The sequence below is a fragment of the Pyrus communis genome, chromosome 15 (assembly GCF_963583255.1).
Source record: "Pyrus communis chromosome 15, drPyrComm1.1, whole genome shotgun sequence".
In the NCBI taxonomy this organism is placed as follows: Eukaryota; Viridiplantae; Streptophyta; class Magnoliopsida; order Rosales; family Rosaceae; genus Pyrus; species Pyrus communis.
In genome coordinates, this window is record NC_084817.1 from 15,474,139 (window position 1) to 15,544,868 (window position 70,730).

General features: G+C 37.8%; 5 protein-coding genes and 1 non-coding gene across 8 annotated transcripts; 4 read left to right on the forward strand and 2 right to left on the reverse strand.

The window, feature by feature from the left end:
- Positions 1–4,576: 4,576 nt before the first annotated feature.
- Positions 4,577–13,992, forward strand: LOC137716756 (protein CELLULOSE SYNTHASE INTERACTIVE 3-like). 2 transcript variants are annotated; one of them, XM_068456137.1, is made up of 9 exons: positions 4,577–4,742; positions 4,837–4,882; positions 5,038–5,251; positions 5,658–5,756; positions 6,005–9,071; positions 9,183–11,727; positions 11,887–12,341; positions 13,136–13,252; positions 13,526–13,992. In XM_068456137.1, exons 4-9 carry the CDS (start codon positions 5,695–5,697, stop codon positions 13,685–13,687), a joined length of 6,408 nt encoding a protein of 2,135 aa, XP_068312238.1. In that variant the 5' UTR covers positions 4,577–4,742; positions 4,837–4,882; positions 5,038–5,251; positions 5,658–5,694; the 3' UTR covers positions 13,688–13,992. The 2 variants fall into 2 exon arrangements, with proteins under 2 accessions (XP_068312238.1, XP_068312237.1); XM_068456136.1 differs by lacking the exon at positions 4,837–4,882.
- A 58-nt stretch (positions 13,993–14,050) lies between these two features.
- On the reverse strand, positions 14,051–17,497 carry LOC137716757 (replication factor C subunit 3-like). Its single transcript, XM_068456138.1, has 9 exons — positions 17,223–17,497; positions 16,590–16,806; positions 16,280–16,368; positions 16,028–16,187; positions 15,399–15,480; positions 14,994–15,123; positions 14,839–14,902; positions 14,691–14,759; positions 14,051–14,382 (listed from the first exon to the last, which is right to left on the reverse strand). Exons 1-9 carry the CDS (start codon positions 17,410–17,412, stop codon positions 14,283–14,285), a joined length of 1,101 nt encoding a protein of 366 aa, XP_068312239.1. The 5' UTR covers positions 17,413–17,497; the 3' UTR covers positions 14,051–14,282.
- A 4,384-nt stretch (positions 17,498–21,881) lies between these two features.
- LOC137717990 (kinesin-like protein KIN-7C, mitochondrial) lies at positions 21,882–34,346 on the forward strand. The gene is made up of 26 exons (XM_068457519.1): positions 21,882–22,302; positions 22,436–22,533; positions 22,785–22,874; positions 23,097–23,149; positions 23,528–23,593; positions 23,685–23,738; positions 25,671–25,730; positions 26,561–26,639; positions 26,876–26,943; positions 27,294–27,356; positions 27,504–27,608; positions 28,052–28,156; positions 28,311–28,418; positions 28,520–28,666; positions 29,195–29,377; positions 29,545–29,715; positions 30,051–30,281; positions 30,482–30,622; positions 30,740–30,865; positions 31,547–31,597; positions 31,704–31,751; positions 31,847–32,125; positions 32,256–32,993; positions 33,244–33,333; positions 33,556–33,619; positions 33,841–34,346. The coding sequence occupies exons 1-25, from the start codon at positions 22,025–22,027 to the stop codon at positions 33,574–33,576; spliced, it is 3,453 nt and encodes a 1,150-aa protein (XP_068313620.1). The 5' UTR covers positions 21,882–22,024; the 3' UTR covers positions 33,577–33,619; positions 33,841–34,346.
- A 2,257-nt stretch (positions 34,347–36,603) lies between these two features.
- LOC137717933 (uncharacterized) lies at positions 36,604–38,616 on the forward strand. Its single transcript, XM_068457442.1, has 3 exons — positions 36,604–36,782; positions 37,207–37,685; positions 38,040–38,616. The coding sequence occupies exons 1-3, from the start codon at positions 36,630–36,632 to the stop codon at positions 38,482–38,484; spliced, it is 1,077 nt and encodes a 358-aa protein (XP_068313543.1). The 5' UTR covers positions 36,604–36,629; the 3' UTR covers positions 38,485–38,616.
- Positions 38,617–38,732: 116 nt separating this feature from the next.
- LOC137717932 (aldehyde dehydrogenase family 3 member H1-like) lies at positions 38,733–48,379 on the reverse strand. 2 transcript variants are annotated; one of them, XM_068457440.1, is made up of 10 exons: positions 48,040–48,379; positions 41,388–41,456; positions 41,145–41,241; positions 40,829–41,035; positions 40,611–40,726; positions 40,385–40,489; positions 40,132–40,304; positions 39,910–40,000; positions 39,407–39,556; positions 38,733–39,228 (listed from the first exon to the last, which is right to left on the reverse strand). In XM_068457440.1, exons 1-10 carry the CDS (start codon positions 48,265–48,267, stop codon positions 38,989–38,991), a joined length of 1,476 nt encoding a protein of 491 aa, XP_068313541.1. In that variant the 5' UTR covers positions 48,268–48,379; the 3' UTR covers positions 38,733–38,988. The 2 variants fall into 2 exon arrangements, with proteins under 2 accessions (XP_068313541.1, XP_068313542.1); XM_068457441.1 differs by lacking the exon at positions 48,040–48,379 and adding an exon at positions 43,465–43,793.
- A 21,936-nt stretch (positions 48,380–70,315) lies between these two features.
- Positions 70,316–70,420, forward strand: LOC137718903 (small nucleolar RNA R71). The gene has a single exon (XR_011065982.1). It is a non-coding gene; the product is annotated as a small nucleolar RNA R71 (small nucleolar RNA).
- Positions 70,421–70,730: the final 310 nt, after the last annotated feature.

The window sequence follows — 70,730 nt, forward strand, 5'->3', positions numbered from 1 at the left end:
TTTCCAAAACCTTTTTTCAAATAATTAATTAACATAAATTATTCATTCAATTCTTGTGGAAAACGACCTTATTTGAGCTATTTATACTACAACTACCTTGTTCACTTGCAAATATATTTAAGTGTTTTTATCCCTACCTTTGCAAGTGGTAAAAATCATATCAAGTACTACAATGTGTAGTATTCTTCTTTACTTATATGTGGAGATCGTAAGTTCGAATCATGAAAATGACGAGTTCAATTACCAATTTATTTCTTCCACTTTTTACTATAAATATATAGTAAACAATCTCAATCCCAATCCCAACTCATTACTATGGGTTTAAAATTAGTATGCTTACGAGATCAATTAATCATTGAAGGGAGGGTCTAAATTTTAATGATTTTAAAATAGTATGCATAATGAAATTTTATTACAAACAATAGCATTAGTGGATTAAATTGTTAATTGTTAGGAGGGAGGGGAGTTTGTTCCTGCACCTAAGTGTATAGACAAAGCTGGTTATTTTGGTGCCTGGGACAAACACTCAAAATGTGTCTTTTTTCAATACACGAACATATATTAAAAAGAAATATTTAAAGAAGACTAGAACCTAGTCGAAGTTGAAGGGCTAGGCCCTTATGCCCATATTATATTACTTGAAGAAAAAGCATACAACTGGGAGGGGGAACATAGTACCTAAACCCAAACGATCAAAAGCAAAATCTTATACAACCACTCCAAGGAAAAGCTCCTTCTTGAAATTTCAACCTTCAAGAAATCTTCATCTTGCATTTTTTGAGGCAAAATATCAGTTAGATCATCATAATCCAAGTCTTCAACCTCATCCTTTTTCAACATAAGATTGCTAATCCATTTAACCTATCTTGAGTCATACTGGTCTGCAAGTAAGATTTTAATAATTTCAATTTTGCAAAACTTCTTTTTGCAGATGCACCACGGTCACAAGTATAGTCAACGATATAGAATAAGCAATCAACACATATGGACACATATCAATTTCTTTTACAAACTTTGCTATTTACATGGATGTCCAAGGCCTATCATATTCAACTAGTTCTTCGGGTAACATCATTTATAAAACATGTACTTCAGAACATAAGAAGACTCCATCTACATCAATAGCATTGTGATGTTTCAAATGTGCTTCAAGATTCATACAACAGTCTTTTAGCTCCTAATCATGCAATGAAATTAACTTTGATGCATCAAACAAGAAACCAATTGGTTTCTCTAATTGTCCCCCTTTTCTACAAGTATGTGTCTCATTTCTACATTGAGACCATCCCAAACTCTTGGATGATAAATGTTTAAATGGAATATATGTTCTAGGGATTCAATATTTTCCTCCACATCAATATGGTCATCATCAACATTTTCCTCTACATCCCCACTATTTTCGTAGTCATGAGATTCATCACCAACATCTTCCTCTACATCACCATCATTTTCATGATGATGAGACTTATCACCAACATCTTGTAACTCTTCACTAACATCACTTTCTATCAAATTTTCAACCGACTCATTATTTTTAGAAGAAAAAAAAAAATTATTACAAGATCCTTTTAAACTTTAGGCAATTTCTTTATCCCTTACCTCTTTTTTTTTTTTTCCATTTTCATATTACTTGGAAGTTGTTTTCAAAAAGACTTGACTTCAATAATTGTTTTTGAAAAATTACCTACACGCCAGATAGCAAAAAATTTCAATTCAAATAATCATTCTAACATATATTATATATATTATCAAAAATACTAACATATGGTTCCAATATAGATTATAAAAAAATTACCAACAAACAACATTTCATTCAACATCTATTATGAAAAATCACCTACTTGCCAGTCGCCACTTGGGTTTTGTTACTTTTGCAATCTTGTAGACATCTCACTAATTTGGAAATTGGACCTGAGACTTGGAGAGAAAATGAAGTTCACAGCTAGAAATTAAGGTGAAAAAGAATATTTGTAAAATCTAATTTCCATTTCTAAAGCAAAATTATGGTGAAAAAAGGGGGAAATTGAAATTGAAACAAGTGGCGGCAATGAAACATTGAGACCCAAGAGAGAGCATGAACGGCGAAGCCATGAAGGGCCGAAGATAGAGGCAGCTGATCGACAGGACCGTTGGGTTTGGGTATGGGTGGATGGTGCAACCGTGCAAGGACCATTGGGTATAGGTCTTGCCATCTTGGCAGCAGGTCTGCAAACTCTGTCTCTGGTCGCAAAAATATGAAAAGAAGAACGAAGGCGAAGACATAGGGCACATGGGCACTGTAGTAATTTTTTTATATCTTTTTATATACCTATATATGAACCATAAAATGTTTTGCTGTCCCAACAAATTTGGGCCCTGGATTGGACCAAGGTAGCCTTTTGCCTAGACATCATTACTTTCTACCATTGCGGTAAAACACCATCTCATGCATTATGAAAATTTTGAGTAGGTCTAAAGCAACCATCACAAGAGGAAATTACAAATTTTGATAGAGTTTTCCCATGAAAAATGCTCTAAAATTCTTATCATTTGATCCTTGTCCCATAAAGGGAACAATTTACCATACCAGTACCCCAAAACAAAAAATCTCAAGACAATGACAATATGGCATTGAAAACAAAAATATCCACATCAAAAAATGAGAACAAATAAAAATAAAAATAGAAAAAATAAATGCAAACAAACTATTTAATAACAAAAATCCAAGCTAGCACAAATCCCTAAGAGGAAACAATTAGCTAAACTTACCGTTTGTGCTTATGATTCAATGATACGTCTTATAAAATGGTATGAGTTTTATGCAAGATTTAATCACTATAAAATTTATTAATTTTATGTATACAAGATCTAAAATGTTAATTTCCAGACCACTCAATGATGCATCATAAAAGATAAAAGAAACCCTTGACCCAATTAGTTCATTTCTCTTCCAACTAACGCCTATTAGCAAAGAAAATATTTTTGCTTAGTTAATTGGTTGTCTTAAAATGAATTTATACTAAGATTAGATCACATTGATCTAACAACAACTAATATAATGTTACGTTTCGCTATCATTACAGGATGGTAAGCAAAATACACAACTAATTAAAAAGGAAAATACTAGGAAGACTAAATATGTACACAAAATTTACGAACTAAATGATGTGTCACCAATATGAATGAACACGTTTATCAAAGCTTAAGTAATAATCCAATCACCAACTTCTATGTCATTTAGTTTACAAAATGTTATCTATAAATTTAATCTTCCTAGCATTACTCAATTAACAAAGAAGGTTTTCTAATATGCACTAATGTAAGTCTACATCGAATAATTGATTGTTAGATCATTGGCGGTTGGATTATTTGCTACAAATCTGGCTTTTTCACTCATTATGTGCACGGCATAATCAAAGTTGCGCATAGCGAAATCAATACAACTGAGATGATTTGTAAAAAATGGCAATGCTAGGGAGACTAATTATTTAGATTAAATTCGTAAACCATATGATATGATTGTTGACCATTGAATATTACTTAAGTGTTAATTAACATACTTATTTCCTATAGCTAACATATCACACAATTTACAAATCTGAGTTACCTAGCATTATTGACAAATAAATCATTTTGATTACAACATATATAAAAGTTCGTTAATCACCACTAAGGCTTTGTTTTGTTTTTTTTTTTTTTTTTGGAAGAAACGATATTTTACATTAAGGGGGTGAAAGGGTAGGCTAAGCATCACAATCGTTAGCAATAATGTGATTCAAATTTGTTTTTGGTAAGAATCAACCTCTCATTTATAAATAAAAATGAATATCTTTAAAACATAGTACTCAAACTGTCACATCCCGGCCCGGGGCGGATCACTTTCCGAGCCCGCTCCACCACCGTAACACGATATTGTCCGCTCTGGGCTTACCATTCCCTCACGGTTTTATTTTTAGGAACTCACGAGCAACTTCCCAGTGGGTCATCCATCATAGGATTGCTCTAGCCCCGCTTAACTTCGGAGTTCCTACGAAACTTGAAGCCAGTTAACTCCCAAAAGGCCTCATGCTAGGTAGGGATGAGAATATACATATAAGGATCACTCCCCTGGGCGATGTGGGATGTCACAATCCACCCCCCGGGCCCGACGTCCTCGTCGGCACACACGCGGCTAGGGTTAGGCTCTGATACCAATTGTCACATCCTGACCCGAGGCGGATCACTTCACGGGCCCGCTCCACCACCGTAGCACGATATTGTCCGCTTTGGGTTACCATTCCCTCACGGTTTTGTTTTTGGGAACTCACGAGCAACTTCCTAGTGGGTCACCCATCATAGGATTGCTCTAGCCCCCTTCTCGCTTAACTTTGGAGTCCCTACGGAACCCGAAACCAGTGAGCTCCCAAAAGGCCTCGTGCTAGGTAGGGATGAGAATATATATATAAAGATCACTCCCCTGGACGATGTGGATGTCACACAAACACCGCTCTTAGTAAAAAAATAAGTATAGAATTTTTAAAACAAGTAAAAATAAAAAATTGAAAACCCAAAAATTGGGAAAAGACAGATAAAGAAAAACAAAACAAACAAAAATCCACCCACATGGAAAAGAAGGAAACGAAAAGATCAGACTCTCTCTCTCTACCTCTGTCACTCTGTCAGCCCTCCATTTCCACACTCACCTTCTCTCTGTCTGCTGCTTCTTCCTTCTTCCGCCTAGCCCTTCCGCCCAGGTCGTTCGACGACACTGAATCCATTTCCAGGTATTTTTGTTTCGGAAATTAAATTTTTTACTCAATTTTGTTTCGAACATTTGTGTACAAATTTGATTGCAAACGGACGTTTTTCTTGCCCTAGATTCTGTGATGCTGCTGTGATCTGATCTCGGAACTTGTCCTTAATTGTATGTAATTTCTTGTGGTTGTTTAAATTTGCAATTTGTTACATTGTTTGTACTGAACTTAGTTGATTCAATTGGTAAATTTTGCTAATTGTGATTTGTGGGCACCAAAGATCGGATCTTTTCACCCCAATTTTGGATTGGTTTTCGGTGTACAGAGTGTTGGGGTTTGATTTGGACTGGGAAGGAAGCTTGCATTGTGTGGGATTTCACTGTAGCATTGTACCTTTTTGAACAGTGTTAATGGTGAGGGAAAGCTGGGGATTAGATGCTGAGGGGCTGATGTTGTGATGCTACTTTGGCAGAGAAACTGGGTTTCAGGGTAGTCGGAAGGAGGGGAGTTCTTCGACATTTGCATTATTGGTGACTCAGGTATTTTTCTCTGATCTCTAAGTTGTATTTGTTTCATATTTATTTGCTTTTTGAAGATTTTTTGTTGGATACTGTACCTTAATCTAAAAATTCGGTCGTGATCTTTAAGGGCCATGATGATTTTCCTTTTGTGCTTTTTCGTTGGGGATAAAAATCAAAGAGAGGGAATAGAGATGGAAGGAAGGAGAGGAGAGGGAGGAAGATAGCGAAAATACGTATAAATAAACTAAAAACCTTACGGTAGTTTTTAGTTTGTGATAAAGCCATTAGATGTATTTTCCTTATAAAAAAAACACAAAAATACATTACCATAGTTTCTATAAAATATTGTTTAAGTATTTGCAGCTTCAAGTCACCCAATAAGGTTGATTCATTCGATGAACAATTACGATATTTTTATTTTCAGGTGGCTAAGGGGAAATCCGAAAGTGGTTTACGGTCAAATGTCAAAAGCTCCCTCCTCTAAACCGCGAGAACCCGTATCTTCTTCTACTTCACAGTCTAGGTTAGTTATGTTCAATTTGCATGGTCTCTTTAACTGTGGTGACAGATTAGTCTTGTTAGTTCAGAAAATGAATGATTGACTGATAAATTTACTGGAGTGCTCCCAAAGTTTTTTATTTTTGTCCCGATTTTTTAAAATAAGCTGGAGAAACAGGATTCAATTCCACTTTGGGCTCTTTAAACTTTTTAATTGGACAATTGTTGATTATTCATTTGCAAGATTTTAAAATGAGTTCATGTTTCACCCAGGGATTTAAATGAACCAGCAATGGATGATGAAGAAGGTACAATGGCAAGAGTTGCTCAATTTATTGAGCAACTACATACCAGCATGTCTTCACCGCAAGAAAAAGAACTTATTACAGCACGTTTGCTAGGTATTGCCAAAGCAAGAAAGGATGCAAGAACAATTATTGGTTCGCATTCCCAGGCAATGCCATTGTTCATAAGCATTCTCAGGAGCGGCACCCCTGTGGCAAAAGTTAATGTGGCTGCAACTCTGAGTGTCCTGTGTAAAGATGAAGACTTGCGTCTTAAAGTACTTCTAGGCGGGTGCATCCCCCCTTTACTCTCACTTTTGAAGTCCGAATCAATTGAGGCTAGGAAGGCTGCAGCAGAAGCTATATACGAAGTTTCCTCCGGTGGACTTTCAGATGATCATGTCGGCATCAAAATATTTATTACAGAAGGTGTAGTACCAAACTTGTGGAATCAACTCAATCCAAAGAGCAAGCAGGACAAAGTGGTTGAGGGATTTGTGACAGGGGCTTTGAGAAATCTTTGTGGTGACAAGGATGGTTACTGGAAAGCAACACTTGAGGCTGGTGGAGTAGATATCATTGTGGGTCTTCTGTCTTCTGACAATGCTGCTGCCCAGTCCAATGCAGCCTCCCTTTTGGCCCGTCTCATGTTGGCTTTCAGCGATAGCATCCCTAAAGTAATAGATTCTGGAGCTGTCAAAGCTTTGCTTCGGCTTGTGGGTCAGGAAAATGATGTTTCTGTCCGTGCTAGTGCTGCTGATGCTCTGGAAGCCCTTTCTTCGAAGTCAACTGGGGCTAAAAAAGCTATTGTGAATGCAGATGGTCTTCCAGTTCTAATAGGGGCTATAGTTGCTCCATCTAAAGAGTGCATGCAAGGTGAGTGTGGGCAGGCTCTTCAAGACCATGCCACACAGGCTTTAGCAAATATATGTGGCGGGATGTCTGCTTTAATTTTATATCTTGGAGAACTTTCACAGTCACCTCGCCTAGCTGCCCCGGTTGCTGATATAATTGGAGCTCTTGCATACACGCTGATGGTCTTTGAGCACAATTCTGGTGCGGATCAGGAATCTGTTAATGTAACAAAGATAGAGGATATTCTTGTAATGCTACTAAAGCCTCGGGACAATAAGCTTGTTCAAGAGCGTGTCCTTGAGGCCATGGCTAGTCTATATGGCAACAACTCTCTCTCCAGTTGGCTCAATCATGCACAAGCAAAGAAGGTACTCATTGGACTTATAACAATGGCTGCTGTTGACGTGCAAGAGTATCTTATACCCTCTTTAACAAGCTTATGCTGTGATGGTACTGGAATATGGGAGTCCATTGGCAAGAGAGAAGGAATTCAGTTACTTATTTCATTGTTGGGGTTATCCAGTGAGCAGCATCAAGAGTATGCTGTTCAGTTGCTGGCCATCTTAACTGACCAAGTTGATGACAGCAAGTGGGCTATTACAGCTGCCGGTGGGATTCCTCCTCTGGTACAGTTATTAGAGACGGGTTCTCAGAAGGCAAAAGAGGATGCCGCTCATTTGTTGTGGAATTTGTGCTGTCACAGTGAAGATATTCGTGCATGTGTTGAAAGTGCGGGAGCCATCCCAGCATTTTTATGGCTTTTAAAAAGTGGTGGGTCAAGAGGACAAGAGGCATCAGCTAAGGCACTCACAAAGCTTGTCCAGAGAGCTGATTCTGCCACCATTAATCAGTTGTTAGCTTTGCTCCTCGGTGACTCTCCAAGCTCAAAGGCCCATACTATCAGGGTATTGGGTCATGTTCTCATAATGGCATCACACAATGATCTTGTGCATAAAGGTTCAGCAGCTAATAAAGGGCTGAGGTCTCTTGTCCTGGTCCTCAATTCATCAAATGAAGAAACTCAAGAGTATGCTGCGTCTGTCCTAGCTGATCTATTCAGCACAAGACAAGATATTTGTGATACTCTTGCAACTGATGAGATCGTGCATCCTTGCATGAAGCTATTGACCAGCAACACACAAGGTGTTGCAACACAGTCAGCTCGAGCATTGGGTGCTCTGTCCCGTCCTATGAAGACCAAAACAACAAGCAAGATGTCTTATATTGCAGAAGGTGATGTCAAGCCCCTCATCAGACTGGCTAAAACTTCTTCCATTGATGCTGCTGAAACTGCAGTTGCTGCACTTGCCAATCTTCTCTCTGATCCCCAGATTGCTGCAGAAGCCCTGGCAGAAGATGTTGTTTTAGCTTTGATAAGAGTACTGGGTGATGGAACTTCAGAAGGTAAGAAGAATGCATCTCGTGCCCTTCATCAATTCCTGAAGCATTTTCCTGTAGGTGATGTGCTCACAGGAAATGCTCAGTGTCGTTTTGCTATGCTTGCTATTGTTGATTCCTTAAATGCATTGGATATGGATGGGACTGATGCTGCGGATGCTTTAGAAGTAGTAGCTCTTTTGGCTAGAACAAAACAGGGCGTGAACTTCACTTACCGTCCATGGTCTGCCCTTGCTGAAGTTCCATCAAGCTTAGAATCTCTTGTTCGCTGCCTGGCTGAAGGGCCTCCCCCACTTCAGGATAAGGCAATAGAAATTTTATCTAGGCTTTGTGGTGAGCAACCAGTTGTGCTCGGTGATCTATTGATTGAAAGATCAAGATCCCTTGGTTCACTAGCTAACAGGGCAATGAACTCATCTAGTCTAGAAATCAGAGTTGGAGGAGCTGCATTACTTATTTGTGCAGCAAAAAAGTACAAACAGAAGGCAATGGAAGTACTGGATGTATCAGGATATTTAAAACCGTTAGTGTATGCTTTAGTGGACATGATGAAGCAAAATTCTAGCTGCTCCTCTCCAGAAATTGAAGTCAGAACTCCTAGTGGCTTTATTGAAAGAACTGCATTCCACAAAGGCGACGAATTTGATGTCCCTGATCCAGCCATTGTCTTTGGGGGTACTGTTGCCTTGTGGTTGCTATGCATAATTGGTTCCTTTCATGCAAAGAGCAAACTCACAATTATGGAAGCCAATGGTCTTGAGGTTCTATCTGACAAGCTTGCAGGTTACACTTCCAATCCACAGGTATAGATTAATCAGCTTCGTAGTTGTAGTTTCATGATTAGTTACTTTTTGGTGCAGATATTTGAAATATAAATTTTGGTAGCTTACTAGATTGGTCATCTTTATGAACAGGCAGAATATGAGGATACGGAAGGTATATGGATTAGTGCCTTGCTCCTGGCTATTCTGTTTGAAGATGCAAATGTTGTTCTGTCACCTGTAACAATGCGCATTATTCCTTCACTTGCTCTTCTTTTGAGATCAGATGAGATGATTGATAGGTTCTTTGCTGCCCAGTCAATGGCCAGTCTTGTTTCTAATGGTAGTAAAGGAATAATTCTTGCCCTTGCAAATTCAGGTGCTGTTGCTGGATTGATAACTCTAATTGGTTATATTGAGTCCGACGTGCCTAACCTCGTTACTTTGTCAGAAGATTTTTCTCTGGTACGAAATCCTGATCAAGTTGTTTTGGAGTACCTTTTTGATTTTGAAGATGTAAGAGTTGGATCAACAGCGCGTAAGTCTATACCTCTCTTGGTGGATCTCTTGAGACCAATGCCAGAACGGCCTGGTGCCCCTCCAATTGCTGTTAAACTCTTGACCCGTATTGCCAATGGAAGTGATACAAATAAATTAATTATGGGAGAAGCTGGAGCTCTGGATGCTTTGACAAAGTACCTTTCTTTGAGCCCACAAGAGTCCACAGAAGCCACAATAACTGAATTATTCAGAATATTATTCAGCAATCCTGATCTCATTCGCTATGAAGCATCAGCTAGTTCTTTGAATCAACTCATAGCTGTTCTGCGTCTAGGGTCAAGAACTGCAAGATATAGTGCTGCAAGAGCTCTTCATGAACTATTTGACGCTGAGAACGTCAGAGATTCTGATTTAGCCAGGCAGTCTATTCAACCATTGGTTGACATGCTTAACGCTGCATCAGAGAGTGAGCAAGAGGCTGCCCTTGTTGCGTTAGTTAAGTTGACTTCAGGAAATTCTTCTAAAGCAGCTTTTTTGACTGATGTGGAGGGAAATCCACTGGAGAGTTTGTACAAAATACTGTCTTCTGCTTCATCCTTGGAATTGAGGAGAATTGCTGCACAACTCTGTTGTACTTTGTTTGATAATACCGAAGTCAGAGCAAGTGCAATTGCCTCAGAATGCGTAGAGCCCCTTATATCACTGATGCATTCTGATACAACTGCAGCTGTAGAAGCTGGAGTTTGTGCTTTTGAAAAATTGTTGGATGATGAACACCGGGTGGAGCTTGCAATGGCCTATAATGTTGTGGATCTCCTTGTTGGATTAGTTTCTGGAACAAGCATGCTGCTCATTGAGGCCAGTGTCTGTTCTCTCATAAAGTTGGGGAAAGACCGGACCCCATGCAAATTGGACATGGTCAATGCTGGAATTATTGATAAATGTCTTGAGCTACTACCTGTTGCACCCAGTTCATTATGCTCTTCCATAGCTGAATTGTTCCGCATTTTAACAAATAGTAATGCAATTGCTAGAAGTTTGGGTGCTGCACAAATTGTAGAACCTCTTTTTATAGTTTTACAACGTCCAGATTTCAATTTATGGGGACAGCACAGTGCATTACAAGCACTGGTAAATATTTTGGAGAAGCCACAAAGCCTTGCAACTTTAAAGCTTACACCTAGCCAAGTGATCGAGCCTCTAATTTCATTTCTGGAATCCCCATCTCAAGCCATCCAGCAGCTTGGCACAGAATTGCTATCTCATCTTCTTGCGCAAGAACATTTTCAGCAAGATATTACAACAAAAAATGCAGTTGTTCCTCTTGTTCAGCTTGCAGGAATTGGAATATTAAACTTACAGCAGACAGCGGTAAAGGCACTGGAAAAAATCTCAACAAGCTGGCCAAAGGCAGTTGCTGATGCTGGTGGTATATTTGAGCTTGGAAAGGTTATTATTCAAGATGACCCTCAGCCACCTCATGCCCTGTGGGAATCAGCTGCTTTAGTTCTCTCAAATGTTCTGCGCTTCAACGCTGAATACTATTTTAAGGTTCCTGTGGTGGTTCTTGTTAAAATGTTGCATTCAACACTGGATAGCACCATCACGGTGGCCCTCAATGCGTTACTTGTTCATGAAAGGAATGATAATTTAAGTGCAGAACAGATGATTGATGGTGGTGCTATAGAAGCCTTGTTGGACCTTTTACGGTCTCATCAATGTGAAGAAGCTTCTGGAAGATTACTTGAAGCTCTATTTAACAATGTCAGGATACGACAAATGAAGGTCTCTAAGTATGCAATAGCACCACTATCGCAGTATCTGTTAGATCCACACACCAAATCGCAGTCTGGAAAACTTCTTGCTGCTCTTGCTCTGGGAGACCTTTCCCAACATGAAGGGCTTGCGAGAGCTAGAGATTCTGTTTCTGCATGTCGTGCATTGATAAGCTTGCTTGAAGAACAACCAACAGAAGAGATGAAAATGGTGTCAATTTGTGCATTGCAGAACTTTGTCATGAACAGCCGAACGAATAGGCGAGCTGTTGCTGAAGCTGGGGGCATACTGATTATTCAAGAACTACTACTGTCTCCGAATGCAGAAACTGCTGGGCAGGCAGCATTGCTTATCAAATTCTTGTTTTCTAATCACACACTCCAAGAGTATGTATCAAATGAACTTATAAGATCTTTGACAGGTAATTCTTGTCTGCATTGCTATGTGGTTTCAAATGCTGATTTACCCCTATAAACTAAAAGACTAACATATGATATTCATCAACTTCCCTTTATTTATTTATTTCCTTCGTTCTTTCTTTCTTCTGTTGATTTATTGGATCCAATGCTGTGTCTTGCAGCTGCATTAGAGAGAGAGTTGTGGTCCTCAGCAACTATTAATGAAGAGGTCTTGAGAGCCTTACATATGATATTCGTCAACTTCCCAAAGCTCCATATTTCTGAAGCAGCCACTCTCTGCATTCCCAATCTGATTGGAGCTCTTAAATCTGGTAGTGACACGGCTCAGGATGTTGTTTTGGACACCCTTTCCCTGTTGAGACATTCTTGGTCAACCATGCCAATAGATATTGCAAAGTCTCAGGCTGTGATTGCTGCCGAAGCCATTCCCATCCTACAAATGCTCATGAAAACCTGTCCACCAAGTTTCCATGAGAGAGCAGACAGCCTGTTGCATTGCTTACCAGGTTGTTTGACTGTTACAATTAAGCGGGGGAACAACCTTAAACAGGCCATGGGAGGTACAAATGCTTTTTGTCGATTGACAATAGGCAATGGCCCTCCTCGACAAACCAAGGTAATGGTTCCATAGAATAGTTATGTACAACATGAAAAAAAGAAACTGTATTGCATAACCTACATGAATGATACCGAACAGTTGTTGGTCTAGCGGTCAGGTCCTTGGTTTGCTCCCAAGTAGTATGGGGTTCGACTGTCTCCCACGGTACCCACCTAGCACATGCTAGAGTTTCTCGCTCCCCAAATGTTGTGGGGTCAAGCAGGGGCCTAGTGATTAGTCTGGTCAAAGACTCGGATACGCAAGTTTCAAAAATATATAAAAATAAATAAAAATAAAAAAATAAAAAAAACCTTCATGGATGATTAAATCTTTATTCTTAATAGAGAAATTGATTGTTTACTCCTGGCAGAAGTTTTCTTTTCATTCTTTTCCTCTGTTTATGATGCACGATTGAAGCCTCTTTAGAGCACCTGACAAATCCTAGGGCCACATGGTGCCCCTAATCCCATAAATACTGGATATTGGGATTAGCACTGATATTCTAAGAAAATAAATGACTTTGCTGCGTCTAAATGTGCAATAGAATTTTGATAACATAGCGGTGCCTGCAAGTTCTCTATCTTATATTGGTTTTGTGAAGATTTACCAATAATTATTTTTCTTTAACCAAATTTTTTATTTTATTTGTCTATATATAAATAGGAAGAGTGAGCATAGTGCATTTGACTACAAATCTATTGTTTCAAATGCTTTAATAAAGAAGTTTCATGTTGTGCATATAAGTCATGATGTTTTATATCCTCTCTATGTTTATAGCTTTATGTTATACTGAAATGTTGTTTCGCCAATAGGTAGTGAGCCACAGTACCTCTCCAGAATGGAAAGAAGGCTTTACGTGGGCATTTGATGTGCCTCCAAAGGGACAAAAACTCCATATCATTTGCAAAAGCAAAAATACCTTCGGAAAGGTAATTAGTTTTCTACTTAGATTTGCAAATCGCAAGCAGATAAGTTGATCATTCGTTATTATCATGAATCTTTTATGCTCTTGACCTATGAAAAAAAGTTCGATGCTCTTGTTTCTTGTAAGGCTTTTGATTTAATAGGGTGGGTTTAAATCTCATCAAACAATAGTGAAGGGGCGACAACTCTGCACTGATTAGGCACACCCCCACCCCCATTTTTGCGTTTCATTTCGTGATTGTTGTAGGTGAGCCTTTTGTTTTTCTTTTATTTCTCAGACAACGCTGGGAAGAGTGACGATCCAAATTGACAAAGTTGTGAGTGAAGGAGTATACAGTGGATTATTCAGTCTAAATCATGACAGCAACAAAGATGGGTCTTCCCGTACACTAGAAATCGAGATTATCTGGTCCAACGGAATGGCCAACGAAGAAACTTGAACGAGTATAAGAGTGAGGTGCAGTGCAGTCTCCTCGTAAAGCTGAGAACACCGGATTGATTATCCAAATGGGTAAAAGGAGGTCGGCTTGCTTGTAATTATTTTTGTGTTTAAAGGTCCAGTTTTGTCCTTTGAAATATTAAGCCGCTTCAGGTAATTGTAAATCACATTTATTAGGTTACGGATTTGATAGAGTTGAAATGCATTCCCACGTTTTAAGGGAATCTAAAAGTTCAATAGAAGTTTGTACAGGTCAGTCTGTAGGTGCTAGCGATTTGAAGATTCGAAAAGGATTAACGTTTGAAATTCCTACAAAGTCGGGAAAGCTTTTCATTGTACAAGTCCTGCCTTCCACGCATCGAGAATTAGTTAGCCGTTGATTAATCTCTCTAATTCGAGTCATTAGCCTCGTGGACGGGACTTTGACGCTCATTCATGTCCAGATTCTATTGAGGTTTCAAAACTAAACGTAAGGCTTATATAACATCTTGACATCCTCTCAACTCGAGCATTACCGGTGTAATGAACCAACATCTGTCTCATAAGTACATTGCCAACATGAAGCAAAACCCGCAAATTAAACGAGCACAACACAACTACTTCGCAGCAGCAGCAAGTGCAGATCGAGCTTTTGTGAAAGTGGCTATCAGTGATCCGAGTTGCAACTTATCATTGCACCCAAACGTCAACCTGTACCTGCAAATGTTAAATAACTCCTACAGATTAGTGTTAATTTCGGCTCAGCCAGTTCCAACTTTTAACGCATACTCAATTTGCATTTTGAACAAATTTACAATCTTCGGTATCATATATTGGCAAGCAATTTCTGCAAATGCACCATCTCCCTCTCCATTTTTTGAAGCAAATTGATGAACTATCGTTTATTATACTCTGACCAACTATCACCATTACCACGTTGCAATAAACTTGGCTGCCTAATTTGTATAGTCCAGAATGTAGAAAACAATAAGAAAACGAAAAGAGGTTAAGATGGAGACACGTACTCTATGTCAGCTAAATCATTAATCAATTTAACTCGAACATCTGCGGGCATCATAATCTTAAAAACGAACCTGTTCAACGAAAGCAGTGTAGGTGAGACGAAGCAAACAAAATGCCATGAGAAAATGTAGAAAAATGTGCAACACTTACATGGTCACTTCTCTTACAATATCTATCAAAGCCAACCCTTTTCTTGCTTTCATGTCAGATATTCCTGCAATCAAGTGAAAAATAGAAAACACTAAAGAACTTTTCCCTCTGACAATATAATTACAAATACGTAAACAAATAAGATAGTTGAATACGTTTGAAACTCTCAGCAAATGATTCGTTCAAAAGCCAGTAAGATATTTGCTCAATATCTTTGGGCAATGGATTTCCTGTGCAAAGATATACCGCTTCTTCAGTTATCTGCTGTGAAGCCATATGAGTTGACTGCGTATATTGAAATAGAAATGACGTTAACATAATCATGAAAATACAAATTTAAAAAATCTAGTCATACCGCAGGTAATTTGAGTTTCTGCTATTACTAATTGAGGAATAAGGGATTTCATAAAATTTTTACATATTACAAGGAAAAATGTCATTTCCCTAACCTGTCGTTTTATGAATCAATGCATTGCCACACAAACAGATTTTGCAAAGCAAAAGAGAAAGACGAATAGACAAATGCACAGACAAGTAACATCTGAGTAGAGATCTTTAACCTGCAAAATGTTCAGAGCCTTTCTCATGTCACCATTGCTAAGCCGTACAACTGCCGCTAAGCCACTCGCAGGCACATCAAGCCTAATCCAATCAATAAATCTCAACTTGTCAATATATTTCTGACATACAACCATAATGTTTGCTGTTGAAGCACATTTATATTACTATATTTGCCTTAACAAAAGGGTCATTTTTTGGGCTTGATTTTGAAGCGTAGCTTTCCACTCTATTTTCAACTATGTATTATAACAAGGAATAGGAGAATCTCCCTCCCCAGCTAGGCTTCTACGTTTTCTTGTTTGAAATTACCGAATCACATCTTTAGAATCTTTCACAGTTCTTGGAAGCATTTAATGCAAAAAAAATCCCCTCTAGCATGACCTTGTTGAACAATGAGTAAGCCAAAAAAGTACTAAACCTTTTTCCCACTTTAAACTTGACACTGACGAAATGGGTAATAGTTAACCTCAACAGAGAAGAACCTTGCTTACATTTTAGTTCTACTATACAGAAAGGGTGATTTTACAGAATTTAATTTTCATCCTCTATAGGAAAACATAAAAGGCAACATCTACATAATGCACGATCAACACACCCAAAAAAATGTGAGTAAAAGAATAGTACTTACCCTTCAGCTTCTATAACATGTTTGAGTCTCTCTGAGACATGAAACTCCTCAAGTGGAGCAAATCGGAAACGAGTACATCGTGATTGTAATGCTGGAATGATCTTGTTGACATGATTACAAATTAGTGAAAACCTAGTATTCTTTGTGTATTTCTCAATCACTGCACCAAACGCAAAAGTATATTAGAAAAACGAATCAGTGAGATATTTGGGAAGTTGGAATCGACAAAAATCTCATCAAAACAATTCATACCCCTTCGCAAAGCAAATTGAGCATCCTTTGTCATAGCATCCGCCTCATCCAGCAATACCATTTTTACAGATGACTTTGCACTATCACCCCTGAACAGACATAAACGGCCTATAAGCTTGATCACACAGCTAAACGTTAGACATAATAACTTGCAGAAACTAACATCAAATAGCATCACAATGCATAGCCATCGTTGGTTGTCTGAAATCTTATAATCTTTCAGAAAAGAGATATATTCATAAGGCTGGAAAACAACCAGAAATCACCAAAATATAAATTAACAAATGACAGGCACAAATCGAAGACTTACCCAAACGAGAAACTCTGCGTGCTAGCAAAATCTTGAATCTGTTGTCGCACAACATTGATCCCCCTGTCATCGGATGCATTCAACTCCAGAATCATATTGTGGTACTGCGCTCCATAGAGCTTGCGTGCCACAGCAAGAATGGTTGAAGTTTTGCCAGTACCAGGAGGGCCATATAGTAGGAGGTGCGGCAATCTGTTCTCACTAGTAAGCCTATCAACTATGCAACCCCACCACAAAAACACATTGAACTAATGGATAACTAAACAATTAAAATGAATGACAACTACTTATAAGCATTAAGATTAACCAAAATTATGCTCCGCTCATGCCGAAAATCGAAACATTAGGAAAATCAAGCCAAACCCCTAGGATCTCTTTACATTCGAGGTGAGCAAGGGAAAAAAACAAAAGGGAAACTGTGCTGCTTTTCTCTAATTTCTCCATCTCTGAAATTATATACATACATACGAATATATACACACAAATGAACATCTTTTATTCCCAGATTTTCTCACCAAACAAACACTACAGTAACTAATTATAATAGAGAGAAACCTAACAAGCATAATCAACATAAACCCTAGAAAATCCAACACTTGATACCGCCAATCAAGGGGAGAAGGAATTGCTTACTGGTGTCGACAATGTCGCGGTGAGCAGCGACGTCTGCGAGGGAATGAGGGCGGTACTTCTCGACCCACGGCGTGGCTTTGCCGTTGGAAGGGGCGGCGGCGGAGACGACGACGTTTTTGCCTTTGTTGTTGGGTTGTACAGATAGGTTGTCATCGTCGTCGATGTCCATGAGAGTGATTGGCTCCGCCATGGTAGGGACTAGAGTCGACTGCTTGGCTGCTCTCAGTGAGAATCGAGGGTTTCAGTGATCCCATCAATGGCGCCAACTTCTACAATTTATTATAAATAAATAAATAAACTTTTGTTTATTTTTTATTTTTTATTTTTGAAAAAATCGATAGTGCTTGTATGTTAAATAATTAGTTGTTTTATGAGATTTAATTAAAGAGCCGTCACTCAGTACTACGGTCTTTTTGGTATTCCTCTTCACTTAAAAGTGAGAGGTTTCACATTCAAAGGCGAATTCGATACCAAATTAGGATACCCATTACACTCAAAATTTCAAGCACATTGTAAAAGTGTGGTTCATATATAAATTTAATATATTAGTATCATACTCACTTTTTCTAACCTGCTATTACTACTACCACATTTTGGGAAATTTAGAAAACTAACGGAAATTTAGACTTCATATAGAATTGTAGTCACCATTTAAAATTTATGATAATTATAAATTTAAGTTAGAGATCTCCCCCTTTTTTTTAATTTGTAATCGAAAACAGCATGGAGGCTCTTAAGCGTGAGAGAGAAATGTTAGCCAAGAAAGTGCCGAAGAAAGAAAGGTTTTACCAAAAGTGATATGGACGAGCACAGTGGACATGGGGCACATCTGGGAGAGAGTCATCCTTGTTGCGAAGCTGGTTGGCCTCGTCGAGCCACTCGAGGCTCCCAAGGAGATACTCGAACTCAACTTCTTAACTCGCCCTATAGACAAGAAATCCTCCATCTAGAGAGATTCCATGTTTACTCTATCGAATTCAGCTCCAGTTAGATGAAGGCAACTCAATAGCAAAGTATTAAAAGGCGAAGGTGTCCTATAGATAGCCTCGTCTACAGATGAGGCGAAAACTTACGGTACTTAAAATTTTAATATATATATATATATATATATATATATATATTTATAAAATATAGTACTTTGTAAAACAAAGATAATTATAACTAAATCAAAGATAATTATTCTCAAAAAGAAAAATCAAAGATAATATTATCTCTTCATTACTAAGTCTAGTTGTAATTATTTATTTTATTGTAAGCAATTATAGATAACTTTAAGAGAGATAAGGGTGAGTGGTCACAATTGTAGAGAATTTCAAGGAAAATAAAGGATGAACATCACAATTATTGGGAAATTCAAAAGGAAATAAAGGTTGAGTGGATAAATTATGGGGGATTTATAATGAAATAATGGCTGAGTAAAGCAATTGTTATATGAAATTTGAAGGAAAATAAAGGCTCAGTGGAGCAGTTATGAGGAATTTGAAGAGAAATGAAACTTTGCCAATCAAAATGTTAGGTGGTGGAATTTAAATGAGCAACAATTAAATATAAAAAAAATAGAAAATAGCTAAAGTTAGACTTTGTCATGTAGGATTTGGAGAGAGAAACTCTTTCTTTTTTCTTCGTTTAAACTAGATCAGTCTCCTGCATTTTAGAAGCAGACATGAATTTTGAAGGAAAAAAAGACCCAAGTTGAACGCCTAGGCGCATCCTATCACCGCCCCTGCCCCTACCTCCCACAAAACAAAGGCTAAAATCTAGCTGCATAGGCGCGCTCTGATACGAGTTTTTTAAAACACTGCTCAATAGAAATATTTTGTACAAAATATGATGTCTTTCTCTCACTCAACTTGAACGGAGGAGGTATGCATCGTAAACTAAATGGAATCAGTAAATTGCAAAAGTAGGGTCCGATTCTATATGGGGTTCAATTTTATATAGAATCAGTAAATTGCAGGCATAGAAACAACGTGACACACCCCGACCTCGATCAGGGCATGCTGGCCGTCACATGGAAGTGACGTAGCCATGTGCACAGTGCGGAAGCTAATAAAATAGTAATGTAAATAGTACGAATAATAAAAACTAGCAACACAAAGTAATAAAAACAAGTGCTAGCGTAAGTGAGACACAAGTTCAGAGCATAAGCCTAAAGCAGTCCAAATGAAAATGATGCGACAATAGTACACCCGAAGGTGGCCCTATGCTGGTGATCGTCTGTCAGAAAAGCCGGGAAAGTCCTCTGGGAAACCACCAAACCTGCTAGTCAACTAGAACCTGGAGGGGCGCAAAACAAAAGCGTGAGTGGGCAAAAACAAAGCTTTTCGAAAACCATTTAATAAATACTTTCTAACCCCTCGCCGTAAAACCTGTATACCTCCCAGAAAATAGATATATGTATAAATATACCAATCATGCTCAAGAATATGCCATGCCAAAACCTCAGAATGAAATGCAAGTGCTCAGGTATAAATCATATCAATAGCATGTAATCTGGCAGTCGGAGTCACCTAACGTGACCTGTACGGCTGCATCTAGAGCTCAAATCTCAATCTCGCTAACTAGATCTGCACACGAGTCGGAACCACCTATAGTGGTCTGTATGACAAGCCTGGGTGTAATATATAAACGCTCTAGTGCTACGATCACGTGAAGGCTGGGCGAGTAATCGCGGGTCACCTACGAGTCGGAACCACCTAAAGTGGTCTGTACGACAAGACTGTGCATCTAACTTGGATCCAAGCTGAGCGTGTGGTGCGGGAGGTGAACATCACGTGAATGACTGTGCCCTACTCTGGGCGTGAGCACTAACACCGGGGGTGCAGGTTATGAGCTCTCTATGTGCATCTCAATCACTACTGAAAGTAAACATGAATAACAATTATCTGACACTTACCTGAGCGTCCGCAGCACCACGTATGCATATATATAAATAAACGATTAATAATGCAACTAACGATGCATAACCAACGATAATATAATGCATGGCATAAGGCGAATACAATTCAAAACAATTTCTGGGAAAATATAAGTATATAGGTATATACAGAAAACCAAAAGCCCACTCACTGGTATGTGGAAGGGTCGTAGCCCCCTTGCCTCTAGTGACCACGCTCGTCCTCGGGATAGGTATCACCTATATGCGAAACAACTACAAAAACGTCAGTTTTAAAGCACATAACCAATCTTTGGAAATAACTTCTCATACAATGCTCAAATGAGATGTATGAATACACCAACGTGATCTACTCAATCTCAGGAACATCCCCAAATTTTTAAAATAATTTTTCACCACCGCACGCGCCCCCACGCGCCGGCCACGCGCAGGCACTTGCTTGGCACGTTGACGGCATCAACTGACGGCGTTAGGAATATTCTGTTATCTATAACGGTTTCCGTCAACGGCGTCAGGCATATTCCGTCGTCTTCTCCGGCGAGCCTCCGGCGCCGTCGCCGGCGCCGGAAAATTGGGAAATTTTCAAACTTTGATATCTTCTTCGTTTTTCAACCAAATTTCACAAAATTGGTACCAAAATGAAGCTTACAACGAGAGGAACACAATCATACCACTTTCAAGTGCTAAAATTCACGAAATCTCACCTGCAAACTCAACCCAACTCCGGCCAACTTCGAAACTAGTGATCCCGACGTCCAAAACCTTCAAACGAACCACTCCGAGCCTCCTAGGGACCTTACCAAGCTTCCTACAAGCTTGAAATTCCCTAAAACGTGAGAAATCACGTGTGCATGAACAGTATCAAAATCGGGCATCGTGGATTCGACGCGAAAACGATGGTGTTCTTACCTGAAAAAGGTATGGTTGGACTCCTACAAGCCTCACGAGCTCGAATATTGCTTGGATTCCACGATCTGTGAAGGTTTGATAGGTTTGTGGTTGTGTCCGTACGTTTCAATGGAAATGGGGAAAGGAATGGGGCTCGGGACAGATGCAGGGAAAGGGAGAAAACAGTGAGGGAAATGTGTGGTCCACCATTAGCCAACAACCAACCAAAAATAACCACAAAACGTAAAGAAATCGAACTAGGGGCAATTTTGTCTTTTCACGCGTACGTTTTAATATTTATGGGACGGGCTGTCACACAACGTGTACGAGCAAAGAAAATGAGGAAGTGTATAGTCTTTTAGATCAACTTTTGATAATTATGCCATTTAGTACTATAGTCGAGTGGTATTATTTTTCACTTGTAAGTAAAAGACTTTATGTTCGATTATTACCAAAAATGAGTTTGGACCACATTATTACTAGCCTATTATGAGATTAAGCCCATTTTCTCTCTAGTGTACATAATATCATTTGTTTAGAAATTTTTGTTTTTGATTTTCATTATCATAATTTAAAAAAAATGATTATAAATCTATATCAGGTCTAAAATTTAGTTATTGTTCTGAATTTTCCATACATTTTTAAAGCGGTATAAAAAAATGTTGAAAAGGTCAATTGGTAATCATACCAAACGCCAAACACAAAACTTGACCGAAATCTACATATTCTTCCAATAAAAAACAATAAAAAAATTAAAAACAGAGGAATCATCTGAGGGGCAATTATGACATTTCCGGAGTCATCGAAAGCCACAACCAACAAGCGCAGACAAAAGACAATTTTCAATTCAAAAACCACCAAAAGTCCTTGTTTTTGGAGGGAGGACGATTCTCTTCACACCCAAAACCCAGCTGCCTTGCCCGGTGCACCCAGCAGTAGCCGCCGGCCGGCCTTCTCACACCCAGCACCGCCCGCCGGACTCTGATTCCCTCTCCTCTTTCTCTCTCTGCACCCAGCAATGTTCTCCGGCACCACCTCCAGCTCAAGGTCTCAAAGGTCCTCCATTTCGCCTTTTCGCTCCCGGAAGTCCTCCGGACCCACCAAGCCTCCTACGCCCTCGCCTCGCCCTGCCACCCCTTCTTCCTCCACGACGTCTTCTCGGCACCCCACTTCCAAGCCCTCTCTGTCTCCGGCCTCCTCCTCCGCCAGCCCAAACCCTCCGTCCCTGCCGTCCCCGCCCGATGTCTCCAAGTCCAAGGAGAATGTCACCGTCACTGTCCGCTTTCGTCCCCTCAGGTACTCTTCTTTCTCCGATTGGGCCGTCACCTACCGCCATGGTGCTTTCTTTTCACGTTTTTGACAAAAAAAAGTTTTGATCTTTTTTGTTGAATTGTGCATTTTTACCAATTTTGACTTTCGATTTGTGCAGTGCTCGGGAGATTAACAAAGGGGACGAAATAGCGTGGTATGCTGATGGCGATTATACAGTCAGGAACGAGTCCAATTCCTGCATTGTTTACGGTTTCGGTTAGTTTTCTTAATTTTTTACATTAATTTTGCTTTTGAATTTCTTTTATTATTATTTTCTTTTGCTGCTTATTTACTTCATGCCGTTGATTCAGTTATATTTAGTTATTATAGTTATAGACACGAGTATTTGCTACTCATAAGCTGCATTTTGAAGTTACGCACTGCTTTATCTATTTGCTTGGCTATCTTGAAGTAATGCGAATTTTATGGTGTTTTGTAATTGCTCATATGCGGTGCTGGTGCTGCAGATAAGGTTTTTGGTCCAGCAACGACGACACGCCATGTCTATGATGTCGCCGCACAACACGTTGTTAGTGGTGTTATGCAAGGGATTAATGGTAAATAGTTCACTGAGTTTGGTTTTAAGTAATAACAATTGGTACTTTTCATTTTTTCGCTGTCATTTTGTTTTTTGATATCTCAACTAGAACTTCCAAAACCAAATAGCACTGTCTCGTTCCTATAATTCGGTTATATGTATATATTTGAAGATATATGCGTGTGGTGCCATAGGTACTGTGTTTGCTTATGTTGGCTAAAGATGCTCTGTTTTTATGCAGGTACTGTGTTTGCATATGGGGTTACTAGTAGTGGGAAAACACATACAATGCATGTAAGTAGAGGTGGTCTAGATTGTCTATCTGAAGTCTGACATTGTCATTTCTAGGCCAGTATTTTCACCCGTATATTTTGCACTTCATGACTACCAACTGTACGCAGATTTTGTATTGGCAATCTCTTGCTGAGATTAATGCATTGATGCAATTGAAACAGGGCCCATGTCATAAGCAGCCTTTGTAGTTGCATTTTCCTTTATTTCACCCCAGCGAAGGGGAATTCCTTTGAAAGAAAATTGAGATGTCTTCTTATTCTTCCTGCAGTTTTCTTTCTCATTGTGGAACTTTTTGTGACATATATCGTGTGCGTTTCAATATTTCAATGTTTGCAAATTATACAAAGTACAAATTTGTAGTTACATTTTGTATTCCAGGGGGAGCAAAAGTCACCAGGAATTATTCCACTGGCAGTGAAGGATGTTTTTGGAATTATACAGGAGGTAAAGGACATGTTTCTAATTAGCTGGTAATCTTATTTTCTTTAATTTATGTATTGTATTATGAGTTTAGATAACTTTAATCATGTATCAGACACCTGGGCGGGAGTTTCTTCTTCGTGTTTCATATCTGGAAATATACAATGAGGTCAGTCTTTTCTAGTTGCGTTGTGCAAAGCTTTCAATTGGAGTCTGGTCATTGTTGTATGTATTATTTTGAAGTGGCTTTTTGTTAGGTAATAATGGTATACATGCAAAAAACTGTTATGACCTGGGAATTTATACTTTACTTTGCTGGGCGTGTCCCACTTTGTTTCACCCCACTGAAAATTGTCCTGGTTAGGGAGCTAGTTACATTACATAACTTTGGACAAGAGGTAATGAGCTTTTTGCTATGATAGTGGGATACCAGATACCGTTCAGTCAACTATATTAAAATATCATGTGGTGTCTGAAGACTCAGAACCAAGAATGATTCAATAACCAAAGAGTAATGCTTGCAAAAGGATCTGATGTAATGAGTCCAGGATGCCCCTTCATTAAGTTAGAAACTTTTAGATATTTGAGAATTTCACTGAAAACTTCTTGTGATCACAAGAATCTAGTATTGAGCTTGCTTTGGTTTTGCAAACTTGAATTTAGGAAATGAGGACAAATGGAAGGTTGATGAGGATTCTTAAATAGTTCTTTTCTTACTTGGGAGTGTAAGTTGGAAGAGAGGAGTAGCCAAGCATTGGATAGATCAGAGGCTTCAATCACTGTTTGGTAATATTATAAAAAATGAGCATGAAAGTGCACATGGACTCACGGCATTGATGAGAGAGTTTCTGTGGTAGTGATGATAAAAAAAGTTCTCTTATGAATAATAAGGAAAACTGGAAATGATTTGGCACTTGGGTTACCTTATTTTTACGGAATTTTGTTGGTAGATGATGATTTAACTGAAATTTGGATTCCCCTGAAGACAAAAGGAATATGAAAATAAAATATAAAAAGAAAAAAGGATCTAAGCCATAATTTTTTTTTCATCCAAAGTCCTATACTATGTTCCTCAGATTTATAGTTTTTAGATTTTCTAAATAAAGTTATTACTCATTGAGGTTTCAACATTTAATATCTTAGGCACACATACTCGTCTCTTCCTTTTGTGTCCTTGTGGTAAATGTGATTGACCACTTTTACATAACAAATATCACTAACTTAGTAGATGATTCTGTTTGCTAGATCCTGTGGAGTCTTCATTTTACTGAACTAACAAAATGTAAAATATTAAAAAAGAAATTTCTTTTTGTCAAAATGTCAAAAACATGAGCCAATTTGTCATGTCTTTGTTATCAGAAGTACTCTCCTACAGTCCTCATTTTGAGAACCTGTGAGATCCTTTTTCATATAAGCCCTCAGATTAATCTTATGGTAGATTAAGCTAACTTAAATTATCCCTGTTACACCGAAACACAATAATTGTGTGAAGTGATTATGTTTAAAAAAAATTTCTTGCGTGAAACCTTTTGTCTTCTTCCCCTACCATCTCTCTCCTCCACACCCCCTTCCTCTCTCCATCTCTCTCTCTTTCGATTGCTCACTACCCTTCTCACCTCCTGAGTTTTTGGTTTTTTCATTTTCGTGTATGTAAAAGGGAGAGGGACTTGTTTCAATTTTTTCACCGTCTTGGGAAGCTTTGATATGAGAAAAGAGTTCACAAGTTCAAGAAGAAGGGAATCCCATTTTTCAAAACCACACAATCTCAATTTTTTTGGTGCTTTGTAACTAACTGGGTTTGAATATTATTGATAAAATATTAGATGAAATTTGATGAGGAGACTAGGTTTTGCAGATGGAAGGGATTTGACATGACGTGAAACCTTCTTCGCTTCTTTTTTTGTTTTTTTTGTTTTATCAATTTGTATTTATTTCCTTGTAACAAGAATTGTTTAAGTTGATGGCTTAATCTACCGTAATATTAATCTGAGGGCTCATATAAAAGAGGACCTCACAGGTCCTCAAAATAAGGACCTTAGGAGTGCAACTTTCTCTTTGTATTATTACCAACTTACTTTTTATAGTCCTTTTATTTTTCCAGGTCATAAATGACTTACTTGATCCAACAGGACAGAACCTACGAATAAGAGAGGATGCTCAGGTGCTTATGTTCACAAAGGACTTAAGACTCTTTGTATTTTTTGCTCAGAGATGACTGTTAATATTTCTCCTCAAGTTTCTTGCATGTTTTTTTTACTTTCTATAAACCTACATACTGGAATTTTGAATGCTTTGACTAGATTATCTGTATGACTAAGAGCAAAATGAAATGAGTATATTACAGGAAAACTGTATGTCTATGCACATGGAGTTGGCTTGAGTAGGGTCTTTGGCCACCTGTTGGATTTTTACCTACATAATCAAACTCTAGAAATCAGTTAGAATGTGGGCTTTGGATAGAGATGTGTTTTAAACTATGTTAATGAGAAAGTTTCAGGTCCTAGAAAGCATCTAGTTCATATACAATGGTATGGCTTGCCACGATCCACCTAGCAAATGGGGGTTGAGTCCCGAAAGAAATCTCGCTGGATACATGTGTATGGTAACACATGCCTTGCCCTCCCTAGACCATGCATTGGTGTGAGTGTGAACTGGGCCACCCTTTAGGTGTCACTCTTATTCATTAATTATTACCTCAGGCTGCAGTTCTACCATGCTCAGCTTCATCTCTTCCCCTTCTCTCATATGTGTGATAGAATTTGTCATCTCAAACTAGTAGTTATTTTGACATTCATTTTTCTTTTATGAAATTGTCTTTACATCTTTGATTCCTTTGACATTTACTCAAAAGTAAAACCTAAATTATAAATCTTATATCCTAAACCCTTCAGATCTGGTTCTACTTTATTTCACTTAATTTGTACCTTCAACTTGTGCATTTCATTTTTGTAAGTCATTAACCTTATCATTTGGAACAATTTTATTGGGCAGGGAACTTATGTTGAAGCAATCAAAGAGGAAGTTGTATTATCTCCTGCTCATGCTCTTTCCTTGATAGCAACAGGAGAAGGTATTAACATGAGTTCGTTTGTCTACATGATCCAGGCAGAAGCTTTGTTGTTTCTGCTTGGTACTCGTGTCGGTCTCAAATACTACGATTTCATATGCATTCATGAGCAGTATATTTCCTTTTCCATTGTTCCACCTTGTTGGTTGTTTTCTTCCCTATCTGCATATACTCTGTATCTTTTCCAGCCACTGTTTCTACTGCTGAGCACCTTTAACATTCTTCTTCTTTTATTGCAGAGCATAGGCATGTTGGTTCTAATAATTTCAATCTGCTTAGCAGTCGCAGCCACACTATATTCACATTGGTAACTATCTTTAATTACTATGTGATAAAGGTGTCTATAATGTTATACAAAGCAAGATTCTGTTAGGTTACCCTTTCAGATTAGTCTTTTATAAGTTTCTAATTTACTCAAAACCACTGATTGGGGAAAGGAAGTTCTTTTAAATGTAAACACCCTTTAAAAAACAAGTGAATAACCATCCGCTGACTAATTTAGAGATATTGTAGTAAGTTGTTCATATGCTAGCATTTTCTTTGTCAAGTAAAATTGATGGCAACTAAACTTATTAGACCTTCATGAAGTGGTTCCTCCCTCTTGTATTTATTGTATTACTTTTTGTTCCACTTTGCTAATATATAACAATTCATCAGACTATTGAAAGCAGTCCACGTGGTGAAAATCATGATAAAGAAGATGTCACCTTGTCCCAGTTGGTAATGTCTTCTCATCTTTGAAATTTAAAGTTGCTCACCATAGTTTCGTCAATCTGGTCCTACAATCTGGTGGATTTAGATATAAATTAAAATATTTTGTTACAATCTGATGCTGAGCCCTACACAATTCAATTTTTTTTTTGGCAGCACTTAATTGATCTTGCAGGATCTGAGAGTTCTAAAACTGAAACAACTGGATTGCGAAGAAGGGAGGGCTCATACATCAATAAAAGCTTACTTACGCTTGGCACTGTAAGATAATTCTTATCTTAGGTCTTCTTTGATTGGGGTTGTAGTGTTTAAAGTAAAAATAATTCCCAGAATTCAACTTATTAACATAATTTAACCCTTTACTGTTTCATGCAATGTCTTTTCTTCTTCCCAACATTATTGGTACTGCAATAAATATGCTCTAGAATTATAGCATGTTTTGGTTTGCACATTTCTCATGTTTATCACTTATCGGTATAATTGTGCATAAAAATCTCAAAATATGAAGAAAAAAAATAACTATGCCGTGGTTCTTCAATTACTTATCATGGCGTGATGTTGGAGAACTGGTGGACTCTGTAATAAAATGCTATCAGATGTAGAGCTTCAGATTCTTCATGTGCCTATATTTGCACTGATATTAATCTAATAACTGTCTCTTGTTGCAGGCAAGCAATTAATCTAAAAATTGTCTCTTGTTGCAGGTGATTTCTAAATTGACAGATGGAAAGGCAACTCATGTTCCATATCGAGATTCAAAACTCACCCGTTTATTGCAGTCATCCCTAAGTGGTCATGGACGTGTATCTGTAAGTTCAATGCAATACTTCTGGATTGTCTAGTGTCCGTGTGATCATATTTTGTCTTTACAACTATCCAATTAATTGTCACGTAAGGTATCTTTTTTGTTTATAGTGATGTGATTAATGATTCTGGAGGATGTTCTTGTTATGGTGAGTTCAGCTTATTTGCACCGTGACTCCTGCATCAAGCAATAGTGAGGAGACACACAACACACTGAAGTTTGCACACCGGAGCAAGCATGTGGAACTCAAGGCTTCCCAAAATAAGGTGAATCTCAGAGTTACTTTTATGTAGAGTGGCACTAATAGAAATATTGAGTATTTGTAGTCCCAGCTTACAATTTCTTCGTTCTTGACTTTTTCTTTTAGATTGTGGATGAAAAGTCTCTTATAAAGAAGTATCAGAAAGAAATTTCCAGTTTAAAGCAAGAACTTCAGCAATTAAGACGTGGCATGATGGAGAATCCAAATATGACTCCAACTATTCAGGAAGACCTGGTTAATTTGAAGCTTCAGGTTGGTCCTGCTACATTGTGTGAACTAACAAAACTAGCATATTTTGGTTTATATTTGTTCTTTAGGTAGTAACCAATAAAAGTTTTGTCCTAAGGTCCTTAACTAAGGTTTTTGAATGAAGTTATATTTCTGTCTCCTAGTCGTTAGATAAGAGATGGATGCACGGTATGCATTGAGATGCATCTAATCTGTTTTGCATTTCATCCACCCATATTTGGTCGATCTGCTGAAAAATGGGACCATATTTGAGGTCCTTAGGACAGAAGAACCATATATATAACCGGAGGGCTAGACCAATATGATAACTTTATTCTTTTGCCTTAGAAAAGTATGGTAATCTAGACTCGAGTGTAATGTTACAATTCCCTGAGGTGTAAGCTACAGAATGTATGAAGTCCCTAATGCCAGTTATTGTCTCCCGTTGAAAATGGGATTCTTTGCTGTGTAGACATATAAACAGCTAACTTTTATCCAGGATTTAGTCGTTTGTTGTTTGCTTCTAATACATATTGTTTCATCATGTTAAAGCTGGAAGCTGGTCAGGTAAAGTTGCGGTCAAGATTGGAAGAGGAAGAAGAAGCCAAGGCAGCTTTAATGGGAAGGATACAACGATTGACTAAACTAATCTTAGTTTCCACGAAAAATACTGTCCCGCCAAGCATATCTGAACGACCTAGCCATAGACGGAGACATTCTTTTGGGGAAGATGAGGTGGGTGATTTAGGATTTTCAGCAGTGAAGGTGGATTGCAGATTCTTTGAATTTGTATTTTGACTTTTGAGGAAATTTTTTTTTAATGATTTGACCTTGTCACACTAGAAACTGTAAATTATTGGCCATATCTTATTAGATTTACCAACCAACTCCTTTTTATGCAGCTTGCATATCTGCCTGACAAGAAACGGGAATACCTTGTTGATGATGATGCTGGAAGTTATGCGTCTGAGATTTCAGTGGAAGGAAGAGATGAGATCACTAATCTAGATGAGTTGGTCAAAGATTACAAAAGAAACAAAAAGCGTGGAATGCTAGGATGGTTTAAATTGAAAGTAAGTTCCCGTTTTCTCCTTTAACGCCTGTGTTGATTATGGACTTCATATATTTAGGTTGTTTGTTAGAGGAGAAAACATAGGATGTAGTTGATGAGATGACAGTCCTCTCCTTCCTAAGTCAATGATTGCTTTCAATCTACACTTTGTTTTGTCGGCTTTAATTGAGCCATCATCTGTATATAGTTATCTATCTTTATATTTTTTGTTAATATGCACTATTAAGATTTGTTTTTTCATTTTATTTATGCAAAAGAAAATCCAGATTTCATTTGTATAATTCGTTAGTATTCTACTGATTGAACTCACCTAGACAAAGCTCAATTTCTCAACAGAAACCTGAGAATTTTGTTGGATTATCATCGAGCGGCGATAGTGAGAGCTCTACAAGTGGGTCACCAGCAGCTTGTTCAATATCTTCTCAAAATAGAGTCAAATTTAGTGATGTGAAGGATGGAAAAAGAAATTCTGTCAGTAGAAAGGGAGATGATTATACCATTATTAACCCATGTCCGGAAAGAACCCAAGCAGGTGATTTGTTTGGTGCAGGTTGCCGTTTGCCTCGGGTGAGTGGTGTTTGCTTTACATTGATAAAATCTGTTCCAAGTGAATACATGCATATATAATAGAGAGAATTTTGGAGTGGTTGAGTGTGTGTGCATGCAGTTGGTTGTTATTTATTTGTAGGAAGTAGCATCAACAGGTATTTCTTATTGTAGCATGAATCGATCATGTTAACATATATACTATAACTATCCTTCCACAGACTGGGTCCACAATTACAGATCAAATCGAACTTCTTCGTGAGCAAGTGAAAATGTTAGCTGGGGAGGTGGCATTGTGTACAAGTTCTCTCAAAAGACTTTCAGAGCAAGCGGCTACAAACCCTGAAGATTCACAGCTTAAGGTGAGGCATCTCTTTAGATTCATCTTAAAGAACAAAAGTCTAAATCTGATTGGTATTCTTGTCTAAGTTCTTTTTTTTTTTTTTTTTTTTTTTTTTTGGTAATATTTGTTAAAATAGGAACAAATGCAAAAGTTGAAGGAGGAAATTAGTGAAAAGAAGCTTCAGATATGTGTTCTAGAGCAACGCATGATTGGATCACTCGAGAGGTCTCCACAAATGTCAAATAACATTGAAATGTCTCAGGTAAACTATGCGTCTTCTAGGCTGATGGATTTTAAGAGCAGTTAGATGATGATTTTACTGTATGAAATGTTTTGGACTGACTGACAGATAATCCGATAACAATATCTCATGGTATACAAATTTGTAAATACAAAAGGGGCATTGTTATTTCCTATTTCATATTCTACTCTGAGTGATTGTTAGTATAGTTAAACTTTCTAAAACCATTTCAGCAGAGAAGGTCCCTTGTTACATGCCCCATGTAATCATAAATCCTTTGGTCTGTTTTTTTTAAGTTTCACGGGATTGAATAAATCTAGTATAACAAAAAAAGGATCACAAATCATCGATTGAGGGATCATATATAACAAGATCAATTAATTATGTAAGGGAGCTAATCGAGAAAATAAAACATGTCCTGATTTTACCCAAAAAGAAAGTGTGTTCAAGAACCTTAGCCTAGTAGACTATTATTATAATGTCCCACTTTATTGTTGGTTGAAAAAGTAAAACTCCATCTCGTATGATCCTTCTATATATAATATGGGATGAGTTTGTGGCTGTTATGTTCATATTTTGGTTGTGTTGGCTTTCATTTATTCGGTTCCTTAACCATATGCTTAATAAAGCATTGCTGGTTTTTCCTGTATGTAAATCCTGCATGTACATGCTTTCTGATGAGTTTGTTACATCCTCATGTAGGCTCTGTCCAAGCTTACTACACAGCTAAATGAGAAAACTTTTGAACTTGAGGTTTGTTATTCTTGAATCTTTCATAATAAAGATGATTTTTTTTTCAATTTAGAATGCTAAAGACATCATACTAAATTATCTCTCTGTCTTCGGCCGATCATTCAAGATTAAGTCAGCTGACAATAGGATACTTCAGGAACAACTACAGATTAAGGTAAATTATAAAGATGTTCAAAATTCCTTTTCATGTACTTGCATTTCTGTCTTTAACTTTTGAAATTTTTATCATCATATTGTTGCTTTTTGCAGATTTCTGAGAATGCAGAAATGCAAGAAACGATTCTTCTGCTAAGACAACAGCTCAGTTCACAACAAATTGCTGATAGTGAGGCTACCAGACTCGAAACATATCCCAAAGAGCTAGTGCAAAAGAACAATGAAAAAAGGGATAGGTTTGGTCTGTGGCAAGAAACTGGTGCTGATGAAAATACACCAACCAGTGTGATGAGCTTAAACAGAATCTTTTCGCTCGATGACTCCAAAGACTGCAACAAAGATGCATATCTGAATTCCCAAATCCATATACAGGTTATTCCTATTCTTTCCTTGCATCTTCAGAACTAAGAAACCCAATATAGACCCTTTGTCCTTATGATATTTTTAGTTTTACTTGACGGGGATATGTTGTCACCAGTGCTTTTTTAATTTATTTTCTCAGACTTCTGAAATAGAGGACTTAAAGCAAGATAAGGTGAGACTGTCCGAGGAAAAGGAGGGGCTTGAAGTTCAGAATATGAAACTTTCAGAAGAAGCTTCATATGCCAAAGAGCTGGCCGCAGCTGCAGCAGTTGAGCTTAGAAACTTGGCTCAAGAAGTAACCAAACTTTCTTATGAAAATGCAAAGCTGACTGGTGACCTTGCTGCTGCAATGGAGGTTCAGTGCCGATCAAATTGTCAGAGGTCTACTTCATATGATTTCAAGAAAAATGGCTTAAATGGTCCTCGAGGCCATAAAAGGCCAGAGGATGTAGTTTTGGTTGAGGAGCTGCAGAGGGAACTTAGTGCAAGATGCCAAAGAGAAGCTTCTCTGGAGAAAGAATTATCTGAGAGAGATCAGACAGAAGATGATTTGCGAAGAATGTTAGATAAAGTAAAACAACGTGAAGTTGATTTAGAAAATGAGCTGGCAAACATGTGGGTGCTGGTTGCACAATTGAGAAAGTCTGGCATTAATTCCGAGGATGTGTCACTCGACGGGGTTCATCTATCTGAAAGTTCACGTACAAGAGTAAAAAATGGGTTTCTTCCAAGTAATGGTCATTCAGAAGTTATTTTCAAAGACGATGGAATCCCTGAAAACCTAAATGAGATGGGTACATTGGAAGATTTAAGAACCAGCTATCAGAAAGAAAGGAGAAGATGCAAAGAGTTAGAATGCTATATCTCTAGACTTAAGGTACATGCTTTATTGATTTATCTTTAGGGAAAGTACAGATAGTCATCTGTGGTTTACCCCAGTTCCATGGATAATCCCGTGGTTTTTTTGTGATGCGTCCCCTGTGGTTTCAAAAAGTGTGACTGAACGGAAGTTTTCATATTTAGAATTGTTTGTAGGAATAAAAGCTTCACCCTAAACATACTCTGTTTTACCTCATAAAGTCATCAAAATAGATCAAAAGAGTTGAGAAAGATTTATTAAATTTCAGGGTGAAGATGTTGCTGGTCTTGATGTCACTACTCTTGAAGAACTGCAGAACCTTCATGTTGAGGCTATAACAAAGATTTGCCATGCGAAGGTGATTATCTGGTTGCTTTTTTCTGACGTGATTTTGCGTTATGTTGATCTACCATTTGTTTCTTCTCTTTTCATTTACACCAGAAATCTTTTCAACTATTCTCGTATAGTCTCTCTTTTCCTCGGTTGCTGTTATCATGCCCCGTTATTGCATCAAATTAGTTTGATGTTGATCCTGGTCTTCTTTTCATTTTTAGCTGACTAAAATCTTTGTAATATGCAGTGCGCAAATCGTGTAATTTAGCATGCTCTCCTCCATCGTCATACTTAATCGCTTGATATTTCAGGTTAGTTTTATTTATATGGTTCAGTTCATGAAACGAAAACAAAAGTACCGGAAACCTTTTGGTGTAGATATGATCGGTTTGAACTAATTATAAATTAATTCATACCGGAAACCTTGTTGAGCATTTTTCTCAAACAGATAATGCAAAAAGAAGAGTACATCCGTTTTTTCCTTCAAGTCATGAAAATAGTAGTGATGAATCAACATCTGCACTTCTTGCAGGTACTGAGCAGGTGTAATGTACTTTGTACAGAATGAGAAAATTAACCAGATTGATCTATGTCTCTCATTGTTTACCGTCATCCTTCTCTAATCTAGGAATAGCTTTGGAAACGATAGCAGATGAGTTGCGCCTTTCTTGTCACTCAAGATTCATGCAACCAGTTTGTGGTAGAGATGGATCAGGGGCATTGCCATAGAAGAATATTATCTATATAACGAATATCTGTATTATCGGGTACTAGGGTTACCCGCTGACCTGATTTAACTTTTTAAGTTGTAAGACGGAGAAAACTAACATCGCTTTTTCTTCTCTGCTAGAGTAACAGACAATGTAACTGTTGTAACAGTCAAGATTGTTGCTGGGTTTATAAAGATGCTCACGGGGCTGCAAACGCGTGTCCGTGCAGACACACAAGTGCAGGGTGAGAACAGAGTCATTAGGTCATTAAAGTTTTGCCGTGGTGTAAACTGTACAAGGAGCATCACATTGGATCCAAGTAAGGTCACTGCCAGTGTCGATATCGAGGTCAAAACGCTTGGTCGGGTGGCCTATGTTGCTGGACAGAGTGAAAGGTAGAACCAAATCTTGAAACCATTCACCACGTATCACAAAAAGAGAACAGAAAAATGGAGGGCAAGGGAAATACGTAATACTAATTCATGGCATCAAAGTCCAACAAATCTTACCTAAGAGATTATTTTAAAGCATTAAAATTGAACTTTAAAAGATACATCTAATAGGATTTGGATTTTTACATTCTATTCATTCATCGTACATTGTGCAATTGGAGATTATTTTGAATTTTTTTGTTTAAAATTAAATACAAAAGCTGGTAGCACGATGTATGATGAATGGATAGGATGTGAGAATGGATTCTCATCCCATGCAATATGCAATAAGTGGAAGCAAGAAAGATTGAACTTTTTTTTAGTACAAATATTAGAAAGTAATCACTCTAATCACTCAAACAAAACCAAGTTTCCCGTTCTCATTGCAAACTAACTAGGATACTTAGGAAGAAACCACAGCCCAGAGCTGCATTGCCTCCAAAGTCACGCGCAAGCATAGTACACAGGAAAACGAGGAAGGAAAATAAGGAGCGTTGCCAAAAGTAAGGTCTGTGGAAATTGACCATGGAAATTGGTGTTGTGGGCATGGTGCGCAGCCATACTTACTTTACGAGACAAGCAGGCGTTCTTGGATGTTACACCAAAAAGGGAAGTCATAGCTGCATCCAGAGAAATAAGAAACAAGACATAGCCAGAATAAAAAGAAATGAGGAAACCAAAGGATTCTTTAAAATGTTACACCGAAAGGGAAGTCATAGGTTGCTCTATTTAGTTGGTAAGGGAAAAGGAATATTGTCTCTTCTCTCCCAAACTTACCGACGTGAAACCCAAAATTATGCGCTCCAACTTTTAATGTTCCCAAGCATCCCAAAGTCTTTCAATACCTTAGCTTCACATAGGCCCAATAAACTTCCATAATATCCATACCACAATCTACTTGGCAACCTCCGATATGTGACTCATTTTAGGATCTAAGATGTTCACTATACAATAATTCCACTAGACAACATGATTGATAAAGTGAGACATTTTGATGCACTATCAAATTTGCTTTCCACCAAACTTTCTTTTTTTATTCACCAATGTTATGAAATCCTAGTGTAAAGTAATTTTATCAAAACCACAAATTTCAGAAGTGATAATCTTTTTTAGTAAACCACTGAATCAAACGAAGTTTCCCTTTAAAAGCAAGGCACTCGGTTGGTGGCATGTTATGATAAAAAGATCAATACTATTGAACAAGTGCTTAAATGGGCTTGCATGTGAGATTTTTGGGGACAAGGATTGTCTGTCCTCCCACTTCCGGTGCCCTTTCGTGCTTTCCTATTTGTGTGGTCACGGTTAAACCACGTCAACATTGTATATTACTATTTATTTTTGTCTTATTATCTCTATAAAAAAAATAATATAAAATGTTGACGTGGCTTAACCGTGACCACACAAAACAGAAGGGCACGGGAGGGCACCGGAAGTGGGAGGACAGACAATCCTTGTCTGATTTTTGGACCCTAACATACACAATGTCAAATGTGTCATTAATTTTTTTTATTAAAAAGTGGATGAACTAAGAGACATATGAGATGTGTCAAGCAGCTTTCTTAAATTATATAAATACATACCATTATTTTACATGGACATTAAGAAAAACTTATAACCACCTTTTAAAACAGTTTAATTAGTAAACAATCCTATTTTCTGACACCTGCATGGTATATATATATTTGGATTATTTGTTTCCCTGTAAAGCAGCTGTTGACTACGTAGGTTTTTACCTTCTCTCATGCTCAATTACCTTTGGAGGTTATTACCATTTTAATGCCTCTGATCTTATCTTTAAGGTTGACTAGAAAACATCTCAACCCTTGAAGGCCAATATAACAATATAAGTAAGAAAGAATTATCTGTCCTCCTAAAAAAATTCTTCTCTACGACCAATTTATGCAACCGGTGTCTCACGATAAGTAGTTGGGTTGACTAGCATGTGATAAGCCACAAACGTGACATCGAATGCATATAACTGTTGTAGAGAAATTATTTCTCGTCCGATTGATTAACTGAATGAACTGATTATCAATGAAAGGCCTTATAAAACGCTGCTAGTTTCATATTTGGCAAAACACGCATTCTTGTGGACATAGCCAATCTTTTGATCTCTCTTTTTGTTACCTTCGTTGTTCTTCTTCTTCTTTTGATCTGTGCATGGTGCGTGATTTTTACTCATGCGTCCTCTTATCCCTTCCATTCGGAATCTGTATATATCTGCCTATAAATCCATTGTCAAGAAATGGCGACACATGAAAAAGAAATCATGCTCAGCTCCACAAGAGGAAGCCATAGTTGACCAATTTCAAGACAATGATGTGATTTTTGAGGTAAATATATTGTTAGATTGCCAATTTTGCATGATTGTTCAATACATATATACATAGTCTACATTAACAATCTTACAACATAATATGAGAGCAATATTCCTCTTGTATACAAAATGATCAAAATTTATAAACAAGAATTGCGTGTGGATATGAATGTCTTAGAAAGATAATAAAATTTCATTGTAATATTAACTTTGAAAATCAATATGCTTTTTCCTGTGTTTATCTAATTACATGCATGCATGCAGATTAACGATAACCTTGATAATCAATATGCTGCAACACTATGCTTCCATAATTAACAACCTCGTTTTTTCACGTGTTTATCTAATTGCATTGCATGCATACATATTAACTAATTTGTATACGTAGTATTGATCAAGATAGATTTTATATGTATACATATACGTGTATATACATACAGGAAGTGGATGAGGATACAGAAAAGAAAACCATGCATGGATTGCACAGCTTTAGATGCATTAGCCTGCAAAGAATGCGACGCCATGATCCATCAAGCCCTAGAGGTCTCAAAAGCGTGGACTGCATCTTTAACGTGTCTTCTCCTCGTTTCTCAAAGAGCTCAAGCCCAAAGAGTCGCACCCCTTCACCCTCCCTCAAGAAAACTAAGAGCCGGAAAAGCTGGCCCGATTCTGCGGTGCCCTCTCCGGCAACCCCCACTACACCGGGGTGTACTACTAAAAGCTCAGACTGCACGCCCGCCCATCCCTTTCTCTCAAAAAGTGAGAGCCGGAAGAGCCCCGCCCCCATCATGTTTTCTAACTCATCTGGGATGTTGAAACCCCCAGCCATTGAGACGCAGCTTGAGTGCACCTTAGAGGAGCTGTGCTTTGGATGCCAGAAGAAGATGAAGGTCACAAGGGCTATCGTCAAAGACACCGGGTTGGTTACCTTGTCCTTGATTTACTATGCAACTATTCTCGTCAAAATGTTGATCACGTCTCTTTTTCATGTACTTGTACGTATATATGTGTGTGACTTAACGACTCAAAATGAGATCTCTTTATCAAACATGTTATGACTAGTATGAATGGCTGATCATATTGTTGACTGCATCTTTTATGAAGGTGAAACTCTAAATAGGCAGAAATTGGATCAACAATGTGATTAGTAAATGTGGCACGGAAGCGATACTCCAGAACCAAATATCATTTGCTCATATATATATGGGTGAAGCTTAGATCATTTGCTTACTTGTTCCTAGTATCTTTTCATATTAATGTATTTTAATGGCAGGCAATTGGCTCAAGAAGATGAATTGGTAACAATACAAGTGGAGCCAGGATGGAAGAAAGGAACAAAGATTACATTTGAAGGATTGGGAACTGAGAGACCAGGTGCATACCCAGCAGACATAATCTTTGTGATTTCTGAAAAACGACACCCTTTGTTCAGAAGAGAAGGAGATGACTTGGAGTTGGCACTAGAGATTCCATTGGTGGAGGCTCTCACTGGCTGCATCATCTCAATCCCTCTGCTGGGTGGAGACCAGATGAAGCTGACGATTGACGACATCATATATCCTGGCTATGAAAAGATCATATCCGGCCAAGGCATGGCAGTCTCTAAAGATGAAGGAAAGAGAGGAAACTTGAAGGTCACGTTTCTGGTCGATTTTCCGACCGCCCTCACCCATGAACAACGATTGGATGTTCAAACCATTTTAGAGGATTATGATTGATCGTCAGTGATTGTAGTCTTTTTTGCCCCTTTCATTTTTTCATAGTACAGATGGAATCCAATGCTTCATTTGTATAATATAGGTAGAAGCTTTTGTAAGACAACCCGGTGTTTATATATTGAAGAGTTTTAGCACAGAACTAGGCGTAACCAAGTTAGTTAGAGCATTGTGATCTTCCCGCTGCACCCAAGTTCTAAACTCATTCACCTAGTTTAGGTTAGAATTAAATATGGCTCGGATAAAACCCACGAAATGCTTTAGCTTTGGAACATGATATTATAAGCAGCAAGAACATGATTGTATGATTCAATTACAAACACATTTAAACATATAAATCTATGACATTCACCCCCAACTTTTACTCTCTCCAATTCCCTTTTCATAAACAATCAAGCCTTTGTCAGAGTGAAATCAGAACACTATTCGTATATTATACAATGAAAGACTTCTATAAATCTGACCGAAAGAAGAAATCACACGAGCAAAGCGAGATCCTATTCTCTCTTAAGCCTCAGGCCATCCGAACAGAGCACGGATTATGCTTAATATGCCACCGCCCATAAGAGCCTTCAGAATTCTTAGCTTCCCCTTTGTGTATGGTGGGTACCTTATGGAGGCATCGCCAACAAAACCGCGATAAACAACAGCCTTCTTATGGCTAAAGGCGTCGAAGGAGAATTTTCCATGGTATGCACCCATTCCACTCTCCCCAACTCCTCCAAAAGGCAGGGAGGGTACAGCAAGCTGTACCATCAAGTATATGTAATGCAAATTAGATTCTAAACAGAGTTTGGAATAACGGAAATAGATTAATCAGCGTGCATGTGACTGTGCGGTGTTATATGTAACAAATGGAAATGCCAAGAATGCATCGATGAACATGTACAGTCTTGTTTCAAGAATTTCGAGGGTGAAGTATTACATGTAAAGTCGTGTCATTGATAACCAAACCCCCGGCAGATACAGTATTTACAAAGTGCTCCTTCAGCTTCTTCTTGTTGGTAAACAAATACGCAGCAAGGGGCTTTGCTCCTGAGTTTATCAAATCAAAACTGTCTTCCAATTTGTCGACCTGTTACAAACAGAAGGGAAGATATTGCATTGGATCTCCAGCGTCACGTGCATATAAAAACAGAACAATTCAATCATACAAATGCTACTCTTTCAAAAATGTTTCCACTATTAAAATATGGTAACGATCAGCCTACTTTTTTGCGCATGCTGAAGGAAGCTAGACTACTTTCCTTTCAAATCATCCCAAATGAGAACCATGTTAGATATTCTGTTACCAGTTCACAATTTGAAAAATCTGATTCTATAGCTTTTGATCAATGTGCTGAGACTGCCAGAGCTGTTTAAATATTTTGCTGCAAAAATATTTCGTTGAAAGCACAAACTCACAACAACAAAATCTGTGGTTCTTACCGTGACAATGGGAAGCAAAGGGCCAAATATTTCCTCAGTCATGATCAAGGAGTCTTGTGGGACATTGAGCAAGATGGTGGGAGCTATCCTCCTGTGATCAAAAGGAAGAAGCATTAATCGCATTTACGATACAATGCAATACCCTATTAATTCACAGAGAGAGAGAGAGAGAGAGAAAGAGAGAGAGCTAAGAAGAGAGCAATCAGATAAAGTATAACATACAAGTTGGTTTTGTCCATTTCACCTCCATGGACGATCTTTCCAGAAACCTTATCCTCATCCAAGAGCTTTGTCAAGCGAGCAAAGTGATTAGGATTCACAATACGAGACAAATCTTTTGATTCTAGTTGATTCTTTCCATAGAAGTTCTCCAATTCTTGTTTCAGAGATTCCACCTGTGAATAAAGATAATGAAACAGAGGCACAGACAGAAAAACAAATTCAGATCTCCAATGGGATATGAGGGTAACCTTACCAGCTTAGGAGCAAAATCTTTTGTTGTTACGATATAATCAGGGGAGACGCAAGCCTGTCCATTATTACACCCCCACTTACCAACGATTATGCGCCTACTTGCAACCTTGGAGAAACAAAATGACAAGTTTGTACATGAGACGAGATGAAAATCGCAGCACTGTAGTAGCAGAAAGTAAACTACATCAAATATTATTGAGGCTATGCAAGAAGGAAGATCTCTATACTTGTAAGTTGATGCCGGAATCAACGATAACAGGGGATTTTCCTCCAAGCTCCAAAAGAACTGGTGTAAGGTGCTTTGCAGCACTAGCCATCACTATACACCCAACCCTACCATTTCCTACAAGTTTAAATATAATATTTTCAATCCATTATAGAAAAATCAGCTGTAATCTAAGGAAAATGAAAGATCAGAACAAATGAGAGGAAAATGACTGAGAACCTGTGTAACATATCTTATCCCACTTTTGCTCTAATAGTGCAGATGTTTCAGCAACAGCCCCCTCAACGACTCTTATACAAGAGCTATCCATATATTCACCTACAAGTTTTGCAAGCAATGACGATGTGGCTGGAGCAAGTTCTGATGGTTTAAGAACCGCAACATTACCGGCCGCAATGGCTCCAACAACTGGATCAAGTGAGAGTACTGGAAAACAGATACTACAAAATTATTTTTGTTTGAGGACAGGATTAATTCGAACTATAGAGCTCAATGCTCAACTTTAAGAAAAAAAAAAAGTCCAGTATGAACGTACAGAAGGGATAGTTCCATGCTGAAATTACTAGTATAGCACCAAGAGGTTCAGACACTATTTCAGCTGATGCAGGAAAAACTGTTATTGAAGTTTTAACCTGTAATTAAAGGGAAATATTAGTATGTTACTCATGGGGAAAATAGATAGAATACAAATGTCAAATCAACTCAAGAAATGTCTGTCTTGACAAACAAAATGACAACCATCGGTTGCCAATCAATGGAGTTGCTGACAAAGACAAACCTTTTCTGGCTTCATCCATTTCCTCAGCTCCTTAATTGCCAAATTACATGAGTTTTTTATCATAGCTATCTACACGAAAACCATATAAACCAAATATGAAGTCAATAACATATAAGGCATTCATGTGAAGTTTTCACAGAGAAGAAATTAATTGGAGAAGGGCCTAAATAATAGGATGACTTTATTGGTTAGGTAAGCATTTGATTCGATAATTGTCTATTTCGCAAGCAGGAGAGCCAAAAGATTGTGTCCACAACCACCAAAACCAATGGCTGACAAAAAATGCTCTCCATTTGTTTACCAATTTGAGAGAGAGCCAATTTTTCAATCCAAACTGTTCGGGTGCAGAAACATCCGATTGGGTGAACCATGAAATCCACACTTCAGATTCTGACCCGCCATCTCCATCTTTGTATGGTGTTAAAGCAAAGCCATATCCACAGTAGCACATATGTAAGATATCTATAATTCAATACAGAAGTATACCTATATACATATATATATATATATATGTGTAAGCGTATATATATTGCTAGATATCCAACATGTTATGTTGCTAGACTATGAATCAGCACCACATATTCAAACACGGGTTTACCTAATCAATGGTTCTGATAGTCTGGAAACATAAGATACTGGACCTTTCTAACAAATCAGGCATTTGCAAATTTAAACATCTATCTCTACTACAAATAAAAAACACCCAACAATCTTTATTGTTGTCAAATTTATTCCTGTAAGTTTCTCAATAGTTTAAAACGTTTTTGCCCTGCAGACACCCCATGCGGTTAATGGAAAGTTCATTCTTTACCTTTTCTCCGCATCACACCTACCTATATATTAGAAAAGACAAGGCTTGACTTATCTCAAAGAATAAATATTTTAAGATATATGAATACTTATGACACCAAACAGACATGAAAAGTACTCCTCAACTTACAAGAGTTATTGACTTACTACAAACCCCATAATAAAGCCCTACCCGGCTAGCCCCTCCCCACCAAAAAAACAAAATTGGAAGAGAAAAAAATGCGAGCAACCTTCTTAGTTCTTATTCTACCTTCTCGGCTCTCCTCATCCTACAATGTTGAACGATCATTTGAACCGCCTACTTTCTTGGTTGCTATTCAAAGATCTTTTTGCAAAAAATTAACTAAATCCGAAATCGTTTAGACATCTAATGGTTATTCAAGAAATTAGACAAACTATGATTCTCAATTAAACATTGAAATTTTGACACTGTTAGTCGACCGGTTATGCAGACTTGATCCCCAAAGGTGATATAGAAAGTAGACAGTTCCGATCATCAAACAATATTGCATGATGAACAAGAAAGCCGAGAAGATTCAAGTGAGAAGGTTGCTAGCATCCAAAAGAAAAAGGCTGACTTTCAAATGGAGGGAATGCATCCTCACAAATAGTATGAGAGACAAATTTATCCGTGCAATAAATCTAGTGGGGTGTCATTGATTACCCTTGTGATCCACTCCACCCACTTCTTACATTCTTCCTGCATAGCTTATTAAATATACCCCACATAATGTATGCATCAGAACTACCAAGTGACAGAAGCACGATTTTCCTACCCCAAGTGACAAGGACTCCCCACCTAGTATGAGAAGAATTTGGAAATTATGATCCGGATTTAGAGTCCAATGGAAAGCATAAAACCAAAGAGACACCATTATGTAATCGAAAAATATGCACAAATAAAATCGGTTACAAATTTTTAATCGAACATAAAAGTGGATGAACTTTAATTAGACAATGAAAGGGACACTAAAACCGTACACGGCTTACTTTTGTGGGATCCATTTGTGCATATTTTTCTAGGCAACTGCAATCAGCATTTAATAGTGTCGTATTGAACTAAAGCAATCAGCAAATTCTAGTCACAACCCAATTCATGATTTAGCGTATAGATATGAATTATTGACATGAGAGAGAGAGAGAGAGAGAGAGCATGCCCGCATCAAATCATTCAGAAACCAACAAAAAAATTCGATCCAAATTTCTCAGCAAATTTTAATCACAGCCTAATTCACTGGCGAGAAATTAAATGGGGGAATCGGAGGACCTCATAGACTTGGGATTCGAGTTCAGGCTTGGAGAGGTCGGAGCGGAGAGCGTTGACGATCTCCAGCTCGTTTTCGGTGAGGAGCTTGAGGATGCACTCGAGCTGCGACACCCTCCATTGATAGCTCCGAGTCTTGCCGGAGGCGAAGGTCGCTCTCAGCTCCTTGGCCACAGCAGAGGCGGCTTCTTCGTCGAAAGGCTTCCCCGAACCCATGGTAGAACTAGAAACGGATAGACAGAGTAGAAGATAAACGTATGTATATATGTGTGTGTGTGTATATATATATATATTAATTGAGTGTGTGGGAATAAAAGTGTGGAGGTCTCTCTCTATCTGACTTACGAACGAAGAGAAGAAAAGTCGTTGATGGAACAGACGATGTCACGCCCGAGATTAAACCTGAAGGGCCGGAGAGAGACAGGGTTCCCGACTTATGGAATTGGGTTGTGATTTGTCACGTCATTTGAACTGTTAAGTTTTTTTATTCAAAATAAGTTATGACTTATTTTAAAGATTTTTTATTTTATTTTATTTTAATATATTGATATTTTTAGACTAAAGAAGGAAGAAAATCAGCTATGTCATACAATGAGCAATTTATTTAATATCGAAGAGAAATACCACAAGGTCATATTACTGAATGACATGTTCAAGATTATTTTGGACACTTCAACACTCATTATTCATATAAATGTCACCCTAGTTCCATTAAGTTCATCCTCAAAACTATAGAATTTGTAGAAAATCAATTGAAAATATTATGAACTTTAAGCAATATTTTCTCATTACATAGTGCGTTGATTTTAAACATGATCAGGAATGGACTAGTATTTTTTAGGATTTTTATCACAAATGGTCTCTGAAATTGACCTTCACCATCAAGATAGTCCCTAAAATTAAAAATCAATCAATGTAATCCCTGAAAATAGGTGTCGCAAATCAATGTGATCATTTTGTCACAATTCTGTTAAAAATTATGTTAAGTGCTAATGTGGCACATAAATAGGTCTCACAAGATTTACGGGTTTTTATCACAAATGATCTCTGAAATTGACCCACACCATCAAGATGGTCCTTGAAATTGATCTACATCATCAATATGGTCCATGAAATTGAAAATCAATCAATGTAGTCCTTGAAAATAGGTGTCGCAAATCAATATGATCATTTCGCATAATTTTGTAAAAAAATTTGTTATGTGCTGATGTGGGTTTAATAATTAATTAAAAAAGTTGTCTAAATACCTTTTTGCACAATGGTAGGGCCTACTCTAAAGTGAGCTCCATTCCATAAATTCTCAAAGGCACAAAGCTTAACCGAGGCCTAAGAGGGTGTGTAGAAATAGTTTTCAATCAACAATGGACGCACATCGATTATAACCTCATTATCTCAAGGCAGACCTCGTTGTTCTTTGCATCACTTGGGAAGCGCCGAACAAGCTCTCCAAGATTAAGATTGTGAGGATGTTGATCGCCTAAATGTTAATGGTGATGTCCCAGAAGTCGTTACCAATAGGCCAAGCCGTCACCAAAGGTGATCTCGATCCAGGTTCAATTCGGTGAAGGATGTCGAAGTGTGTAAAGATAGGTGTATTGAGAAATTTTTTCAGAGAATAGAGAGTGAATGAGGTATAGAAATGTAGACTGGGATCGGAGGAAATTGTAGGACTAGGTTTTTGGGTTGACAATATTTTTATTAACTATTAAATTATTTTGTAATTTTTTAAAATTTAATTAGACTCGTTTACCCATTTATGTGTCACATCAGCACATAACAGAAATTTTGACAGAATTGTGACGACAATACTACATTGATTTGAGACACTTACTTGAGGGACTACATTGATCAATTTTCAATTTCAGGGACCATTTTGATGCCATGGGTTAATTTCAAGGATCATTTGTAAGAAGAAGGAAAAAAAAAAAAAAAAAGAACTTATGGAGTTCATTTATGTGCCATATCAGCACTTAACAGATTTTTTTAACAGAATTATGATAGAAGGATCATAGTAATTTACGAAACCTATTTTCAGGGACTACATTGATTGATTTTCAATTTCAGGGACCATCTTGATGGTGATGGTCAATTTCAGGGATCATAAAGAGTTCCACTTTGAGAAAATTTCTTTAGCATTTCTCAAAAAAGAAAAAAAAGCTAAGGAGACTCTCAAAATGAGACTTTCTATAAATTATCCATTATCTCATATTTTTGGTACAATTCTCGTGCCCACCTTATAAAACGTTGTGCTAAAAAAAATGAAGTGGTGAAAAATCTATAATAAGTTATATTTCGAAAGAATCTCCTTAGTATTTCTAAAAAAATAAAAAAAATAAATAAATAAAAAAGAAAAAAAAGAAAGAAGCTATTACTACGTACATCTCTCTCTAGTGAGAGAACAATATTACAGAGTCAGTACAACGTTGTCAGTAATTCGAATGAATAACCAGCAATGAATAAATATCATGAGTTGTATGACCAAAAATAAAAAAATATCATGAGTTGATGATATACAGCTGGAAAGCTATTGGCCAGGTCATCGTATATGTAAACTCAAGTCAAGTTGAAACGAAACCCACAAGTCATGGCTCATGAGCTATGATCCCATTTCATAGTAAACTAAACGAAATTCTTTTAAATAAATAGATTTTTATGGAACGGATTTACCGTTACAGTAAAGTTTTAATTTAATATGTATTGTAAATATAATATGCTTCATATAGATTGTTCTCTTTGTAAAGATGATGCCAAAAATGTATTTTGAAAAATGGAAAAGAGAGAAAGTAAATTACTATAAATTATCATTCAAATGTCCACGTTAGTGGGGTTTTGAATTAATTTTTTAATAAAAATATATAAATAAAAAATAACTTATATTTTCTAATATTTTTGTGTGTACAAAACTATAAATAAACTTTAATTTAACATATAAAGATCAATTGTTATGCGTGTAATTACGTGACCAGAGGCTAGTAAAATAGAATGTGAGTGTGGAAAGAAATTTGGATGCAGTGATACAAAATAAGGATTCAAATAAAATTTCTCTTACAAGACCATCAAGGTTTTAATCTAAAAACTATCTTATTTAGGTCCTTAAGTTTAAAGGAAATAGTCTCATTGAAAATTTTCAATTAATTAAATATGAATTTGATTGAACTTTAGCCCTTGAAACTAAAATTTTCACATAAAATCCAACATAAGTTTTTTACTTGAATAAAACTCATTGACTGGATTCTACATGAACAAATTTATTAATTGTGTTTGACTTTACACATTTGCCTATAATATCCTTATTTAAATGATTGATGCACACAACAAATTCCATGTGGATTGTATGAAAGAATTAATGATTTCACAAAGAAAAAAAATTTAATGTTATAAATTATCTAATATATGTAATCTTACATGCATAAAACCTAATTTCAATCAAAATATATGAATTCTTGGGTACATTACTATATAGCTTATTTACATTTTTGTAACACTTTGTATCATGATACATTCTTTTGCTATTTATGACTTCATAATATTACATTGTTTTTATTCATTTACTCAATAAAAAAATTTGAATTTTTTTTTAGCCTTTTCATATTATTACATTGTAATATAATGAGGGTCTTTGTATCTAGGATTTATATGCCTGACACAGACACATTTATGAGATTTATAATCCCATATACACACAATATGGGATTATAAATCTCATATATGTCAAACATATAGAAATATATATATTAATATTAATATAATGAGGTTTTTAAAATCAAGGGACTTTAATAAAAAATTGAATACAATTAAGGTTTTAATTAAAAATTATTAGTGACAACGGACGAATCCAAAGTCTCCGTTTATAGAACTTCATAGCTAATCAATTGTACATGCAACTTAGGAAATTAATTGGCTGAAATGTTTATGAAACTTGCACAATCGGCTAAAATGTTAAAAAAAACTAAATATTGATTGTCAAATTGATCGAACTCTCTTACAAACTCATGATATCATCTTTATAATCCATCATTTCACCCTTATAGAGGTTTTATTTTTGTAAATTTATTAATTTACCACCTATGTATTGTGGACGCATTAAAACAGCCAATTTTATATGAAACTTTAGCACTTTTTGAATGTTTGAAAATTGAAATGACAAATAGAATCACTGCAATTACCAAATTAGGTACGAAAGGTACCCAGACCGACCTCGTCCACCCCAACCTTATCCTTCATGATTAATAAGTCAAAATATCAAAAATAAAAAAAGAGTGTTATCCAGACATCTATTTTTACTTTTTACATACTCCTTTCAATTTTCAGTTGTTAGATCGGACGAATTGAAGAAGATCAATGAACAAATATTAACAAGAGTGTGAAGAAGGTAAAGGGAATGTGTGAATAACATCATCCAAACAAAACCCCACAAACCAAAAGATAAACTAGAAAAGCACACAAAGATGCAGATGACGTTTTACTGCATTGACGGTAAGCAATAAAGATTATGGTGTGAATTCAATTCTCATCAATTTTCCACCCCTCCAACATTTAACAATTTAACACACTAACGTGGAGAGAGAGGAACCTAACCTCTTGAACGTAGGCTTCAAATTCAGGTTTGGAGAGGTCTGAGCGAAGAGCATCGACGATCTCTTGTTCGTGATGCTCCGCCACCTTCAAGAGGTTGTTCAGCTGCGACTCCCTCCACTCGTAGCTTCTGGTCTTGCCGGAATTATAGCTGGCCCTCAGCTCCTCAACCATGGTCAACGCATATTTCGAATCAAAATACATCCTCTTCTGCTCCTCCACCGTCGCCATGAATATATCAAATGATATATCTTCTGAATAAAAGTGAAAAGATAGGTTTTACGAGGCAAGGAACAAAACAAACGTTATAAAAGAGGTGTGTCTTTGTTTGTATATCTCGTGCATTTGCCTTGGGTGAAAATGCTTTTCGAATACAGTGTGGTAGGTGACGTTGGTCTCTCTACTACTCTCAAATGGGAGTGTAACACACGTTACGTTGGGAGATATTATAATATTTATTTGTGTTTTGTGTTTTGTGTTCTTGTTTGAAATTTCAAGGCGTAGGAAGGGAGAGCAAAAGAGTCGAACACTTGTTTGTAATAGATGAGATGATATAAGCGTTTTGGGTTTTTCTTCCGTACTTGTATTATTAAATAATAGAAACTTTAACAAAAAAATTTCGGTACTGTTTACTTTAACGAAAAATCACTCTTACACTAAAAACTCAATCCTGTTACTATTTACTTTATCATTTATTTTGTCTTTATCGTTAAAACTCAAAGTTTTCAAGCCATTTTCATTAATTTTCTTTAAATAATACAGGTAGTTGACAGTTTGGATTGGACGACCAAATAGAGGACTTCAATCTAACAGCTTTAAAAGTTGTATCATTTAATGATACGGAGTATGAAATTTCACACCCTATTGTTTTACCATTAAAACTAGGGAGTTCTAACAAAAAGTCTACGATACTGTTCATTTTAACGAAGAATCATATTTTTACATTAAAAAGTCAATTCTGGTACTATTTACTTTACCTTTTATTTTATCTTTATCATTAAGATTCAAAATTTTCAAACCATTTTTATTATTTTTCTTTAAAACTATAAACTCTTATTTCGTAAGTCGTGTAAATTATTGTGAATGTCTTCGTTGAATAAGTCTAAAAACCTCGAAGTCGAAATCGAAGGAGGAATATGTGCTACCAGGCAACAGGTATATAGATCTACTTCATAAACGGTGTAATAATTATTTTCAACACAAAATCTTGAATTTTTGTGGTTCTAAATAGTTGGTTAACCCAGCTTTGTTACGTCTGCTCCTTGATGAGATCTAATTAACAAAATAATAGTATTAATTAGGTTAACGACTTGGTTCGTTCATATAACAGATTCAAATTCAAGAAAATATAGCTTCTTTTTGGTCAACAAATGTATAACAAGAGTACACATGTTTAGGGTTGAAATCAAATTCGGGCATTACTTCGTGTGTAGAAGAGTGCACAAAATCGAATACTTGTTTCTTTGCATTTAATGAGTTAGTTTCTATTTATTATAGTGATTTAGTTTATTTTCAGTTTCTATTTATTATGGTGATTTAGTTTATTTTCGTATTATTGTAGGTCTAATTGGTGAAAATAACAATAAACTAAATGGAGCATTTTGGAGCAGTTTTGGACTTGGATTGGTTAGCATGCGTGCGAAGCATAATGGATGGACGTTTTTGGAGTTTTACATGTGCTAAATATGTCCTACAATTTGGACAATCAAATTTGGCAGCTTGAAAGACAAGGAATCAGCTGAAAATAATCTTATCCAATCTTATCCAAACTAACCTTATCTAATCCTATCTTATCTCATCTTATCCAAACATTATCCCAATTTATCCAACATTATCTCAGATTATTTCCAACTGCAAAAGGAGTCCTTATCTTATTCTAAATCCTTCCTATTTGATTCAAGGAGTCCTAAAACAATGCAAAGACCCTATCCTTTTCCTCTTTGGTTTCTGCCGAACCCTACCCTATATATACACACATTATGCCGCAATTTAGAGAGAAAGAGAGAGAAAGTGAGAGCTTTAGAGAGAATTTTAGAGATAAAATATAAAGAGTGCTGCAACTTTGAAAGGAAGGAAGGAGAAGAAGAGCTTGGAGCCATGACCTACCATTCAAGGCCATTGGAGCGCTGGAGCATTCCTGGGTTCTTTCTATCATTAGTTTTAGTTCAATGTTTAAATTAGATTGGTTTCGTTTAATTGCAGACATGTGGAACTAATTTCGTTTTAGCTAGAGGAGAATTCAAGGCCATGAACATATGTGTGATATGAATTGATTACATTCAGTTATTGTTTCATAAATTGTTTCATAAATCGTGAATGCAATTTACTTATCTGTTTGATTGATAACTTATTCTTGTATGTTGATTAAGGATGCATACTTAGTTTGCATGCATGAAGTTGATGCTAAAATATAAGGGAATATCACCAAATAGTTATGAACTTATATTTATAAGTAGTGGAAATCACTAGTCATGATTGTGTTAAGTAAATTCCTGGCAGGAGTATCATGCAGTTCATAGTTACGAATGCCATGTCAATGCTTATGATTTTCATATAACCTAATTACCTTTGATATGTATCTCTATCATGCAGTTTTTAGTAGGGAACTTGATAAGAATAATTTGATTGTGTCGCTAAGTCCAATTCAATGAATTTAGGAAAATTTGATGGTTAATTTGTGCAGTTCACAGTTAACTTGAGGCATTGTCATTCATGTTTTATAGGAATAATAACTGGAAATTGATTTGTGTTGCATATGTGTCATGTGTGGAGAATGACCCTCTAGCTAGCCTTTCACCCCTTAAGTTACCTTAGTTTCGTACCACCCTTACTTTGTTTCTGCAACCTGCTTAGTTTTAGTTTAAAATTCGTCCAAACAAACCCCCCTTTAGTATTTCATGTCAGTTTACTTCAATTTTCGTCCAAAACACCCCTCAGTGCTTGTTTTGTGTTATTTGAGTCAGTTTAGCTTAGCCTTGTGTATTTGAGTCTAGTTTTCAATTTTTGAGTCAAGTTAGTGTAGATTAGCATCCCTCCTAATCCCCGACCTAGAACGATCCCTACTTATGCATACTACAATTATCTAAAATAGGGTTTAATTTGTGTGTTAGTTTTTACCACATCAATCTCTGAAGATGAAAAGTGTGTGTGTGTCGTCGATCCAAGGGTCGTGATGACTTGATCTCGAATGAACGGGTGCCTCAAGGTTTTAGCTTGTAGTGATGGAGGAACCGGCACGTGTAGGGGTGCTTAATGGTTCTTCACAGGTGTGACGAAGAATGCATAGAGCTTTCTGAAATCTTTTGAGTGTTTGAGAATGTTTAGGGCTTGAGAATTTGAGTGTATGTGTGTGAGGATGAATTTCTAACCCCTTTATTTACCTTGGAGCCTCGTATTTATAGGCTCTCAAAATCTTGCCTACGGCTGAATTTGGCTTGATTGTAGGCTTGATTAATTGATGAAAGAACCAAGATTTGATTTATGGCTTGGTTCGTGATTTGACTCCATCAATTAATATTTGATTTAATCAAATAATAATCAAACAAATCAATCTTCCCCAATTTAGCATTTGCATTTGTTTTAAATTTAAATTAATTCATTTGTTTAATTTATATTAAAATCAAATATTACTTTCCACCAAGTGTTGACACATGTCCCTCTTGATGACATGTTGGATTTTTTATGAGTCACATGACATGTGTGAGATTTGTGAGATACATGGTGCTTGCCACGTAAGCCTCGACATGTCGAAATTAATATGTTGATGAAGATTTATTTCCACGGAAATTTACGATCTAAACCGTCTTACTCCGGTCTTGGAAAATCATGGTCCCACAATTACCCAAAGTATATATCTGAAAAGGTTGTTTCGCTTGAGGATGGATATTTATCCGAAAATCATGTGTTTCGGAGTAGATCGGGATACATAATGTTCAAAATTCTTCAGACACAGGGCAACCCATTTGTGTAACCATTACAAGGTAATCGAGACGTTCCAGATTCAGATGTGTGCTTTGGAGAATCAAGCCATAATGTTGCAATGGTGTGAATGCCTTACTTGCGTGTGCATGAGAAATGATGGACTGTATTTTACATTTCCAATTGATTTCGGTTTGGCGAATTTATAGATCTTGTGGCATGAGAATCCAGATTCAACGGTAAGATGACTCCGAAAGATCTCATAAATATCTTCAGATTTCTTCTTTATTTCCTTCACATTTCAAAGCACTCAAGCCTTCACTTTTATTCTAGAAATTTTGCATAGCCTTTTTGCTTGAAGTCCTTACCTTCAATTTCTTTTCCCAAACCTTTCTAATTGAAAAACATCTTCTTCAGTGTTCTTCCTGCCACATGCTTACATATTTTTAAAACATGCTTATGTCTAGACTGAGGTAGCACTGCACAGTTAGGCTAAAAGGATTGGTAAGCTAGAAGCGGCGTACAAAAGTGAACCCGGATGCAAGATCTAGTTGGAGAGGCAACCAAAGGAAAAATCTGAGGAGCTGGGGAAGGTGTTGGTAGACAAACAAACGGCTGAGAAAACTTACGAGATTAAGCAGAATAATTTGACCGAGTGTGCCATGAAAAGAATAAGGCTGCTGACCTTAAGGCGATACTGGGCAGCGTTAAGGCAGAGTTAGAGCCATTGTTGAAAGCCAAAGATGAGGTGGAATAGATATTGAAGACAGAGAAAAGTAATTGGGATGCAACATGTGCCATCCTCGAGGCGGACTTGGAGAGACTTCGCTGCGAAGCAAAGTTGAAGGATGATGCACATGTCGAAGTTCTCCAACAGGTGAAAGATGAGAATGAAATAGAGTCAGCTGATCTATGCAAGGCATTCCAGAAAACTTTAGTTGACATATACCTAAGGCTAGGATCAGAGTTATGTCACTGGTTATGCTAGTTGGGACCAAAGGGACAAATGAGATGCTTGCTGCAAGTTGGTGGAGATAAAGAAAGTTAACTTTCCCATTTCTCCCAACTCGTCATCACGGAGCTGGAAGAGTTTGCCAGTACCGATTTTGAAAGGGATCCGAAAATGACCGCATACTTCTAGATACTCCCCCTTAGTTTAACAAAACTTCAAAAATAAGATAACTACAAGTTATTCAGGTTAGAAAGAGTACGTATACCGATTCTTTGGACAAACTTTTGAAAAGTAGACTTTATAGAAACTGGAAACTTCCTCTGTAAGCTTTCCAATTGTATTTCTGAATTTATTATTTTGTACACTGTGAAGACATATATATAGCCTTTGGCTATTTACAAAGATACCCCTTAACTACCTACCTTATAACAGTTCTAACTAATCACAAACATTAGCACAGCTAATTACATTTAGAGATAACAAACTATTTTACAGTAACTGAAATGGGTGACTTGTCATTTTCCCTAATACACCCCCTCAAGCTAGAAGGGGAATCAGAACAGATTCCAATGGGAAGCTTGGAGCACAGGAACTGAAATCGACTTTTGGATAAGGACTTGGTGTGAAGATCAGCTAATTGGTCTGCACTGCAAATATACTGAACTTTGAGAAGATTAGCTAGAACCAATTCTCGAATATAGTGGTAGTCAATCTCAACATGCTTTTTACGAGCATGAAAAACAGGATTAGATGCTAGGGAGATGGCTGAGATGTTGTCACACCAAAGTGTAGGCAGTGTAGGGATAGGGAAGTGAAGATCTCTGAGGATTTTGCAAACCCAAGTAAGTTCAGCAGTTGTATGAGCTAAGGAGCGATATTCAGCCTCTGTAGATGACCGTGCAACAGTACTTTGTTTCTTAGCACTACAGCTAATGAGATTGGAGCCTAATAACACACAATAGCCACTGGTAGATCTTCTATCAAAAGTGCAGCCAGCCCAATCAGCATCAGAGTATGCTGAAAGATGGGTTGAACCCTTCGTGAACCATAAACCGTGGGAAATAAAACCTTTAAGAAATCGGAGAACACGTTTAGCTGCCTGAAGATGTTGTTCCCTGGGAGCATGCATGAATTGGCAGATCTGGTTGATAGCAAAAGCAAGATCCGGTCTAGTCCAAGTAAGGTATTGTAATCCCCCAACAATAGAACGATATTCAGTGGGGTTGGACAAGAGAGGCCCACTGTTATCTAATTTTGTGGAACTAAGTGGTGTGCAGCACGGTTTGGCACCCTCCATGTGTGTTTTCTTAAGAAGATCAAGTAAGTACTTGGATTGATGAACAAAAATGCCATGGGAGGATCTGTGTACTTCTAAGCCCAAGAAGTAGTGTAAAGGACCAAGATCCTTTACTGGAAACTGAGAGCTGAGTTGGGTGATAAACTGGTGACAAATTTGGGAGTGAGGACCGGTTACTAGAATGTCATCAACATACACAAGAACAATAACCAAATGAGGACCATGAAGAACAAACAAGGAGGCATCAGATGAAGATTGTTGAAACCCAAGAGAATGAAGAGCTTGAAAAAGTTTATCAAACCAAGCTCGAGGAGCTTGTTTTAGTCCATATAATGATTTCTTCAACTTACAAACTGAAGTAGGAGAATTGGGATCAACAAACCCGGGAGGTTGTTGTATGTAGACATCCTCCTTTAGGTCACCATGAAGAAAGACATTGCTTATATCCAATTGATTGAGAAACCAGTTATGTTGGACAACAAGACTGAGTAAGATCCGAATGGTAACTGGCTTGGCAACTGGACTAAAGGTCTCTTGGAAGTCAATACCTTCTTGTTGATGAAAACCTTTTGCCACTAGACGGGCCTTATATCTGTCAATGGTACCATCAACCTTTTTCTTAACTCGAAACACCTATTTACATCCAACTACATTTTGGGAAAGATGAGAGGGGACAATGGACCAAGTACCAGTAGAGATCAATGCATTATACTCATCTTGCATTGCAGCTCGTCAATGAGCATGCTTAGAAGCTTGCAGGTATGTACTGGGAACATAATCAGTGTCAACAGGAAAATGATGCTTAGTTGCTACATAGGCATGATGGGTAGATTTATAAATGCCAGCCTTGGATCTTGTGATCATTGGATGAGAATTAAGAGGAAGAGGAAGAGGATTGGACTGACTGAAGGGTAAGATGGAGTAGTCAGAAATAAAGTCAGAACTGGAAGCAGCATGGACTGAAATGGGTTGAGAAGAAGAAGGATGGGAAGAATCAGAGGCAGAAGTAGAAACAGGTGAAGAAGATGGTGCACGGCTAGTAGAGAGATGGGGAATATATTTCTCAAAATAAAGATCCAAAGAGGAAGAGCTTGCTGGTGATGATGGGTTGGGACAGAAACAGGGAGGTTGCAGTGATTGGAATGGATAAGAACTTTCATCAAAGACAACATGTCTGGAGATGTAAATTCGAGTGGTGAGGGGATCAAGACATCTATAGCCTTTGTGTTGAAGGCTATATCCGATAAAGATGCAACTTTTGCTCTTGGCATTTAATTTGCTGTGAACATATGGTTGGAGCCAAGGGAAGCATTGGTAACTAAACACTCTAAGTTTAGAGTAATCTGGGGGTTGCTTGAATAACAATTCCCATGGTGATGAGGAAATACCAGAGATGGGAAGCCGATTAATAAGATAGATGGCAGTGGAGAAGGCTTCAACCCAAAATACATGAGGAACGTGAGAAGCAACTAGCAAAGTACGAGCTGTCTCAACAAGATGCCTGTGCTTTCTCCCAGCACAACTATTTTGTTCAGGAGTATGTGGACAGCTAAATTGGTGAAAAATGCCATGTGTACTGAGAAAGGAAGCAAAAGAGGTACTGGTGAATTCACCCCCTGAATCTGAGCGCAAAACTTTGATTTTATTGCCAAGTAAATTTTCTACATAAGATTTGAAGACAACAAATGTAGAAAAAACATCTGACTTGGACTTCAAAGGAAAGAACCAACTATATTTGCTAAAGTCATCAACAATGAGCAAATAGTACTTGAAACCACTGTTGGAGATAACAGACGCTGGACCTCACAGATCACAGTGCAGAAGTTGAAGACTATGAGTTGTTGTTGAAGAAGAAATTCCAAAAGGAAGCTTATGATTCTTAGCAAGTGCACAATCTGAGCAGAAGAAATCAATAGTAGACTTGCCTTGTAAGGCAAGTTTATTAGTAGAAATTACCCTTCTGAAAATGGAGGAGGATGGATGACCCAAGCGTCGGTGCCAAACTTTGACAGGAGCCTTGACACTGAGCAGAGCTGAGGGAGAAGAAAGTGAAGAAGTGCTGGAGCCTTGAAGAGGGTAGAATCCATCTCTAACGGGTCCCCGCAAAAGCATCTTCCCCGAAATACGATCCTTGACAGTGGATCCATAAGGGTCAAGGGTCAATGAACAGTTATTATCTTTGAGAAACTGATAAGCAGACAAGAGATTATGTTTCATGTAGGGAACGTGTAAAACATTCTGCAGCTTAAAGGAAGTATGAGGAGTATGTAAGGCAGATGAACTAATATGATGAATAGAAAGACCTTTACCATCACCAATATACACTTTTTCTTCACCAGTATAGGGAGTGGGAGAAGAAATGTTGGCAACATCATTAGTAATGTGAGAAGTCGCACCCGAGTCAATCAACCAAGGCTGAGCTGGTTTGGCAGATTGATTGACATACATAGCAGCTAGTTTAGCTGGAGGAATCCGACCACAGATGTCAGGATTCATTCGATCAAAACAATCAAGAGCCTCATGACTGTTAGAACCACAGATTTGACAGGGAACTTTGAAATGGGAAGAGCCTTGAGGATGACGAGGGCCTTGAAAGTTACGATTTCCACGAATGTTGGAGTAATTGCCACGGTTCATTTGGAAATTGCGATTGCCTCTGTGAGAGAAGGAATGGCCTCTGTTCTGTTTGCCACGATTTGCAGATTTTGATTGTTACCAGGATGAAGATTGGTGCTGAGCAGCAAAACCAGAAGGAGTAGGTAGCAGAGGGGGCTGAGAGTGCACCGAGAAGGCTTGAAAAGGTTCAGCAGCAGAGGATGAACTGATATTTTTACGTCAAGCCATGGACAATTCTTTAGTGAGAAGAAGACCATGGAGTTCATCAAGAGATGTAGAGGACAATCGAAGCATGATTGAGTCAATGAAGGACTCAAAATCATCAGGCAAGCCATGAAGTGTGGCTGCAATTAGGTCGCGATCAGAAACGGAGGCACCAGCAGCTTGCAAGGAGTCTGAGATTTCCTTAATTTCTTGAAGATACTCAGAGATGGAGCGAGAACCTTTCTGAACAGATTGGAGACGCGACCGTAATTGATGAATATGAGCCTCTGAAATTCCATCAAATCTCTGTTCAAGCTTCAACCAGAGTTCGCGAGACGAAGAAACACCAACCGTGAAGGGGATGATTTCCTCAGAAAGTGTGGAATTGAACCAGATCAATAGATTTTGATCTTTTTCGTACCATTCCTCAAAGGCAGGATTAATGCTACGATCAGGTAGGAATGGCGATGGACATACATCATTACCATCAATGATTCCAAGAAGCTTGTAGCGCCGTAGAATTGGGCCAAACAGCGCACGCCATGGCAGATAGTTCGATCGTTTCAGCTTGATCGGCACCATGCTGCCGATGTTGTGGATCGTAAGGGAGGTGTAGGAACTCACAGGACTTGGATTTCCAGAGAAATTAGGGTTTTAAACCGATGGGAGAAGACGATTCAGGTGGTGGCGAAGATGATTGCGCCGCCATAGCTTGCAAAGATGTGGATGCAAAAGAGATCGGAGAAGAGAAACTGAAGAATCAAAGGAGAAGAACGAAAAAAATCGATCGATCGATCGAGTCGAGGGAGCGGAATGATCGATGTTGTGAAGCAAAAATGGCATGATACCATATAGAAACTGGAAACTTCCTCTGTAAGCTTTCTAATTGTATTTCTGAATTTATTATTTTGTACACTGTGAAGACATATATATAGCCTTTGGCTATTTACAAAGATACCCCTTAACTACCTACCTTATAACAGTTCTAACTAATCACAAACATTAGCACAGCTAATTACATTTAGAGATAACAAACTATTTTACAGTAACTGAAATGGGTGACTTGTCATTTTCCCTAATAGACTTGTGGAATGACTTAGTGAAGAGATCGACCAGGTTGTCTTGGGAACAGATTTACTTGACTTCAATATTCTGATGCTATTGTTGCTTGACTTCAATGTTCTGATGTAATTCTGAGATGTGTTTTTTCAATGTAATGTGCTTCGTGTTGTCTTCCTTGATGCATCGCTTCTTCATTTGGTCAATACATGCAGTGTTGTCTTCAAAGATCGTTGTAGGGACGTCAAGGACGGTAGAAAAACCGACAGTACTTCGAATATGTTCCATGACGAATCTTAGCCAAAAGCATTCACGCGTAGCTTTATGCAAAGCAAGAATCTCAGCATGACATGAAGAAGTTGCAACTAATGATTGCTTGGTAGACCTCCAAGAAATTGCGGTGTCCTAGACGTAACCTGTTTGAGAACGTGCCATGTGCAGGTCAAATGAATAACATGCGTTAGTATAATCAACAAGGCAAGAATAAGTGTTCATAAATAAGTCGACCAAAGTTTGAAAGCAGTCAATAGACCTAGTCAGCAATTCCAAATACCATCTCATAACTAGTCCCTCCAAAGTGTATGGGAACATCTGGTAAACAGGATTAGAATCACCGCAAAATGACTTGAACCTTGGTTAAGAGAATTTTTCTAGCCGAGGCATTCATTCGATTGTTGTTGAAAAATGTGTCCTGACTCGGACCATCGACTTGCTTGGAGTGTAGAGCTGGATGAGACTTGCATGGTTATCTTTATTTGGAGAATATCACTATTCTTGGTTCCCACGAACCTTGGGTTTGTCGAACCTTAAACGGTAAGGATTTGCTACTACCTCGAGATGTTTTGAGGGGGATTTTGTGGATTTTGGGTTTCTTCCCCTATATCTGCGTCTAGATCCGTTTTTTATGAGTCGGATTTCTCCTAGGGCTTGCGGCGTTTGCTGATGCCTGAATGATTGGAGATGTTATGGGGTTGCCTTCTAGGGTTATGGTGCTTATAGTTCCAAATTCAAAGACAGGATTTTGGGTGGGAGGTGTTGTCTCTCTCTAAGTTCGACATTTTATCCAACAAATGTTGCGGAAGAGGAAACTCCATGTGTTTGATTTCCTCATAAATTCTGAAGATGCTCCAACCCCCAGGGTGATCTTGCTGAGTGTAACCAGTAAGGAATCTGAAATTGAACTTCTCTTTGAGCAGTTTCTCATGATCTTCCAGAAGCACAGACATCTCAGAGGAGTATCTGTCAGTAAGCTATTAAAGTTTCGTGATGCATTTGTTATCTTTACGGTCGCCCTGTTGGCGAAGATCCTCTACCTCATTTTGAAGAGTTTCCCACTTTCTAGCCCAAACATTCCACTCTGAAGCTAACACACGCTCTGCCTCATCAGCCTCAGCTCGTCTCTAACCTTCTCAAAACTTTCCTGGTAATCATTAGCCTTCACCTCTTTTATAGTAGTCAGGTCGATGTATCGAATTATCTCCACCTTATGAGCAAAATTCGAGGCTTGCTATCTAGCATATGCGCTCTTGAGTTCTTTCGATTGGGTTAGTAACCATTGTTTTGCCATTATTATTGCCACTATTTCAAAGCCCGTAATTCATTCAATCTCCTAGATCTATCTTACTTGTCGAAACAAGGCGACCTCCGTCCACATGTTAGCCTAATATATGAGTTACATTAGGGGGAATTCATGAATATCAACAAAGAGAAATGGAGGAAATTAAGTCAGGTACTTCATAACGACTCCCGTATCACCACATCATGACATCTTCAAGAGAAGTGCAAGACTGAAAACATGATCATAGGGGAGGACAAGCTGTTCTTCAAACCTCGATGAGGCAGTTGACGAAAGACCATCATGGTAGGGCGGTTCATCTACAAACACTTGAACCAGAGGGACAAAGGTTGACGCTGCGGCAATGGAGGGCACGGCGACTTCGTCTGGCACTGATGGAATGCTTCGTGGAAGAACCCAAGATGGAAAGTGGGATTCTAACCCTGGTCATCAGGGCAACACTGTAAGTAAATGCAGGGGTAGCAAAGATGGTGGCTCATCTGCTATGGATGCAGGGGTAAGTATATTAAAAGTTGGTAGCACTGAAACAGCTATGCCTCTTTTTCTTTGTAGATGGGTCTCTTTCTCTTCTCCAAGACCTTCAAAGTGGATGTCCTTCCATGAGTGAGAAGAAAAACTACCAGGATATTTGCGCTTCTTTGGGACAGATGACATGGTTATTGTTGGTTTAAAGAAACAAGTCATTCTATGAACACTACGAGCAGTAACGCACTTTGACTTATAGGGAATCTTGAGCAGTGAAATGTATCTATATCTTTCCCACGGTTGTTGAAGCGCTTAACGAAAAATAGACATTTCCAATTGCAGTAAACGACCAAAATCTGCATTGGCCATCGAATTAAGTTTTGGACGGTATACACCAATCTTTGAAAACTGGGTCTATGGGAGGACGAAATCGGATCCAGAGTCCGCTAATATCTCTCTCCCAAGCTCCATCAACAAGTTTGTCTTTAAACCCATCTTTGTCTGGCCACAAAATAATAATGGTTATCCAAACTCGGTCTGATGTTGTACAACATCCTAAACTCGGGGATATCCAACTTAGCCTCGAACCACTGATTCAGTAACTCGAAGCAAGTAAGAAGCCTGAAGGCAACACGGGAGAGGTTACAGATAGCTATATGATAGCATATCAAAATGCCTTGCATTAAAACATAAAGAGGAAAACAAAGACCTAGGTCTAAGAACTAGGGGTAGATTTTAGTGCAAGGGCAACGAGGGTTAGACAATGGCGGTAGGTTGGTGTAGATATCATGGCCAGGTTCCCACTAGACGTTGCAGTCATCCAAGATATCACGGTGCTCTAAAACAAAAGACTTACCCTCTTCTCGATTACAAATTCTCGTCAGAGAAAGATTATAGGGGGAAACTGATAGGATTTTTACCACCTGCATAAAAGGGTTAAAAACACCTAAAATACTTGCAAGAGAAACAAGGTTATTGTAGTATAATTGGCTCAAGCAAGGTCGTTCTCCACAAGGATTAATTTAAAGAGATCAAAGCAAAATCAATTCTCAACTAATTAATTAAAACAAAGTTTTTCTTTTGAAAGAGGTGATTTAATGACCTAAACTAAGAAAAACGAATTTAATTAAAAAGATTACTTAAAAACCACAACTTTAAAGAAAGATACGGGGAACAATTTTTAGGATTCAAAGATGAGAAAAGTACTAGGGTTCCGCCGTCACCCTAACAATCTTATGTAGCTTTTCTAAATTACTTACGAACCATACATGTATGTTTTGAAAGTTAGGTTTTCCTAGAGTATATCCTACTTGGAACCTCCAACATAGAACGTATATCTAACATGCAACCCGTCCGTGGTGTTCAGATCGAATGTGAACATGCAAGACTCATTAAGTTTTATGAAAACCTTTTTTAAAAAAACATATAACCCTTAAAACGTGTCGTCCATCCTAAGAGGTTACACATATTAACCACAAGAAGCTTTAGTCAATTTTAGGGACAATCCTCCGCCAAAATTGCATCAAATAACTTTTCCAAATATCCTGATGGTCGCGAATCACTAAGACAAATAGATAGTTTAAAGCACAGTGATTAACATTCCAAAACCTGCATGCATAAATTCATAAGCAAAATAAAAAGAGACTACATATTCTTGCTAAGGATCATGGCCTTGCCCTAGCAAAAAGAATTAGTTACGCATATTCATACTAAAAATCATAGTGTTTATTGAAATAGAAAAAGAATGAAAACACCTTGTAGAATAAAATCTGAAAATCTCTAAACTTTGCCCAAAATCTTCTCTCCAAAAGTTGCATAAAAGAAAAGCCTCCCAACAATGAGAACGGCCAAGCCCTTTTAATATCTCCCTCAAAGCTAAAACAAAAACCCTAACCCTAAAGTATTTTATTCCCACTAAGAAACTAAATAATAATAAAATAAAATAGAAAATAAATTCCTAATTAAACTAGGAAAAGCTGCACAGAAACTGTTCAGCCACGTTTTAGCCTCAAATCTCCTCCAAATCCGGCCCAAGATAGCTTGTTTTAAAGATAAGAACATTCTGAACACATCTCCAGAAGGCCACAAACTCATCCGAGGTCATCTTGGGCTCCAAAAATGCAATTCAAGCCCGAAACGTCACTATTCCAGCACTGCACATTGCTCCTTTATTTTATTGCCAGAAAATCATCGCTTGGATATTTTGACACAATCAAGCTAAGTGACTCACGAACGTCCTCCAATTGGAATTACTCCAAAATTCGTCCATTTGACCATCTTTTGCTCCAGAGGAAGTCGAAAATCCTATATTGGAAATATAATTCAAAGTATCAAAATTCTTCCAAATTATTAACCAAAATATACTAAGAATAGGGTTAAATATATAATATAAAATATACTCATCAAAATACCCCCAAACTTAGCTTTTTGCTTGTCCTCAAGCAAAACAAAACTCGAAAACAACAATAAACACTAACAAACTAGAACTTAACTAAAACTAACTGACAAAAATTTTCACCTTCAAAGTTGCAATCCATAGAACATGTTAAAAATCACAACATCTTTTCAAAAGTTCCAACCAATCCCACCACAGAGTCTAAGCCATTTAGAATCAATTAGAAAAGAATTCACGAACTTCCTTTGGTGTAAAGTGAATCAACATAGCTAAGGAAACTCGACTAAAACCCGTACCTCTTGTCCTTCTTTATTTCACACATACTAACTTTAAATATAACTATTTTTCTTTTTCTTCTTGATCATTTTTTTTTTTTTTTTTTTTTTTTTTTTAGTAACAGTAGTGGTCGTGCAATGCTGGTTCACTTAAGCTTTCGATCCAACCCATGTAGTGAGCTTTAGGTCAATGACTCCCAAACCACTAGGGCTTTAGGGCACTAGGTGTAGAACACCCCTAAGGACTTATTAACCCGAGCTGAAAAGGCTACGAAACCAACTAACCACCCTGCCCCATGCCAAAACTCTATTGTTTGACGCGAGAATCACTGCTGATTAGGCAGGACTGGCCCGGTTACTAGGCAAAGTCTCGGGTGAGACAATTATTACTTTATAACACAAACTAACTTTACTTTATGTAGAACAAAAATTAAAAGTGAAACTTAGACTAAAAGTAAGTGTTTCAATCTCACTCCCCACAAACCATGTTGATGTGAATGTGCAAGTTGTCAAAGTATAATTCATGAATTAGTGTCTAAGCAACGATAAATAGAAAAGACTCTAATGTGGGATTAACCTTCACCATGTCCATTTGTTATAACATTTAAAATAATCTATGGATATTAACTTAAAAAGAATGAAAATTTTAACTTGACACAAAAATTAAAAACCTAAAATGTTATTTCCCACCCCCAAACTTATTTCACACTTTGTCCTCAAGGTGTGGAAAATAAATAGAAGAAACAAGAACATAAACAAAACTACTAAATCCTAGAAAATGTAAAACAAAAATAAAAAAATAAAGAAAATACTCTAAACAAACAAAATAGGAAAGAGAAACAAGAAAATAAAATAAAACAAGAAAGAAAAGGAAAATAAATAAATAAATAAATAAAAAATAAAATAAAAATGCAAGGACACACCTGGGCTTTGACAAACGTTGGGCCATGAGACACATGGCCAATTGATTACCATCGGGGATTTACCCCAGGCCGCAAAGCGAAGGTCCAAGAGAACATTGGATTCCCCATAAGATGGTTTTAATGGCATGCCCGGCATGATAATTGGAAAATGGCGTGTGCAGGTTTCCATGTCTCAACCCCGAGGACGAAAAGTCATGATCAGTCTTCAATCTCTGTCAGTCAGAGCCAACGGCTCTCTACCTCTCCATTTGAAAACCACCCTCCTCAGAAAGGCATGGAACACACATGATTTAGACAGATGGCACACATCCGTGCAATGAACTTCTTTGGATTCCCATTACAAATGCATCTCATCCGCCCATTTTTATTTCAGATTATTTTGTGAGAAATCCTAGGCCTCTCTCTCAAGTCTCAACCCAAACACACCTCCATATCAGAAATAGCTCTCCCATTTTTCTTTCATTTTCTCACAAAAAACGCAAAGAGTCTTCTGTCTCTTTAGAAAATCAGCCCCATCATCTTTCTCAGCACGGTCACACCAGCGCTCATTATTACAACCCTTACATCTCACAGCAGCTTCTTGATCCTCTCTAAGTGCTGCTTCCGTAGCTTTCCATAACCCAGCAACAGACACTCCTCCGTGAGTACCCATCCATGGTGGAGTAAGCATGAAAACCGAGATGAATGAAAGTAAATCCCTCCTCCATGTGTGTCTGTATTTATATTTTTTCCTTTTCAGATTTATGTGGTAAACTAACACGTGCATGTGGTTTCATCTGTGTGAAAACCCCTAATTTCTGCAAATCCGAGACAAACACCACAAGAAATAATACTCAAATCCAGGGTAGAGCCGAGATGCAAAAACAACCCTTCAGCTGCCGATCCAGTGGTCCCAGAAGTAAAAAATAAACAGCAAAGGCTTCGGCCGCAGCAAATGAGGAAGGTAAAAGTAAGATTAATTCCAGACTTTGGTTGGGTCCTGATCTGCATAGATGTTCGTTTTATGTCCTGCATGTACTCATATTAGTGCGCTGTGTGTAGGGATATGCGGATCCATGATAGAGCCGAGGGAAAAGGGAAGTAAACACATAAACTCGCTGGACAAAACAGGAAAGGCCCTCAGGACCCAGATCTGTGCATCTGGTAGGTAAAATTCGACTCCCTGCAAGTTTAGTTGGTGTAGATCTGGTAATAATAGCTGTACTCAGTTCTGTGGTGTATGGATATGTGATTCCACTATGCTTCTCTCATCCATGCATCGCAAAACTGAGCTGCAGAAAAGTAACTGCTCAAAAATATGTTTCTGCACTGGATCTGCAACAATCACCCCCAAACTTGCCTCTGTGAATGACTTCATGCTGATTGCTTTAAATTTCCAGCATAGTGTAGATGTGGTGATGTTAATGTAGATTTGCTGCTGGGTGCATGATTCAGTATATGATGCTCTTTATTTTCCATGCGCTGCAACATGCAATTAACCAATATGTGTTAAAAAAAATGAAACTAACTGGGTAAATAAATAAAGCATTTTTTTGGAATTTTTTTTTTTTAAATTTAAAAAAAAAAATTTGTTTTCTGAATTTTTTTAATTTGTTTTTATTATTTTTTTTAAAAAAAATAAAACTTAGGTATGTAAATGTATCTAGAAATTTCACTAATAAATAAAAAAAACGAAAAGTAAAGTAAGGAAAAAGTTTAGAAAATTTGGGTTGCCTCCCAATAAGCGCTTTATTTAATGTCTGTAGCTAGACTGAACAGAAGCCTGGTGATTAACTTGCTGGATCCTTCAGAGTCATAGACTCGGCTGCACTGTCAAAGGGTGACTCTAAGTATGGTTTCAGCCTGTGACTATTCACCTTGAATGTGTTGCCATTAATCTCGCTTGTAATATCAACTGCTCCATGAGGATAAACCTTAGTAACCAAGTAGGGTCCATTCCATCGAGATTTCAATTTCCCTGGAAATAACTTTAATCTAGAACTAAATAACAACACTTTCTGCCCTGGCTGGAAATCTGTCCTGAGAATGTGTTTATCATGGAAGGCCTTTGTTTTGTCTTTGTATATGCGTGCATTTTCATAAGCCTCCTGGCGAATTTCATCAAGCTCATTGAGCTGCAGCTTACGTTTTTCCCCTGCTGAATCGTAAGCAAAGTTTAACTCCTTGATAGCCCAAAATGCTTTATGCTCTAGCTCCATAGGTAAATGACAAGCCTTGCCATACACAAGCCGAAATGGGGACATCCCAATGGGTGTTTTAAATGCTGTTCTGTATGCCCACAATGCATCATTTAATTTCAAACTCCAGTCTTTACGAGTGGAGCCAACTGTTTTCTCCAAAATACGTTTTATGTCCCTGTTTGAAACCTCAACCTGCCCTGATGTTTGTGGATGGTAAGGAGTGGCAACACGATGAGTTATCCCATATTTTGCAAGTAATGCAGCAAACTGTTTATTAATGAAATGCTTACCCCCATCACTAAGTATAACTCGCGGGATGCCAAACCGTGGAAATATGACTCCTTGGAGGAATTTCAGAACCACTGATCCTTGATTAGTTGGTGCTGCAATTGCCTCGACCCACTTAGAAACATACTCAACCCCTACCAAAATATATTGATTGCCATGTGAAGATGGGAATGGTCCCATAAAATCAATACCCCAAACATCGAATAATTCAACAACCAAAATACCATGTTGTGGCATCTCATTCCGTTTGGACTGATTTCCCACTCTCTGACAACGATCACAAGATTTACACCAATTATGAGCATCCTTGAAAAGAGAAGGCCAAAACAGCCCACTTTGTAGAATTTTAGCTGCTGTCCTTGTAGGCCCAAAATGGCCACCACAAGCATAATGATGTGCAAACTTTAAAACACTGTCTTGTTCCTCTTCTGGAATACATCTGCGAATAATCTGATCTGGACAGTATTTGTACAGATACGGCTCATCCCAAAAATAAAATTTTGCATCTGCCAAAAATTTCTTTTTCTGCTGATAACTTAAATCTGGATGAATAACTCCCCTGGCCAAATAATTAACCAAATCTGCAAACCATGGTGTTTTGTGCTGGACAGCCAACAATTGTTCATCAGGAAAATTTTCATTGAGAGGCAATGTGTCTTCTTCTGCAGTAGCAGAATTTATTAATCTTGATAAATGATCAGCCACCACATTTTCACTGCCCTTTTTGTCTCTAATTTCCAAATCAAACTCTTGAAGTAAAAGAATCCACCGAATAAGTCGAGGTTTAGCATCCTTTTTAGATAATAAATACTTCAAAGCAGCATGATCTGTGTAGACAATTACTTTAGCCCCAATTAAATAAGAACGAAATTTCTCTAATGCAAAAACAACTGCCAACAATTCTTTCTCAGTGGTTGCATAATTCAGCTGTGCATCATTGAGAGTTCTGCTAGCATAATAAATGACTTGAGGAATCTTGTCTTTTCCCTGTCCAAGAACTGCCCCAACTGCATAATCTGATGCATCACACATTAGTTCAAAAGGTAAGTTCCAGTCCGGAGCTGCAATAATCGGTGCTGAAGTTAAGAGTGTTTTCAACTTGTTGAAAGCCTCCAAGCATGCATTATCAAAAACAAACTGTGCATCCTTAGCCAATAAGTTACACAAAGGTCGGCTAATCTTGGAGAAATCTTTGATAAACCGTCTGTAAAACCCAGCATGTCCAGGAAACGAACGAATGCTCTTCACAGTAGTAGGAGAGGGCAACTTAGCAATAACATCAATCTTAGCTTTATCAACCTCAATACCCTTGCTAGATACTAAGTGCCCTAAAACAATTCCTTGTTTAACCATAAAATGACACTTCTCCCAGTTCAATACAAGATTAGTTTCTTTGCAACGCTCAAGAACCAAAGATAAATTTTGTAAACAATGATCAAACGAATCACCAAAAACAGAAAAATCATCCATAAATACTTCAACAACTCGTTCAACCAAACCTGAGAATATGCTCATCATGCATCGTTGGAATGTGGCAGATGCATTGCATAATCCGAAAGGCATTCTTCTGTAAGCAAATGTACCAAAAAGGCAGGTGAATGTGGTCTTTTCCTGATCCTCTGGTGCAACTGGAATTTGATTGTAGCCTGAATACCCATCTAAAAAACAATAGAAAGCCCGACCAGCCAATCTTTCCAACATTTGATCAGTAAAGGGTAGCGGAAAGTGATCCTTTCTAGTACCTGTATTGATCTTCCTGTAATCAACGCACATTCGCCACCCAGTAGTTAAACGTTTAGGCACAAGCTCGTTATTGTCATTTGTCACAACTGTAATTCCAGTGCGTTTAGGTACCACTTGAGTAGGACTTACCCATTTACTATCTGAAATTGGATAAATCATTCCAGCATCTAAAAGCTTCATAACCTCATTTCGAACAACTTCCTTCATGATCGGATTCAATCGGCGTTGAGCATCAATGGTGGGTTTGACACCCTCCTCCATCAAAATTCTGTGCATACAGAGTGTTGGGCTGATCCCCTTAATATCTGCAATTGTCCACCCAATGGCATCTTGAAAATTTCTCAAAATACGCAGCAATTTGTCTTCCTCAATTGGAGATAAATCTGCAGAAACAATAACTGGTAGTGAAGAATTAGCACCCAAATAAGCATATTTTAAGTGTGCTGGTAATGGCTTCAATTCCGGCTTAGGTGGTTGTATTTTTGAAGGCTGTAATGGCGTTTTTGGTTCTCCCAAACTCTCAAAAACGTGCCTCCACTTTGGCTGGTGTAAAGGGACACTTTCCAAAGCTGTAACATACTCAAAAGCTTCTTCATCTTCAGTTTTGGCGTCTTCAAAACCATGTAAAACTTTTAACAGTGGATCTGCTGTCAAACTGGGCATAATATCTGCATGCATGATGCCTTCTAACACGTCAACTCTCATACAGTCTTGCATATCACTAGGCCTCTTAGTTGCTTCAAATAAATTAAACACAACAGATTGTTCTTGTACTCTAAGCGTCAATGTGCCAGCTTCCACATCTATCAAAGTTCTAGCAGTTGCCATGAATGGCCGCCCCAGAATAATTGGTGTTTGCATATCTTCATCCATATCCAAAACCACAAAATCTGCTGGAAGGTAGAGATTATCCACTTTAATAATAAGATCTTCAATAATACCCCTAGGATAAGCAACCGAACGATCTGCTAACTGTAAAATAACAGATGTTGGTTTGATTTCTCCTTGTCCCAGTCGCTGAAAAACAGAGAAAGGCATTAAATTAATACTTGCACCCAAATCAATTAAAGCACGTTTAAACTCAGAATTTCCAATTGTGCATGAAATTGTAAAACTCCCTGGATCTTTTTTCTTTGGTGGTAGCTTTTGTAATAGAACTGCACTGCACTGCTCTATGAGAATCACTTTTTCGAAGTCCACAAGCTTCTTTTTATTTGTGCACACATCTTTCAAAAACTTGGCATATGAGGGAATGTTCTTGATTGCATCAATTAATGGAAGATTAATCTGAACTTTAGCCAATGTCTTCATGAAATCTGTTAATTGTTGATCTTTTGCATGTGGCTTCAATCTTTCGGGATATGGCATAGGTGGAACATAAACACGTTTTGACTTTTCTGCATTTTCTGCAGTAGGCACTGCAGTATTTTTGGATCTGTCCAGTGGTTGGGCAGATTCTGCAGAACTTTCAGAACCTGTTTGTGGCTGCACAGGTGCTACCCGTGAAGCTCCAGCACTGGTTTCTTTATTTTCTGCATCACGGTTGTCATAACTTTTGCCACAACGCAATATTCTAACAGCATTACAATCTGCATTTCCACGTGGATTTGGGATAGTTTGGCTGGGAAATTTTCCTGGTTCTCTGCCCGAAAACTGGAGTGAAAGCTGCCCCATTTGCTGCTGTAGATCTTTCATTGTTGCTTGTATGTTCTGAATGTTTTGGTTGGTTTTTTGAATTTCTTGTTTTGTTGCATCAAAACTTGCCTTAGTATGATCTGCCAATTTTTCAATTGCGACTTCCCAAGAAGGTTTAGCTTGAGCATCAGGTTGTTGTATTTGTTGTTGAAACTGTGGTTTAACCTGTTGATCTCTATTCCACTTGAAATTTGGGTGATCTCTCCACCCGGGGTTGTAAAAATTTGAGTACGGATCATTTCTAGGCCTTTGATAATTATTGAATGCGTTAATCTGCTCTGTAACATGCTCCGGGTATGCGTCCCTATGTGGGCAACCCATAAAATCATGTGTTGTAATGCCACAAATGGTACAGACGGCTGTAGTAGGTTGCTGGACAGCAACCTGCTGCATAGGTGCTGCCATTCTTTGTAAAAGCATGTCAAATTTTGCATCAAAATTTTCTAACTTCTTCTCCATCTTTTCTATTTGTGCAGATACATGAGGTGAACCACTAGACATCTCAAAAACACCCCTGGTCTGAGGTATATCAATTGCCCATTGTTGAGATTCTGTCGCCATGTTCTCAAACAATTGATACGCTTGCAGTGCATTTTTGTCTGAATACGTTCCTCCACAAGAAGCATTAACAAGAGTCTTAGTAGTCAAATTCAGCCCTCTGTAAAATAAATTCATTTGAGTGTCACCATTAATGCCTGAATGTGGACATTTCCTGAGTAGATCCTTGTAACGTTCCCATGCTTCATGAATTGCTTCATTAGGTTTCTGAGCAAATGTTAAAATTTGAGTACTCATATCAAGTGTTTTTGAAGCTGGGTAGTATTTGCTTAAAAATGCAGCACTAAGTTGGTTCCACGAAGTAATGCTTCCAGATGGAAGTGTGAGTAACCATCTCCTTGCACCATCCTTCAAAGTGTACGGAAAAATTCTGAGTTTGATAGATTCTGCTGAAAATCCTCTCACCAAAATGTTTTTGCATCCCATTAGAAATTCAGTTAGATGCATGTTAGGATCATCTGTTGATAAACCATGAAATGAAGGTAGAATCTCCAACATATGATGTCGTATCTCAAACGTAGACCCATCTTCAACTTCAGGATAGGTAATG

Excerpts from the sequence above, each read along its gene's own strand:
- LOC137716756 (XM_068456137.1), top strand. The coding sequence starts at position 5,695 with ATGTCAAAAGCTCCCTCCTCTAAACCGCGAGAACCCGTATCTTCTTCT. Across the intron at positions 9,072-9,182 it reads GTTACACTTCCAATCCACAG|GCAGAATATGAGGATACGGA; the intron begins GTATAGATTAAT and ends CTTTATGAACAG. Across the intron at positions 11,728-11,886 it reads ACTTATAAGATCTTTGACAG|CTGCATTAGAGAGAGAGTTG; the intron begins GTAATTCTTGTC and ends TGTGTCTTGCAG.
- LOC137716757 (XM_068456138.1), bottom strand. The coding sequence starts at position 17,412 with ATGGCGGAGCCAATCACTCTCATGGACATCGACGACGATGACAACCTA. Across the intron at positions 16,807-17,222 it reads CCGCGACATTGTCGACACCA|TTGATAGGCTTACTAGTGAG; the intron begins GTAAGCAATTCC and ends GGGGTTGCATAG. Across the intron at positions 14,760-14,838 it reads ATTGTAAGAGAAGTGACCAT|GTTCGTTTTTAAGATTATGA; the intron begins GTAAGTGTTGCA and ends TTCGTTGAACAG.
- LOC137717990 (XM_068457519.1), top strand. The coding sequence starts at position 22,025 with ATGTTCTCCGGCACCACCTCCAGCTCAAGGTCTCAAAGGTCCTCCATT. Across the intron at positions 26,640-26,875 it reads CTTGATAGCAACAGGAGAAG|AGCATAGGCATGTTGGTTCT; the intron begins GTATTAACATGA and ends CTTTTATTGCAG. Across the intron at positions 28,667-29,194 it reads TGGTTAATTTGAAGCTTCAG|CTGGAAGCTGGTCAGGTAAA; the intron begins GTTGGTCCTGCT and ends ATCATGTTAAAG.
- LOC137717933 (XM_068457442.1), top strand. The coding sequence starts at position 36,630 with ATGCGTCCTCTTATCCCTTCCATTCGGAATCTGTATATATCTGCCTAT. Across the intron at positions 36,783-37,206 it reads ACAATGATGTGATTTTTGAG|GAAGTGGATGAGGATACAGA; the intron begins GTAAATATATTG and ends ATATACATACAG. Across the intron at positions 37,686-38,039 it reads GCTATCGTCAAAGACACCGG|GCAATTGGCTCAAGAAGATG; the intron begins GTTGGTTACCTT and ends TTTTAATGGCAG.
- LOC137717932 (XM_068457440.1), bottom strand. The coding sequence starts at position 48,267 with ATGGCGACGGTGGAGGAGCAGAAGAGGATGTATTTTGATTCGAAATAT. Across the intron at positions 40,727-40,828 it reads GGATAAGATATGTTACACAG|GAAATGGTAGGGTTGGGTGT; the intron begins GTTCTCAGTCAT and ends TTAAACTTGTAG. Across the intron at positions 40,305-40,384 it reads AAGATTTTGCTCCTAAGCTG|GTGGAATCTCTGAAACAAGA; the intron begins GTAAGGTTACCC and ends CTTTATTCACAG.